General features: G+C 45.6%; 3 protein-coding genes across 10 annotated transcripts; 2 read left to right on the forward strand and 1 right to left on the reverse strand.

Annotated features, from left to right (window-relative positions):
* Positions 1 to 2,194: 2,194 nt before the first annotated feature.
* On the forward strand, positions 2,195 to 33,420 carry RASSF4 (Ras association domain family member 4). Of its 7 annotated transcripts, none has more exons than XM_059169586.1 (13): positions 2,195 to 2,316; positions 6,409 to 6,671; positions 10,398 to 10,535; positions 11,021 to 11,117; positions 13,027 to 13,102; positions 22,250 to 22,392; positions 23,783 to 23,874; positions 24,780 to 24,937; positions 28,548 to 28,649; positions 28,920 to 28,971; positions 29,517 to 29,638; positions 30,497 to 30,594; positions 31,924 to 33,420. In XM_059169586.1, exons 4-13 carry the CDS (start codon positions 11,056 to 11,058, stop codon positions 31,982 to 31,984), a joined length of 966 nt encoding a protein of 321 aa, XP_059025569.1. In that variant the 5' UTR covers positions 2,195 to 2,316; positions 6,409 to 6,671; positions 10,398 to 10,535; positions 11,021 to 11,055; the 3' UTR covers positions 31,985 to 33,420. The 7 variants fall into 7 exon arrangements, with proteins under 7 accessions (XP_059025569.1, XP_059025571.1, XP_059025567.1 ...); XM_059169588.1 differs by having other exon boundaries at positions 11,024 to 11,117; XM_059169584.1 differs by lacking the exon at positions 10,398 to 10,535.
* DEPP1 (DEPP autophagy regulator 1) lies at positions 18,355 to 19,817 on the reverse strand. The gene is made up of 2 exons (XM_059169592.1): positions 19,580 to 19,817; positions 18,355 to 19,037 (listed from the first exon to the last, which is right to left on the reverse strand). The coding sequence occupies exon 2, from the start codon at positions 19,009 to 19,011 to the stop codon at positions 18,385 to 18,387; it is 627 nt and encodes a 208-aa protein (XP_059025575.1). The 5' UTR covers positions 19,012 to 19,037; positions 19,580 to 19,817; the 3' UTR covers positions 18,355 to 18,384.
* Positions 33,421 to 37,070: 3,650 nt separating the features above from the next.
* Positions 37,071 to 41,439, forward strand: ZNF22 (zinc finger protein 22). Of its 2 annotated transcripts, none has more exons than XM_059169590.1 (2): positions 37,071 to 37,182; positions 39,392 to 41,439. In XM_059169590.1, exon 2 carries the CDS (start codon positions 39,477 to 39,479, stop codon positions 40,152 to 40,154), a length of 678 nt encoding a protein of 225 aa, XP_059025573.1. In that variant the 5' UTR covers positions 37,071 to 37,182; positions 39,392 to 39,476; the 3' UTR covers positions 40,155 to 41,439. The 2 variants fall into 2 exon arrangements, with proteins under 2 accessions (XP_059025573.1, XP_059025574.1); XM_059169591.1 differs by lacking the exon at positions 37,071 to 37,182 and adding an exon at positions 37,492 to 37,581.
* The last annotated feature ends 29,127 nt before the right edge of the window (positions 41,440 to 70,566 follow it).

Raw genomic sequence — 70,566 nt, forward strand, 5'->3', positions numbered from 1 at the left:
CATGGAAAGGATTGTCAAGATTGACTTAGACAGTGGATTTCAAACGTTTTTTACCATAGCCCACAGTGAGAAACATATTTCATTATCAGCCTAATCCATGTAACTGAAACATAAATAATACAAACAGAAGTTTCATAAGACACAACTTATATTTACTTTGTGTGCTGTAAACTGATATTTTCTCTTCCATTTTTTAAAAAATACAAGTCACATCATCTACTAACTTAATTTCATGACCCACAGTTGGGTTGTTGCAAGTGCCATGTAAAAAATGCAAGTGGTCATGACCCAAAGTCACCAGCTGCCCCCGCCCCTCAACTTCTTTCCTTTTATTTTTTTTTAAAGATTTCATTTAGGAAATCTTAAAGATTTCTTAAAGAGAAAGTGAAACAGAGAACGTACAAGGGAGAGAAGCAGACCCAGCACTGAGCAGGGAGCCTGAGGCATGGCTGGATCCCAGGATCCTGGAATCAGGAGCTGAGCCAAAGGCAGACACTTAACAGTCTGAGCTGCCCAGCCATCCCCAATTTTTTTTTTCCTTTTCTGTTCCTTTCCTTCCTTCCTCTCTTTTTTCCAAAGAAGAAAATGGATAATGGATTGGCAACTAACAATATCCATAACACCCACCATAAATGAGCTGGAGACCGAATATAGTTACATTGAAAACTGAAGGAAAAGTGATCCCTTCAGGAGGAACTAAGGACCTGGTGATGGACACTTGTGTTCCCTATAAAATCCAGGAAATACCCATTCCCCAGGGATGTTGAGGGGATTGTGTGGGTTCATGACACACAGTGGGAGTGCAAGACACATCAGGTTGCTTCCTCAAATACAATCATCCCTCCAGCCTATTTGGGCCCCAGACGTAGTATCAACTAGATAAGAGAGAATGATTCATTCTTGAGTGCTGGAAAGCCCCAGGGAAATTATATGTTACCCTGGCGCTATGTTTATTTACCTATTGGGCAGAAAATGAATACTCAGAGGTTAAGGGCTCTGTTGAATTTTGTTTACTGTTTTCTAGAAACTTTCAGAAACACCAGTTATTGGTCTCAGCTTTGATGACCAGACCTTTGGGCTGTGCAGGACTTGGGAGGGTCCCTGACCACAGGGAAGCCCTGAGCTGGCCAAGGATGGGTCATTCTCCACAGATTCATGAAAGGCAAAGTTGAAGAATCTCTGGTCATCTTTAGTCCCCTCACTTTTGCAGGTGGAGAAATTGAGGCCCAGAACCATTGCAACATGGCAAGGTCATACAGGAAATAGACAGCAGAGCCCAATTTCTTGGTCGCAAATCCCACAGCCCTGACAATAATGATTAGCACAGCCCCTCTCAAGAGGGATCCAGGGGCCCATAAACTCAAATCCCAGACTGATTTTACCTGCGGTTTGCTAGAAGGTATATATCAGGTTCTAAAATGGCCATCTGTTTCTACAAAGATTAAGAACCACACAGATCGAATGACACTAAAATGATTTGTGTTGAGAGTAGAGGCAAAGAGGTCCAGATGTCAGGACTAGGGACGGTGATAATAAACAGAAACTGCAAATGTTTCCATCAGCCCGTTCCCCACCGCCGCCACCCCTATACCCCAGAAACACTGAACTGTCCGAGCTCCCCCAAAGGCCTGTGGGCTTCCGTCCCCTCTGCTTCGGTGCCTGCAAATCCTCATTCAGCTGGCGGTGACTGGAGGTGACCATCGGATTCGGTTTCTTAAAGGCGGTGTAGCTGAGAGAGACCACGCCAGTCAAACAGCAGGACCCTACTCAGGCGCCCCCTGAGCAAAAGAGATTAACAATGCTCTGGCTTTAACTGATAACGTCCTCCCCAGGGTACACTAGTAATTTCGGCGCCCACGCAGCGGCCTTTGTTGGAAACCCAAGAGTCCCGGACTCCACCCACACCCGAACCCTCCCGGCAGCGTCTGGGCTGCCTCCTCCAAGCGTCTCCGGGTGCCCTCGTGGTCTCTCCCGTCTAACTCCCTAAACCTTCCCCGCCGCCCCTCCGGCACCGCCCGGAGCCCACCCTTCCCTGTGTGCGGGGGGCGGGGCGAGACGGACGGGGCAATGTCATTGGCCTGCGAGAGATGAGGGGCGGGGAGGAGGCGGGGAGGGGCGGGACAGAGAGGGGGCAGATGGGGCGGACCATTGGCCAGAGTCGGGCGAGGGGCGGGGAGGGGCGGGGAGGGGCGGGGAGGGGCCGGCTCTACGCGCCTAGCCCCGGGGACCTCGGGCTTTAGGCGCTGCCTACAGAGCTCGGTTGCCAGAGAGGGCACAGCGCGGGCAGCGGCTTCTGGACTGCGCGATGAGCGGAGGGTGAGTGATGCACAGGCAGGAGTTTGGGGGCATCCAGGGAGCACCGTCTTCCCTCTCCCCGAGCCCGCACTCGCCCCCAGCCTTGGACTCTGGAGCTTGGGCACCGGTGACCCTTGGCTGCCGCGTGCAGAGTTCCCTCCCCCTGCCAGCCTGGCGCAGCCCGGGCCTCAGGCCCATTGCTGAGAGTGGGCACTGTGCCAGTCACCTTCTCCAGGGAGAAGGCACTTCAGGGTCTCAAACCTGGGCATGATAGGTGAGAGCGGCCCGCAGGCTACACCTTTGCTCACCTTGTCTCTCATCTTAGGCATTGATCTTAGTTGGGGGAAAGGCTCAGAGGCTCTGGCACAACTCTCAGATTTCACAGATGGAAAACCGGCGCCTAGATAATAGCAGAAGGAGGGGCTTGCCTGACCACGCTATTTATAAAGGATTTGCTTGATTCCCAGACCTGTGCAAAGGGCGTTAGCACAGTATGGCACCTAACTTCTCATAGCCCTGATTATTTTCATTATCCCCATTTTCAGACGAGAAAACTGAGGCTTACAGAGTTATAGAATTTTCCAGCTTCACCCAGATGAGTCAGTGGCGGATTGAGGATTTGAACTCAGACTTTGTTGTGCCGGGTCTCATTCATTTCACCCACTGATTTCAGAGAGCACCCTGCCCACCACCCTCATCTCCCCCCATGCTCCTGAGTCTTCGATTCTGGAGAGATGGTTCCGAGTTTTTATAATGTGACACAGCCCTGAGGGAGGGAGGGCTGTGTCTCACTCCACCATCAGTGCAAGGCCAATGCTGGCCAGTGCTTTCTTAAAACACTGGAAGGAGATCTTTGGTAACCTCACTTCATAAACGAATTAAATAAAGTTGCAGCAAATGGGGCTGGGATTCTGGAATTTGAACCCAAGCACGTTAGACTCCAAAACCACATACTTGGACTGGCAGAAGAAACCCTTGCTAGCTTCTCCGTAGTTTTAAACTGCTCAAGAGGCAATCAAGCTTTCTTGTCAGTAGCCATGATTAGGAAAAAAAAAAAAAATTGCAATAAATTGGTAGAACTAACAGGTGAATGCAGGTCTGCTGGCCTCCTGTTCCTCCTGTTCCCCAGTGTAATTCCTGAGCTGCTGCCACCAGGGTGGGAGGTGCTAGAGGGAGGAAGGTTGGGGTGTGGGTGGGGGACAAGAGGAGAGGAAGAGGGAGGAGAAAAGGGGAAGGGGTAGCGGGTAGAACACATTATACTTAGGTCAAAAAATTTCTGGCTGGAAGTTGTTATGGGGTATGTTTCAGCACTTTGTCAGTGTTGAAGTATATTTTCAGTAGCTCTCCTCATAATTCTCTCTGTGTGTGGCACTGGTGGTTCAAGACTTTTAGGGAATAGCAATCTATTAGCAATTGACTTTTAGAGTGGAGAACAGAGTGAAGGTCCAGGGTCCCCTGGGTCAAGGTCAGTTGGACAATGCTAGAAAACCAAGAACATAAGCAGAACTCAGCATGTTGCATTTCAGATCCTGCCAACGCAAAGCCTCACAGGGAGACCCTGACTCGGAGGTCTACCAGAAGGCACTCTGGACTGGGCCCTTGGGGACGTGGGGCTTGGTTCTGAAAGCAGACTCAGCCAGATGTCCTTGCTCCCAGCCACTAGAGCTGGGAGGACTGCCCTTCTCTTTGAGTCCCACATCCCCCTTTCCAAAACCTGCTATCTCTTCTGACTCCCACTGCGACCTGTCACGGACCGTCGGTTTATAGAGGGTGAGTTCCATGTGAGACGCATCTTGCAGCAGCCTGTGATTTAACTGAGGAATCTGAGGTCCAGAGAGAGAGAGTGTGAGACTTTGCCTAAGGCCACACAGCTGACGAATCACAGAGCCGAGCTTTAAACCCAGATCCCTGTAAAGGCGGGGTGGTTATCTGGTCACAGAGTACATTGAAGGAAATATTTTGGAATTGTTTTAAAGTAAATTAAGGTCAAATAGGAAGTGGCTGCACTTCCCAGAGCTTCTTCTCTTATTAAAGGGGAACTTACAATTTGCTCAGTTTTCTTTTCTGGCTGCCTGACCTCCTTTCCCAGGATGCACTGTTGAGGGAGAGACTCAGAAACCCTTCCGCTTGCCCTGCCTGACTCTAGGGGGTGGAAGCCGGGTGCTCAGGTAGCCCCGTAGCTGCAGAACAGGAAAGGGCTCTGAAGACATTCTGGACCAGCTCCTCATATAATCCTGGCTAAACTGAGGCCCAAGGGACAGCACAACGTGTTGGAGTCACACGCCAGGGAGATGCTGCCGCAAAACCCACACCCAGACTTCTCTCTGGGAGGAGCCTTGGTCTCCTCTCTCTCACTGTGACACATTTCAGCAAAAGTTCTTAACCTGGCATCTAAGGACCCCAAGGCACATGAAGAGGAGCCTGAGGCCCTGCAGTGGTAGGCAAATTTGGTGGGTGCATACTTACACACTCAGGCACATGTGTACATTTCCCTGCGGAGTGTGCGTTCCGCTTTTAAGAGATTCCAAAAGAAGATTCTGAGATTCTGATTCCAGAAGATTCTGAGCCACACAGTGTCTCACAGGAAAGCACCTCCAGCAACTGCACTTGGCCCACAGACCTGGAGGCGACCCGGTGCAGCCCTGCAGCTGTGGGCACTGAGGGCCTGGAGGGCTCTCCCCCCAGGCTGCCCCCACCTCTGGCCCCAGGCCCTCAGGATCTTGGTCCTACAGAGCACCTGTCTGTCCCAAAAAGCGTGGCTGAGAGGATTCCTGTTTTTGTAGATCCCGTAGATCCCGTCTTCCACAGGCTAGAGGTGAGCCTGATTTTGGCAGGAAGGGCCCCTCTGGCCCGGAGTCTGTAGGAGAGAGGGAGCAGGAGGATGGGAGATGTGTTTGCTGCCTCAGATTGCCACGCCTTGAAAGCCAGAGCAGAAACCAGAAAACCTGCCAGAGGGCCTGGGTGAGGCTCTGCAGAGGAGCTGGAACTGTGTGGAAGATGCTGAAGATGCGAGGACTCAAGCTCCTCCGAGGGAGGGGCACCAGTGTCCGGGAGGCCTGGGTGTCAGGATGGGCTCCAGGAGACCTGCGGGTGGGGGCCTAGGACCCTGGAGGTGGGGAGGAGGGAGCAAAGGTGAGTTGGGGGTCCCTGAATCAGCCCAGGAGAAAGCAGTGGTGGAGGAGGCTGCTCTCCCTCAGCCACCGTCACCTCCATCTGGACTGTGCCCAGTGTCATTGTAGTGTGTGTCCTGTCCCCCCCCAGGTGCAGTGCTGTGGGAGGGGAGGGGCGTGATGGACCCCAGGGCAGATGGTGGCAGAGGGAGGGTCTGGCCTGTGGAACTGGAGAGGGGGTTAAGGATAGCCCTGTGGAGGGGCAGGGCCAGCAGCTGCTGAGTCGCTGCCTGCCACCTGCATCCCAACAACTGGCTTTCTCGGCAAACATGTGCTGCTGGGGGCAGCCTGTGTCCAGCCAGGCCCCCTCTCAGAGGCAGCTGGTACCGACAGCAGGCCCTGCAGCTTTCTCCCTGGCTAAGGCTCTTGCCATTTGCTGGCTGACAGGTGCTGGAGGAGGGGGTGGGGGGTGCCTTTAAGGCTCCTTATTTTCAGTACCTCCTGCTGCCCCCTCCTCCCCCCGCCCCAGGCTGGCCTTTGGAGGTTATAGTCCTGGGCTACAGAGCAGGGAATTTAGGCGTCTCAGGAATTCGACCTGCCTTCTCTCTCTCAGCCTCCTGCCTCCTTCCAGTCAAGGCAGCCTGGGCCCCAGGCTCCCAGCTGGGCCCAACAGCTCTGTCCTTTCTTTCACTTCCCACGTCACTCTATTTACACATTCAATTTTAATCATGCCTAAATAAAATAAGCATCATAATTTTGTCAAGTATTGGAGGTTACCAGATCTCACAGAAATCCCCAGAACATTTAAATTTGGATATTGATGCACTTGCCATTTTGCCAAGTGAGGACAATGACCATCTATTTTTGCCATCCTTTCATGAAAAGAGAGGGCATTGTAAGAGAAAAAAGTAGGCAGCCCAGAATCCCAAAAGAAAAGGCATTCAGATGCACTCAGTTTGGCTTCATGAAAACCCCACTCCCTTAGCCTTTTTCTCCTTTGCAGGATTGGGCTGCCGAGGTGACCCGAAGAGCCACAAAGCCGCCTTCTTCTGCGATAACCGGCTCCGTGACCGCAAACTAGGGCAAGACGGGCCAAGCCTCTCAGTTGTAAAGGCTTCAGTGTCCTTTGTCCCCAGTCAGAGGCCAGGGACAATAGCCAGGGCAGGCTGTGGTGCCGGCTGTCCCCAGCAGCCCCCCTGCACGGCTGGCAGAGCAGCCGCTGAAGTGGAAAGCAGAAACAGTTCCCTGCCTGTTCACTGGTGACAGGTAACCGGGGCTGGCACACCCTGGGGTCCTTTCTCCAGGGACGAGGAGCCCTCGCTGCAGTCTGAGTCCTCTGGTTGCTAACAGAGCCTCCTCCAGCCTGAAGAGAAACATGGAGGCCTGAGCTGAGTGCCCCAGGCCTGGGGGGAGGGGAGCAGGCCTGGACAAAGAGGGCTGGACTCCCAGAGCCTCAGGGCTTGGCCTGCCCAGCTGCATCTGTCACTCTGGTTTTTGGACTGCCCCTGGGTGGTGGCAGGCTGTCTCCAGCCCGTCCTCTCCCCCACTCCAGCTTCAAGCAGAGTAGCCTTGCTTTAATCTGTCTGTGCATTGGGCTTCTGCCTTTACACATAAGATTGTGTGTTTTATTAAAGTTTGAAAAGCATCCATTAGAGATTCTCCAAGGTCCCGTCCAGGGCAGGAGGAGAGTGAATGTTTAAGGGGCAGCTTCAGGAGCACATTTCTGAACACAGAGGGATCTCTGTTGCTTTCTTCCTGGGGGGTACGCACTTGCTCGCTCTCCCTCCCCCTCTCTCTCCCTGCCTTGCAGCTCTCTCACTCAGCAGTTGTCCCTAGGGTACCTCGGAGTTACACGTACACCTCACTTTAGAAGTCTACGACACACAGAGATTATCAGAATGAATGAGAATTGTCAGCTGTTCAGTCTGGTAAAGGAAGCACAAATGCACAGTGACCCTATGGGTCACCTTCCCTCTCTCCTTTCACTTGACCATCCATATGTAATCCCAGACCGTCCTTCGCTTGTCTCCTGACTCCTTCCCCCAGCTTATGCCACCCAGCTCCAGCTGGAGCCGCTCAGCATATTGCTCATGTCCTTCTAAAGGGCAGGATCTGGACAGTGAAGCTCTCTGGAGGGTCAGCCCAGGGAAGGTCTCGTGGGTTACTTAGTACTGTGCTTTGCAAACAATATTATCCAGACTCCTAAGCAAAGCCCTAGACGGTGCTCCCTACCACCCACCTCACTGTGGACCCAAGCAGCCCCTTTTAATCTGATTTGCATAAATATTCCATTTGAACAAAGAGTTCTACAGTCGAGAAATTTGAAGATCAGTATTCCCATTGTGCAGATAGGAAGGTGACAGCACAGAGAGGAAAAGGCAGGCAACTGAAACCATGAGGGTCTTTAGCAGCTTCTGGCCCAGAGCTCTTTAGGAAGCATATTAATAACTAATCACTGAGTGACTTATAGAGGTTCCACATGTAAGCATTCCTACTAAATAGAGCAAAATTGGCATATTCCCCACATGCTGATGGAGAACAAAGTTTTGTAAACTAGGTCTTGTGATGAATCCGAAGTGACACACTGGAGCCCCACCGAGGGCATCTATCTGTCTTGCAAGTATGTTTTGTCTGGCTACATTTTATTTTTAACTATGTATCTTTTAATGGAATGGAATAATTCCCTGCATCCGTCAGGATAGTCTGGATTATGCCACACTGACAAATCGTTGAGACCCCAGCAGCTTTTCTCAGCAGAGCATTATTTCTCCTTCCCAGTCCACAGCCACAGTGGGTCACCAGAGGACTCTGGGCCACAGAGGTACTCTGGGACTCAGGCTGACCATCTGGAAGCTACACCAACTGGGACATGTGACTTTCTGGGTCACCATGACAGAGAACAGAGTCACACATGGCTCAAATGCCTTAGCCTGAGGGCGACACACAACTATTCTTATGTGTGACATGTGAGGTGTTAGTCACAGGCTCCACAGGTGGCAGAGGAGTGTGAGCTAGCATGGGTCATTCCAGGGGAGGTCAGTGTCTTGGCCACAGTGTCCACCTTTAAGCAGTGAAATATAGCACATGCAAATCCAGATCTCTGCCTTATCATGACACACCAGAAGAGCTGACCCTCCAAAGAATGTGTCCCTCAATTCCCCAGGGACCCCACTGACCAGTGTCTCGGCTGAATCACTGCCCTGACCCCTGGAGACATTTGCATGTTTTATTCCAGCTGGATATGCCCAACTCTGGGAAAGTTGACTTTGGAGGACCCCGTGAGGCTTCTCAATTTCATCCAATAATTTAACAGCCATCCATGGACCTCCTGCTGTGTGTCAGGCTCTGGTTTGGGTCTAGAAACAGGAGGTGTGCCAGAAAAGTACTATCCCTGGTGTGGAGGCCTGCAGCTTTAACCTCCCCTCACCGCACTCCCCCCGCCTCCTCTCAGCTCCCTCACACACAGGTCAGGCCCTGAAGGCCCAGCACAGCTAGGAGCCCAGAGCAGGCATTGGACTGGAAAGGAGCCTCTCCTGATACTGGAGGAGGTGGCTGCTCGGGCAAGGGTTTCCTGGCAGAGCTCACGGCAGAGTATAGGACAGGGAGGAGGCTGTTTTCTGGACAGAGAACAGCACCATGGAGACCCAGAAGGAGGAGAAAGCGGAAAGCCCATGAGGAAAACGAGAGCAGCTCAGGGAGGCTAGAGCTCCGAGCAAGAAGTGAGGAGGAGTGGGAGAGAGGCTAGCTGCAGATGAGGCAAGAGAAAATACCACCGTGGTTACTTCTGGGCCCTTCCCATGAGGAGCGAGACAGTCATGCCATGGGCCTGCAGAAGCAGCATTGAGTGAGAAGCCCAGATACTTTTCTTGGGCTGAACCCAGCTCTGCATGGAAGTGTTTGAGGAACTACCCAGAGAGGGAGGCTGGCAGATCACTTTTTCCACTGCAGACTCAGGAACTGAGGAACTGAAATCAGATTTTGAAATCCTGTTGCCTGACAGTGAGGCCCCAAGCCAGGCCCCCGAGGTGCCTAACTCTGTGCACCATGGAGGAAGGGCCTCGCCCGCAGCTATAGCCAGAGGCCTCACCTCTCGCTAGGCCATAGTTTGCCTCACTCTACACCCAGGCAGAGCGAAAGTATTTATAGGATGATTCTGAGGTCACTGAGAAGCCCATCTCCCTCAGCTCATCCCTCTTCTCCATGTTTCCTTGTTTCCTGAATCAAATGGTCATTCAGGCCCGATGCCATCATCGAAGGCAGGCTTGTTTGTGGGTGGTATCAAAGGTGTTCAGCTGGTCAGTCAGGGACCAAGGGGAGGGAGCACTGTGAGGACATGAATACAACAGCAGTCGAACCTGACCTTGATCCCCCAGGAACATTTGCACACACACAGAGGTAGGAATGACCTGACTGAGGTTTGTGGGAACCGACTTGGGGTTTTGTGAAGGAGCCACTCTGTGATGTGAAGGAAAAGCTGTGTAGCTTGTCTGGGTCATTTCCTCATGTGACTTAACCCCTCAGAGTCCTAGTAGAAACTTGAGAGAAAGTGAGAGACAGGGCCAAGGTTGGGGGGAGACAGAGAGAGAGAAGCTGTGGCTCACTGCCCAACACAGCATGCCTTGAGAAGAGAGTTCTTGGCCAGAATAAGTTGGAGAGGGAGAAAAATTGAAATCTGTGCAGAAGAAGATGGCAACAAGCTAGAGAAAGTTTGCCAGGAGGGTTTGAGATGCTCCACAAAGCTTCCTAGGCTGTGAAGACACGGTTTCATATGTGAATCAACTAGCAATCCTATAGGCAGAGATCACCCCATTGCATAGATGAGGAAAAGAAGGCTGGAGGGTTTAAGTCACTGTGTGAGATTAACACAGAGAAGGGCTTAAAAGACCAAAATCTAGGATCTAAATGCTTGTGTTCAAATAGTGACTTTGCCACTGATTCGCTAGGAATCTCGAGCAAAGTACTCAACTTCTGTCTCTGTCTTCTCATCCTTAGAATGGGAATGGGATAGTACTTACCTTGTACTGTTGTTGGAAGGAGTAAATAAGATAATTCATAGAAAAGGCTCAACACAGCCTCCTGGATGTGATGACCACAGTACCGGCTAACCCATCACTAGGAGAGCTAACCCAGGTGTGCTGACTCTAAAGGCAGGGAGGGGCAGCTTGGTGGCGGTGGGAATGGAGAAGAAAGGCCCAGGGTGCTTTGGGGGTTTGGAGGAGCAATGGAGGCAGAAACCACCCTTCAGGGTGTCCCGGCTGAGGGACGAGAGCTTGTGGTCTGAAACAATGACGAGACTGATCCAGATCCCTAGGGACTGTGGAGAGATTCTGGGAGGGGGGCTGGTACTGGGTGCCAGCTAGCTCAGCAGCTCTGACCTTGCCCCCTACCCACCAGGGGAGCTTGGCTGCCCCAGGTGGGTGTGGGGCCCCATTAAGTCCTCTGAGCCTGATCCTTCAGCTGTGGCGGTGCGGTGCCAAGGAGTGGAGGGAGGAAGGGAGCAGGCAGGTTGGTTGGGAGGTGAGGCTGAAGCCACAGGCCGACACACCAGGGTTCTGGACACTGCACTGGCCAGCGCTTCTCCATGCTCACCTGTCTGTCCTTCTTCCTCTTCCCAGCAGGTAACTCCCGAGACTGCAGACAAGAGGGGAAGATGAAGGAAGACTGCCCACCCAGTTCTCACGTCCCCATCAGTGACAGCAAGTCCATCCTGAAGTAAGCCTTTGCATACAGGGGATCTTCTTGTGGCCACTTCCTGCCATAGACAGACTTTGGGTGGAGGGATTCTGGGCAATTTCACAGATATGATAATGTGCCTGCCCCAGGGACAGTGATGGGGGCACTTCTTTTCAAAGCCTGTATCCTTGGAGATCAAGGATCTCTTTGGGGTATGGGTTTGACCCCTGCCCGCTCAGGCCCACGAAGGCAGGAAAGTGTGGCAATGTCTGCCATGATTCTGCACAGATGGCATTTAATTGATTCAAAAGCTAGAGCAATGCTAGCATTCTTATTGTGTTAAAAAGTTCAGGGGGAAAAGAGAAAAAAAAAAAACTCTAAATAGGTTTAGAGTTTTTAACTGAAAAAAAGTGTACTGTTATTGATTTTTAGCTCTGCTTATTTTTAATTCTATTTACCATCTGTCTTAACATAAAAAAAAATAAGATTTAGGATAGTTTTTCAGATTTATTTCTGAGCTAAAGAAAAGTATATATTTTTATGTTATCTTGCTTTTTGAGTACTGAGGTCCAAATCTTGTCTAAATTTGGGCAGCTCCTGTCTGCCATGTTGAAGACAAGCCAGGCTCCTAGCTTTCACTGACCTCCTTCCTGGGTCCTCCTCTTAGAGACCTGAGAAAACAGATGGCCTGCCCTGCACTGTGCTGCCCACACCAACATTTTCCTTGTTTAAATTTTATCGTGAGAATAATATTAAATATAACTTTGGGAAAAGTCATAATCATAACCACAACATGATGAATTTCATGGATATGTGTCCTAACAAGTTTATGTCCGGCATTTACACAGTTACAGGCACAGCGTACCTGCAATATTAATCTTGCTGTGATTCATTCATTGAATCACAAGTGCCTCACTTCCCTTGTCAGTTGCCATCACCCCCACATTGGGCAGCACCCCAGAGCACCAATGGCAGGTGCTGCTCATCCACACCCTGGGGACCCCCATGTCAGCCAAGGCACTGCCTGAAGACCTTCTAGAGCGGGACTTACCCACCACGAGCCGTGGTGGTCACCAAGCACTTGACTTACAGCAGGAGAGGAATAGTGAATATAAAAGAAAGCTAGCAAACACTCATTACAGAATAAAATAATGAGCCAGATCTCAGTAATAATTTTTATATTGATTCTACGTGGGCAATATTTTAGATATCTTTTAGATATATTTTAGATATTTTGTGCCATTAAAGAAGACTCATTATGAAAACTAATCTCCCCTGTTTTGTCTGCCTTTGCAATGTGACGACTAGAAGATTTAAAATTGCATGTGTGGCTCGCATTTCTTAGGTATAGGACCGCACGCCCCTGCAGAGTGCCGCTGGGGTGCAGGAATGGTGTTTTCTCTGCCACAGCCTCCCTTTATTCTGGGGAGAAGGCGTTTTGGGCAGAGTGGCCTCCCTCAGACCTTCAGCATCTTTTCTCACAGCTGTCAGCCTCATCTCTTGATCGTACCTCCAGAAAGGCAGGACAAGGAAGAGGCAGACACCCCTTATGGTGCCGGCGCAGGCTGCACAAGGCCCTTACAGGAAGTAATATGGGGAGAAAGAGCAAGAGGCTTTAAAATGCTAATAACCCAATCTAAGAGAATTTATTGAGGAAGTGACTCAAAGTATAGGGAGATTGTCAGGAACTCTGATCTGTGATGGTGAAAGTGTGTACACACAATTTGCACAATTATGTGGGCCATCTGTGAATTTCTCTTCGCCCTCCTCCCACCCCTACAACTTCCACAGGGGTTGACAAGTGAAAGCTCTGGAAGACTGAAAGGCATGTGTCTGATGGTGGAGTCTATTCTCTAAACTGATTGTGTGTGGCTGGCAAGACGTCTGTTATTACTGTCCAAAGCCCTGCCACACCCCAAGGTTATTAAGTGTGTCTTTACCTTTTCAGGTCGGAGCTCTTAAGCTTGCTAAAAACTTACAACTGCTACCATGAGGGCAGAAGCTTTCAGCTGAGACACCGAGAGGTAAGGCCTGTTTCTCTTCTTTATTCATAGGCTACCATCTAGAAGCAGAGGCTAACGTTCTAGAGCATCTGTCCCAGTTTGCTGAAGACTCCTGGTTTATACCTGTTACTCCAAGGCCATCATTAAGACCATTCGCTTCACTCTCAGAGGTACTCCAGTTTGGATAATGAACTGTGAGGTCACCCATCTGCTGAGTTGGAGACCAGGTTACCAGCAGCCAGGGTGTCTCCTTGGAAGTCCTGTAAGGGGTGCTGAGGGTCAGAGCACCCCGCCCCCCCCAACCCCACACACACCTAGCAAGTGTTCAGAGCAGGTGGGAATAATTGCCTGGGGGTCTTCCTCTTCCACCCAGGACTTTTGCCTGAGTGAACTGCCGGGACATTGGAGTTTGAAATCTTTGAGACTGCACAGCCCAGTCCCTTCTCGGCCCATCCCACGGGCACAAATAAGGAACTCAATGTGGGGCTCTTGTTTGCCCAAGGCCACAGGGCAATGGAGAAGTGAAAGCATTCTCTGTGTTTGCCAATCAGAATAACCATCGGAGGAAAGGCCTGAAATGGAGGAGAGCTCCCCAGAGGATGCTCACGGGGCCAGGCAGGTGGGAATGGGAGAGGCAGCACAGGCTGGGGGAGTGGAGGGTGCAGGAGAGCACGTCCCAGCTGCAGACGCTGCTTTGCAGGGACGTGGGCTCCAGACAGCCAGGCTCTTTCTAATTTTTTTCCAAAGAAGTTAGATATCCGGAATTTCATGTGGAATTTCCTAAACCTCGAAACACCATGTGGGTTAAACAAAACATTCGGCAGGCACAGTACAGCCTGGGCCAGGCTATTGTCACATGCGCGGCTCGAGAGCCTGCGTGGGAGGGAAGCTGCTGGTTTGTGGTCCAAGCAGCACGGGGCTGCGGGGATGATCTGGAGCAGCACACACCTCACCCTCCACCTCCCCAAGGCTGCTCAGCCTGCACAGGGCCTTGTTCCCCGCCCAACCCCCCTTCTTTGGGCAGAGCTGCTCTCTGACACCTGTCTCACCAGCCTGCCTCGCAGCCCTGCTCTTCACTGTTGCTGGCCAGGCTCTGATGCCACCGTCCTGCCATCTCTGGTTTTGCTGTTTCTTCATTTACCTAAGTGCCTTGCTGGTTTTGCGTCACCGGGCCGGGCACAGTGCACCACCCCAGCATAGGTGTTGGGTGATAAACGCACAGGCCCAGGCAAGCTGAGATGGGTCCTGAGCTCTAGTGCTCTGGGCAGTTTTGATCTAGGCTATGTGAGAACTAGACCTAACCCAGCAGTGGTGCTGGGGACGTGCATGCAATGGGGTCTTCTAGCTGTGCCCTGTTCCTCAGCCCTGGGCCTTAGTCCAGTGATTAATCTAAGACTTGGCAGCTCTTAACCTGTGGTCAGTGCACCAGCAGCCTCAAAGTCACCTGGGAACGCCCTCCTGCCCCCAGGCCTGCTGAATCAAAAACTCTTCCTGTTCCCATCTGTGTTTTAGCAAGTCCTCCAGAGGATTGGGATGAAGGCCAAGTTTGAGAACAGCTACTCTAAGAGCTTGACCCTGGCCCTTGGGATTCCCCGAGACAATCCCTTCTGTAGGAACAGTCATGTGGGGAGGAGGAGTGGGAAGCCCCAAAGCTATGCCTGTGTTTGTGTGTGATGGGGGAGTCCATGTGGAAAAGTGAGAGACCCCAAAAAGAGGAAGGGGTGTTCTTGACAGCCCCCTGTGGTAAGAAGTTAATACCCTACAGATGGGGATTTTCCTACTCCTAACCTAAAGAAGGTATGAGGATCTGACTTAATCACCCTAGAGCCTGAAAGTACCTTTCAGGAACCTTCTGTAGCCTTAACAGCCAAGGGGCAGCAGCCTGAGGGAGTATGCATCTTGGTGGGGGTGGGGGGTCACCACCAGCACAAAGGCAGCCTAGGCCTGGCAGTCCAGAGTTCTGATGCCGAAATGCGTGACTGATTCCTGGACACCAAGTGCCTCCTTGACCCACCCACCACCCTGTGTTCAGGCCTCTGCGATTTCTCAGATGCAGACCCAGGACCTCTTAGGCCTCAGGGACTCACAGCTCAGGCACCTGGGCCGGCCTCTCCTCAGGCACTGCAGGCCCTGAGGGCAGACAGGGACCAGGCACTTTGTCCCTCTGTTATTTATTGTAATACAAGAGCCGTGTGACCTGGGAATGGCCATTTCCCTGACAAAGAGACTGAGGCTTTCAGAGTTGGAAGTCTACCCCACACGGTAACCGGTAACCGTGCCATAAGATGCCCGCAGAGCTCCAAGGCCTGAGCACTGAAGTTTGTAAGACAGCGACCTCACTGCCAGCATTAAGCTTTGGCAGGCCTCAGAGATGCAGGGAGGGGTTTGTTACCTTCAGTCACCAAGTGAAAGTGCCTCCCAGCTGCGGAGGGGCTGGGCACCAGCTGGGCCCTCACAGAGCCATGTGGGGTTCCAGAGAAGACCCCACTCCCTGCTGTCACTAGGCCTCCCCCTGAAAGACGGTGGCCTCGCTGTTCCAGTTTGGGGACACCTCTTCTTCCACAGTCTCTTCCAGGATCCAAAGAAGTGTGTCAGGGATCCATAAAAGTGTGTCAGGGAGCAGGGGCCACACCCTGGGGCCAGCGTATCCCTGAGAATTCTCCCCCAGCTTCCAAAGGGCAAGGGATTCCCGGTCCTAGCTTCCTCTGTCCGTGGAGGCCCAGGCACTAGCCTCCTCTATCATAAATTTTGCCTTTGGGATACTTTTGCTTATATTACAAAGGAGAGCAGGAGCAACTTGGAGCAATTTGTGCCTTTTGAAGATAGCAAAGCATTTTAACCAGGCTGTTTGATTGCTCGAGAGAAAAATGGACCACCCAGAAATACCAGTGCCTAAATATATCACTGCGATGAAAAATAGGACCCTCCTGTTGGGCACCTGCACGCAGTGGACTAGGGGAGCCGGCCTCTCGTGCTCCCCCTGGTGGCCGAGAGCATACATCACACCCAGTCCTCCTCTCTCCCAGGCTCCTGAGCTGAGTGAGAAAAGGAAGGAGCATCCTTTTACTCACTCAGGGTCTCTGCCGCTCCCAGGGTGGAGAAAGTCAGGATCCCCTTCCCTCTTATAACGATTTGCCTTCTTTTAACGCCTGAAGGCAGGGATGATGGACAGTTGGCAGACCACTGGCATCCAGGTGAGTACTCCGCAGGCAATGGACGTGCTCCCTTTAGAGCTCCCAAGTGCTTCCCAGACTGCCCCCTGGTCGGGACACTGTGTCCCTTCCCAACTCCAGGGGCCAGTGAGCAGGAAACTGCTTTATAGGGCTCCCATCACAGGGACTTTCTGCTAGGCTGTTCTGTCCCGTGCAAAGCTTGGAATAATGCCAAAAGTCCCCCTCCCACCGCCCTTTATTCAATTATTTTTGTTTTGGCCCTTCATGAAGGTGCCATTAGCGTCTTTCACATCAGGGGATATGAGCAGAGGAGCCCAGAGCCCTGTCTGACCTCCCAAATGCAGCCATGTGGGTTTTGAGCTTGGGGTCAACTGGCCAGCCTCATCTTAGTTGCTTCCTTCTGACCTGGTTTCACACAGCTTTGCAGAAGGGGCCTCAGTGAGGTGAGCCCAGCCCACATGGTCACAGGCCAGCACCCTCTCCCAGGTCAGCCCCCTCACCCCAACGCCTTCTAAGGGTGTTCTGGCTAAAGGCTGCCCCTGCACTTATTTGCCAGCAAAGGTCAGGGACAGGCAGGTCTGAGCAGACTAGACACACAGTGGCTTGTGGTGGACGCAGGCATTCCTCTGTGGGGTTTCCATGCTATCTCCGAGGACACACGCCCCATTCCACAACACTTGCAGCCTATGAAGGCAGGGGCGGTGTCCCCATTTTACAGATAAGCAGACTGTCTTGTGAAACTTTTAAATGTCTGGTTTACATTCTGCCTTCCCACAAAACACGCATAAAAGTGCAAAGCAATTTTAAAAATAAAAGAAGGAAAGGAAGAAGAAAATAGTTTGATACTCCTCAGAGCAAGGAGATGGAGCAAACTGAAGCAGGCTGTGAGCTGGGCTGCGGCCACAATTCTGTTCTCCTCCTCTCCCCTCTGCCCCTTCTGCCCAGATCAGGGTCAGCCAGCTCTGCCCAAGGGAACAGGATAATGGGTCCTCAGGCCTGATGCTTTTCAGTTCTCTGATGCCTCCTGACCTGCCTGTCTGAGGAAGACCCCCCTCCTTTTCCCTTATTCCTCACCTTCATCTCCTTCCTTGCCAGGTGCCTCCAGGCACTGGGGTTGGAAGACCTAGACCTGGCCCAGACCTTGGGACCTGTGGAGTGAGGCCTTGGCCACTGGGCTTGCCTAAGGGCAGGTCGGCTGGCCAATGGCCTGCACTTTGTCCGGTGGTTGAGAAGCCCCCCGGGCGGAGGGAGGGATGGGGATGGTGAGGACAGGACCGCCTGGCCCCGTCCTCCAGAGAAGACCCCGCTCCCTGCTGTCACTAGGCCTCCCCCTGAAAGACGGTGGCCTCGCTGTTCCAGTTTGGGGACACCTCTTCTTCCACAGTGGTTGGACATTTCTGCCAGCTGTGCTGGTACTGGCTCTCTTGGGCATCAAGAATGTGGGCGAAATTCAGCATGGGCAAAACTCTCCCAATGACACAACAGGACTTGTAAGCCGGAGCCATGGAGAAACCCCAGGTGCCCTGGTGACAGGTTCCCCCAAACTCAGCAGGTACCTTTGGGGAAACCATTATGTTTCCTCTTGGGCTGCATGGAGCACAGGCTCTGAGGGTGGGGGCCAGGAGGCTGACCTGGGAGGGTGCCGTCCTCGCTCGGAAATCCCTGTGTGGCCGAGAGCTTTGCTTCTCACCCGCCACTGACCTCCGTCCCTGCCTGCGAGGCAACCACACAGACGTGTGTAGAAGCCTGTGTGCAGGCTTTATGCACCCATAATGCATGTGGCTCTTACCCCATCTACTCACCAGAGCAATCTAGAAAGCAGGTCCCTTTAATTATCCCCATTTTACCCATGAGAAAAATCAGCGAACAGAAATGTTAAGTAACTTGCCCAAGGTGCTCAGCCAGTAAGGAACAGTGCTAGCAGGACCAGTAACACCACATGAGCCCAGATGAGGCTGTTCTCGCTTTTCAGAGGAGGGGGTTTCTCTATAAAATGCCCAGGCAGGCAGCCCTTGCAGAAAGGTGTTTCCCTCTTGCGGACCTGCCAGAGACGGTACCCACCTCAGGGGAGGGGGCAGGGAGGTGACAAAGACCAGCGTGCTCTGTACAGAAGCCTTTATTGGGAAGGGGTTAGAGTTCATGGATCACTGGGAGGTGCAAATAGAGAGTTCTGAGGGTGCTTCTGGGGCGGGGGGCAGGGGGGGAGGCCACGTCCGTACAGAGTTGCCTGGAAGCCCAGGAGCCCTGGTGCCAGTCCCTTGAGGGTCTTGCCAGAGGGTGCCCCTGCACCCTGGCATCCCAGGGTCTCCCTCTGGGGGTCCCTCGTGCCTTGCCACAATCCATCTGTTTGTGTGGACCCCAGGAGTCAGCAGAGGAGCCAGTCCTCCTTGGCTGGTCCCTCCTACTTGACCTTTTTTCCTGGGACTCCCCGAAGAGCCAGTCCAGGGGGTCAGCAGTGCCGTCCCCAGGCAGTGCCGGCTGCTGACCACTGAAGCGGGTAGTAATGTCCTGTAGAGACTCAGTAGGAGGGCTCTTCCTGAAGGTGCGGGCTGGCCGGGGGGTTCTACCGGGTTGGGCCCTGACTGTGGCCACATCCAGCACTGAAGTGGGCTGAGCCAGCTGACAGATAGACTTCACGTAGTCATCCAGACTGGGGGAGGCCGGGGGCTCCTGCCCGGGCCCCCCAGGCAGCATCTCCTCCAGCGTCTCCTGGATGGTGGGCAGGTGGGCCACAGGAAGCAGGAGCCGGGACCTCATGGCCGTCAGCAATGCGGAGCAGCGACCTGTTTATCGACAGAAGACCAGGGTGAGGGGTCTGCCATTCTGTCACCTCTGCTGGTCCCCTCTCTCAGCAGAGGCTGCCCGGGTGATTCACAGGCCGAGAGTGGAGTGATGTCTGCATACCCAAACCCGGGCTCAGACTCCTGAACTCTTCCTTCCCATTAACACTGAAAGCTCCGTGCTCAGGAATCCATCTTTACTGTTGTTGAACCCATACAAATCAGAACGCAGTCTAATGGACTGGAGTCAGAGGGAACCTGGGTAAAACCGGCCTCTGCCGCTTCCTCATCTGGGTGGGGACCTCTTCAAAGTCACCTCTCCAAGTGTCCCGGACCCACCCGCTGGAAAGGGTGTTGTAAGAAACACATGGGATGACAGTTCCCGGGAAATCCCTCTGCCGATGCGAAGCCCTCTGTGGCTATTATCACTGCCTCGACTGCATGCCCTGGTCTCTGTCCCATGGTCAGGCCCTGTTCGCCCCGCCCTCAAAGAGAAACAAAACCTTCTTGTTGTGTCTCTAACCAGAGGGAAGCTTCTCTCTTACCTGGAGTCGAGGGAACTTGGGGCTCACAGGGCTGCTGGATAAGCTAGGACAGTCCTTGGAAAGACCCAGGAAGCTCGAGTGGAGGGCTGGGGGCCCGGCTGTCAGAGCCCCGTGTCCAGCGTGGAATGGCCAGCAGGATGGGTGGTGGGAACGACTGGCCACTGTCCGGCGTGCAAGCGTTCCCGAGCTATCTGGTGAACCTGGAGGCCTGGCGGCTGCTTTTATACTTCCTCACCAGCCACCAGTTACTGTCACGAGGGCCAAAAATAGCAGCACACAGGAAGGCTCTCAGAGGGAAAACAGCTTGGCGGGCGGGGTTTGGCCCAGCTACCAGCCTGGAGCAGTGGGAGGCTCCGTGGATGTTTACTCCGCAGGGCAGGGAGGGGTGGCACCCCTCCAGCCACCTCAGGCTGTGGGAGAGGTAGGGGGCTACAGTGAGGGGGGGACCCAGAATCGGAGGGCCCAGAATGACTTCCCGACTTATGAAAATGGTAGGCTGTGGGACCCACATTCAAGTCCTCCTTGGGCCTGTTTGGCGAGGGCTGCCCAGGAGCCTGGAGCTCCTGCTCTGCCCCCAGTTTCCCCTGATTTGAACAAGACAGCTACAGCCTGACGGGGCCTCCCCTCCATTCCAATGGGGCCAGGCAGAAGGACAGTGGAACAGTGGTCGGGGGGCAGCTTGGGGACACACACTCTGTCCGTGCAGGGACACAGGGCCCGAGTCACATCAGGCCAGCAGACCCCAACATAGCTGATCCCTGACCTTGAAGACAGCAGCTCTCTTTCCGCTCCTGGCTCCCAGCTCCAGAACAACTCCTCCTGCCTCCTTCATTGCACTCTCCAGAGCCGTCCTGTGGCATGTTTGAAGGCCCAGCCCAGCGTATCCAGCCCCACTGCCAATGGCCCAGTGGTGCTGTCTTCTCCTGCCCCTTGGAGCTCTAAATGATCTCCTGACTCTCAGACCCAGGACCAAGACTGCTGGATCTCCTTCACACATGGGGTCGGACATGGGACCAGCAGGCAGTGGGGCTCTGTGAATGAACTTGCTGAGCTGTGTTGGGGGAGGGGGTGTGTTGACCTCTGAAAGAGGCATCTGAGGCCAAGACAGAAAACAAGGAACGGAAACCCACTTTGGGGTTGCTTACTGCCCCCTTTAACTCCAGCAAATCAACCCAGTCTTTTCTTCTTAGGGAGCGTTAGTTACCTGTCTGCGACTGTGTTAACATCAGTGGTTATCAAAAAGTCCTCTGCTTTTATTGTTGTTTTCTATTTTAGCAAACAGTGCAAGGTCATTCAAGAAAGCAATGTGTATTTTTGATAACCTTGAACAGAGTGGAACTATTTTCTCTGTGGATAACAGGGTGCTTTAAGTGGTTACTAACTTACCATGAAATTGACCCTGCAGGACACCTCTGTAAGCCCTTCCGGGGAAAAGAAGGCATTTCTACAAGGTTTTTTATTCTCACAAGGCTTTCAATGCCAATACGGAGAAAGAAAATTTGTGACTCTAAAGTGGTGTTTAAGATAGCAGTGGGAGTATAACAACCAGCAATAAAAAAAAAAAAAAAAAAAAAAAAAAAGGTAACATTCATTGTGAAATGGCTAGTTTCAAAGCAGCTCAGGAGCAGGTAGCTGGGGGGATCACAGCTCTGGGGGAAGGGGGGCTGAGAAGATATTAGGAAGATGCCCTGAAGGCAGCCTGGCCAGGCACACATGTGGGGGAGTTCGGCTGGGCGCAGAGAGCCTAGAGGTGGTCACTCGTGGATAGGAGCCTGAAAGAAGTCAGAAACAGAAGCAGAGACCTGAGGGTTGGGAGGGGAAACTGGCTGAGGATGCCTCTGGAGGGTTCTGTCAATTAGGACCTTGGGGCTCAGCAGGAGGGCAGTAGCTGTGCCATCCGCAGACCTTGGGAAATCAAGGCTAGCTGGGGACAGAGAATGGGAGCTGTTGTAGCTATTCTGAGTGCTCATGCCAGTAGTGGAACGTGGAGGCTGGCAATGGGCAGGTTGTGAGAAAAGCAAAACTGGCCATCAGGAAAGGAGGCAGCTCAGAAATCAGGGTGGGCCCAGCCCACTCGAGTGGTCCCTGGGGCAGTTGAGAGCAGCGTGGGCAGAAGCGCGAGACTGAGACACAGCTCCGAGGAGCAGCCACCCCTGCTCTGGTGGGCATGGAATCCAGGGCCTGCAGCACATTCTCGGTAGGACTTGGTGACCATCGGGGCCGCTTCCCCAAGTGCACTGGGGGAGGGGGATGGGAAGGCACCCCTACACGGCACCAGGGTCAACGTGGTCATGCTTCTCTTGAACGTGTTTCCTCACCCGTGTGGACGTGCTTGCTGGATAGCAGCTGGGTTCCTGTGGGACGCCTGACTCAGCTGCTCCGTCCCAGGCCATGCCCCTGATCAGATGTGAACAGAGCGGTGGAAGGACACGCCTCAGGCTTCCTCTGGTCAGCCCATAGCCTCACACCCTGGAGCACATAGAGGCTTGTGTGCCTTCCCCCAGGGGAGGATGGGATCCCAAGGAGGAGAGCTGTGTTTGTGGCAAGAAGGTTCAGGGAAGCCCACGGGGTGGGGGGGGGCGGGCCTTCAGGGGGCTCAGGGAGGGTGAGCAGTGACCCCTGTGGAGGGCTGCTCTGGGAAAGAGACTAACCTGTGTGGGCTTCCCACAGGAAGAAGGTGCTCTGATCATCGAGGGGCTTCTCAACATTGCCTGGGGCCTGAGACGGCCTATCCGGCTCCAGATACAGGACGACAGGGAGCGCGTGCACCTCTCCTCAGCCTCTTGGACACCCGGACAGCCCAGCTGCCCCCTGTGAGTGTTCAGATGGTGGAGGCAGGGCTGGGTGTCCTCCTTGACACCGGTTCAACCCAAGCGTACCGTTTGGGCTGTCTGCGGGGTGGTGTCCTCTGTCTCAGGGCAAAGCCCTGCTCCCAAATGGAGCACCGGAGAACACAAGCCAGCCTTATCCTTGTCACCCTGTGATTGCCTGAGCCTGCGGCCTCACCTGCCGATAGTGGTCTTTCTAGATAATGACCAAGCCATCTTGCTCTTGGAGAATTTTCCAGACTCCCATCGCCTCCAGCTGTGTTTCCTCATACATTCACAGGAGCTGCCTTATCTGCAAGGAGAGGAGCTATGCGTGGGCAGGGGCTTCCAACATCCTGGGCAAAACAAACACTTCTTAGCATCTCCAGTTCTACCTTAAAAATTCACACAAATTTAACCTCTTATGGCTCTACTTTCATTTTAGTATCAGAATTTGTTTTTATAAATTTATTAGAGATTAATATCAGGTTTATTTTAACATCAGAAATATGTTTCAGTCATGATGAAACTGTTTCCTACCTTACCACTTAATGAACATCTGCCCCCTCTCTCTGCCCCCCCCGCCCCGCAACCCAATAAAGGGCAGTTAGTTGCTGAGTTTTGCTCGCTTCTGCATGTAATGAATCCTTCCAAGAGGCAAAAATTCAAAACCATTTCCCTTTCAGAAATTCAAGCGAAGTTGCTGTTCTGAGGGCACTTAGCACCTTGACACCCCATACAGACTTAGAGTATAATGTTTGGATGGGCTTCGTAGAAAGGCGACAAGTATGACTCGTGAGTCCCACCCCCCAGGGCAAAAGCAGCCATGGGAACAGACAGGACCCCCCTCAGAGGCCTCTTGGCCTGGGTTCTGCTCTTTGCCTGATCCTCCATGGCTCCCTCATGCTGTGAGGAAGTAGCTGTGAGGCTACTTCTCATCACACACATCCCCTTCTCCAGCCAGGCACCAGCTTCCTTGGCTTGGACTCTGCCTGGCCCAGAGGCTCAGAGATTGGCCCCTCAAGCTTCCCCCACCTGACTCTCCTTCAGGCCTGAGGGAAGCCCAGAGAGCCCACTCAACACTTGGCCACAGACACCATCTCCCTCAGTGGGGTGCCCAGGAGTCCATGGGCACACAGCTAGTCCCTGTGTCTGTGTAGCAGGGACAAGGCCACTCAGGTCTGCAGGACATACTCCCTCTCCTTCCAGCAGATACCATGGCAAGTCTTTGCTTTTCTTTTACTATCTTACATTAACTTGGTGTGAAGTAGAGCCTTACCTCGGCTGGCCTTGCCTCTGCCTGTGTCCCGTCCACAGAGGCAGGAGGCCTCTTCTCTGTGACTTGGGCTTCTTTTCTCTCTCAGAAGCTCTCTGAGCACCTTGACTGTCTTTTCAGAAAGGATCCACTTCTTCAGGACGGCAGGGTCCCTGCCCAGGAGCCGAGTGCTCAGACTGCACACGGGGCCGAGAGTTCCAGAGATAGCTCAGGTAAGCGGGGCCTCGGGCTACCTGGGAGCCCCTCTTGCTCACTAGGATAGAAGAGGAGGGTCTTGGCTCATGGCCATCATCTCTGAAGAACAGCTTTGTGTTGGGGCACCTGGCCCGCTCAGTGGGTTAAAGTGTCCAATGCTTGATGTTGGCTTGGGTCGTCATCTCAGGGCTGTGAGCCTGAGCCCCGAGTTGGGCTCCTCTCTGGCCATGTTGCCAGTTAGGGATTCTTTGTCTCTCCCTCTCCCTCTGCCCCTTCTCCCTTCTCTCCCGCAACTCTTAAAAAAAAAAAAAAAAAAAAAAAAAAAGTAAAAAGTAAAAAGGAAGACCAGCTGCCAGGAGCACAGAAAGGCTTTATTTATCTTGCCAAATCGTTGCTAATACCTCCTCACTTGCTAAATAACTGTCTCAGTCCAAGGCCTTCTCCTCACCTCCCCACTTACAGAAAAGAGGCTGGCAGAGGTGACTGTGATGTAATTTGCCCGAGTCCCCTGCGTTTTGGAAAGGAGAGAACAGCAGCAGCAGGCAGGGCCTCTGGGACATGTCTCCCTCACACTCTGGAATCCAGGCTGCTCATCCGTCCTCTTTGTGTCCTCCCCTCACACTCAGTGAGGGCTCAGAGGACAGTGTGGTGTTGCCCAAGACCTGCCCTGGGCGCCCAGAGATGGAGGCCAAGGCCATGGCGACACAGGTGATCCTATCTGGGGATGATCCTATTTACAAGGTGGGCATTCCCCAAGCACTGTCATGAAAATAGCAGTGATGTTACCCTCCACTGTAGCATGGCGTCACCACAGAGCTCCAGGGAACCAAGCCCCACCTGCCGCGGGACCGCTACAGCTCTGCAGTTCTCGGGCCCCTGTGCTCCACCCCGGACTGACCTTCTCACCGGTTCCTCACTACAGAGCCCCTGGAGGAGGACGAGGAGACCCCCCAGCTGATGCGGACCAAGAGTGACGCAGCCTGCGTGATCCAGAGGCGGCCCCGGGCCCGTGCACCTGGTGAGGCCCAGAGGATCCGGCGACATCGCTTCTCCATCAATGGGCACTTTTATAACCACAAGGTGATGTTTCTGCCCAACCTCTCCCCTGGGCTGTGAAGCTGAGGCCCCAGGGAGGCAGCCCCAGGCACTGCAGGGCCTTTGGAAGGCCAGGCCCCACCAGAGTCTTGTCAGACTCTGTGTGCTGGTGTGGTCACAGCTGCGTCCTCACCAATAAATGGGCTTGGGAGGAGAAATAGCTTGCCCAAAATGACATCAAAATAACAGTCAAAAGAAAGAAAGAGAGAGAGAGAGAGAAGGAAGCTAGGAAGAAAGAACGAATGAACACATTCCAACTGGTCACCCCAAAGCCTGTTTTGGGGGCTTTTGTATTTTGCTTTTACTTTTACTTTTGTTTTTGTTTTTGTTTTTGCTTTTACCACATACTTACTGTCAATCCATTTTCCCAAGGTGTGTGGATTTTTGGAAAGTAATGCCAAGTTTATGTCTAACTAGACAGTTTTCTCTGAGATTTCCACCCAAGCTCGATTGAGAGTCTCACGGGAACGTGATGTGCTGCTGACCTTCTCCTTGGGTCAAGTAAGTTCTAGATTGAGGTGTGCCCAGGGGCACGTGTTTCTGGGCCCCAGAGAACCCACACTGCTCCTGGTTCCCAGCACTTAGCCTTTTGTCCAAGCATGCATTGTACTGACCTGAGGAAAAGATCTCCTTCCCCAGATGACATCAGTCCCTAAACAAATCCAACTGTAAAAGGAGAAGTTGATTGTTTCTATAAATGGCATGAGTGGCAGTCTGGGTGAGGCCCTGGAGGGAGCGTCCTGTAACTGGGCCACATCCTGCAGCGCTAGGAAATGGAAGCAGAGGTTTCCAGTTGAAGCAGCTGCCTGTCTTGATAGGCGATGACTCACGGGAGGGGGAGGGTGCTGGCAAACGCAGCTCCCAGGGTCAGACCTGAAGAACAGTTACCCAGGTTAGGTCTGCCAGGAGCCATTCAAGTGCTCTGGGGGCACCCTGGACTTTGGGGTGAAGGATCCAACAAGGCAAGCAGAAGGGACTCTGCCTTACTAAGAGGACCACCCCTACCCCCACTCTGGTCTGGGTTTGCAATGTGTGTTCATGGGTGACACTACATCATCTTTGCTAAGTGCAGGGAAACCCAGGACCATTTGAGAGTAGTTTCCCTAAAGGGTGCAGGGTTGAAATGAAGCAGAGATTAAGAATGATTTAGATTAGCCAAAGGACCCACAATCTGACCTATATATTCCTTAAATCTTGTTCCGAACGGGTTTAGTCTGTGAAGTGTCCAGTAAGTATACTAGCTCTGTATAGGCAGTTTTGAGGAATTATTAAAAAAATTTAAAAGAATATTTGCATGAGGTTAGCCTCTTCGTAGTTCTAGGATCCTAAAAAAGAAAGCTTTTGATCCACAGCTCAAGGTAACAAATAGTGGGGTTTATCTCCAGCACATTCATCCCCTCTTCTAAGGGAATCATTCCTCTCTAAGATCATTCCACCTTTTGTTGTCATTGCAAAAGTCCCAGAGACATGGTGATGTCTGAGGATTCTGTAGCCTTTGAAATGAACAGAAATGAACAATGAGGGCTTTTGTCACATTCTTTCATGTCCGTGGGAGCCATGATAGCAAGAAGGGCTCCTCAGCCAGCTCGACACTCAACACGCTAGCCTGTACTCCAGTCTGTGTGGCTCTTTCTCCCAGTAACAGATTTACTGACAGAAGGTAGGTTCATTTTTCCAGGCAAACTAGTATCTTAGGTGTGTTGGACAGCTGGTTCCCATCTCTGGGCTGGGTAAGGGGCTCCTTCTCTCTCTTCCTTTCAATCCATTCGGAATCAGTGTCCTGGGAAATCAGGTAACAGTGTGTACTTGAATCACAGGCAACAAGTAAAAAATAATTACCTAGAATTAACTTCCTGAGGCTGTTATTCTGGATTTTATTTCTTAGAATTGCACAGTTACCTCACTCAATCATTTTCCAAAAGTATTCTGATTCACAGTAGTGTTGGCATGCTTTCCAGACTCAGTAAAACTTGGTACCTGTCCCATTGCTTTGTCCTGGGCTGTTAGATTCTAATGTGTTCTATCGGAGAGAAACCATTGTGCTTAGAGATGGCAAAGTAGCGGGGACCTTTGTTTCTACTTGGAGCTGGTCAGTATCATCTTGAGAAAAGGCTCCAGGCAGAAGAAACACTAATAATGTCTAGTTGACAAGACCTTTCTTCTTGAAATAGCTTGACTCCTCTATTCCTAATAATGTCTAGTTGACAAGACCTTTCTTCTTGAAATAGCTTGACTCCTCTATTCCATATTTCTTGGAAACTGAAAGCCTAGTCTGGCTTTCTATGTAACACAGAGTCACCCTGCATGTCAGCTATGGAGGAAGCAGGTCTGGGTTTGAGTCTGACTCTTGTACTTGGGGACACTGAACAAGTCATTCTTATCCCTGAGCCCTAGTTACATCCCCGGGAAAGCAGAGCTAGGACCATAGAGGAGGAATGTATAGATTTGAATTTGGTTTTGGAAAGTGAGGAAGAGCTCACCTCGGGGAAGTGAGATTCACAGGGAGGCCCCAGTGCCACAGGGGTAAAGCATGGGGCTTCCAATGGCTCTGCCCTTTCTAAATGGAGGACCATGACTAAGCGACTTGACCTCTCCAAGATTCTGTGTCCTTTCTTAAAAGGAGTAATGACAGGTACTTCAAAAAACTGTTGTAAGGATTAAATCAAAGGTTTTAGGTGAAATGCTTGGCAGGTCTATAACTTGACTCGTGCTCCCTGAGGACTTATTAAGCCTCAGACGGTGCTCTGGTTGCCTGTATATATGGCGTCTCACATGGAAAGGCAAAGTACCTGCAGGACTATAATGGGACCCCCAAACCTTGAAGAGTTTGTGTGGCTGGACCACAAAGCACGAGGGAGAGAATCATCGTATCATGTGTGTGAACAGTGAGAGGAGGAAGCAAGGGTATTGTTTAGGTTATGGGACGCCTTCAGATACTTCTAACTAGAACTATGCCACAAGATAGTGCTTCTCAAATCGCACTGTACGGAGAGTATCACTGGGTTTTCTCAAAATGCAGATTCTGGTTCAGGAGTCTGGGGCTGGGAGCCAAGACTGTGCTAATGCAGCTGGTCCAGAACATATTTGGAGTTGCAAGGTTTTTAAAATGTTGTTCCTTGGGGTAGCAGCATGGAGAATGGGTGGAAAGTGCTGAGATTGAAAGGGGAGAGGTGGGATGTTGATGCAGTGTGAACCGAGAACCTCTACTGCTGGGAGAATGGGGAGGAGTGGATAGATTCCAGAACTTTCGGTCTTAGAATCAACAGACACTTGGCAATATGAGCCAAAGAAAGAGTGAGAAGGAGACTGGGAAGTACTTCCATGGGAATGGCTGCTAAGGTCAAAGAGTTGGCCCTCATAGCTTTGGAGGCATCCCTCTTACAGGCCTCTGTAAGACAAGAGTTGCTACGGCTTCCCCAAGTGCATCAGATATGGGCACAGCTGTGTGTGGATTTGTCCTGGACAGGCACAGGTGCTTCCAGAGCCTGGGCTCACCTGTGGCCTCAGACCACACTGGACAGTGTGCCCAGATCCTCTGTGATGTCAGCTCTGTGTCCCTCTGGCCCTGCCCTGAATGGCCCTCCTCCCTCTGCAGACCTCAGTGTTTACTCCTGCTTATGGGTCCGTGACCAATGTGAGGGTCAACAGCACCATGACAACCGTGCATGTGCTCACCTTGCTGCTGAACAAGTTCCGAGTAAGTCTGGCTATGAGCAGGAGGCCTTGCCCTGGGAGGCTGGTGACTTGCTGTCTTGTTGGGGGAGCTAGCAAAGGCTGGGGAAGCTTCCTGGGGTAGAAGGTCTAGCAACATTTCCTCTGCTGACACGGCATCTCTGGGATCTTATGCAGAGAAAGAGGGGAGGATCCTTGGGGACTTGTGCATGTGGCACTGGGGGTCTGGTTCCTGCCAGGGATCCCTTCCTGTCTTGTCTCCTAAAGCCCTGACTTCCTGTTCTTGCCTACACAGGTGGAAAATGGTCCCAGTGAGTTTGCACTCTACATTGTTCATGAGTCTGGGGGTAAGTGTCTGCCTGTGCTTCCATATCATAAACACCGAAGTCTCTGTCCATGTGGCAAGCTCACTGACCATGCTCCTTCTCTCACGGCCACTGTGAATGCTCCGCCAGCCCCCAAACCAGGCACACTTTCTGCCCCTTACAGAATCCTGCCAAAAACACAAGGGAAGCCATTGTCTTTGATCTCATTCAGTTGGTAGGTGTTGGGGGACACATCAGGGACTGTGAGCTGGAACTGAAATCCCTCGCCCCCTGAGAACGGTTGCAGGATGCACATGTCCCTCTGTGCAGGGTTCTGCTCCATGGTAACTGAGCAGCCTGGCCTCCCTGTGTCCACGCTCTCCTCTCTTCTACTCCCTGGGCTCCTGTTCTGACCTGTCTTTGCTGAATGCCACAATCACACAACATTCAGGGCAACCTTCTCTTCAAGGTCTGGAAAAAGTTCCCAGCCCCTTGGACCACCATTTTTCTACCACATTCCCACCCCAGAACAAAGAGGGGGGCAATCCTAATGCCCCAGGAATTTTATAAATGACCTTCTTTTTCAGAGAGAACAAAATTAAAAGACTGTGAGTATCCACTGATTTCCAGAATCCTGCATGGGCCCTGTGAGAAGATCGCCAGGATATTCCTGATGGAAGCCGACCTGGGCGAGGAAGTTCCCCACGATGTGAGTCGGGGCTGAGGTTCAGGGAGACCTGTTCCTCAGGGAGGGGCCGCATGACAGCATGGGGGTCTCCCAAAGGCTCTGAAGATGTGCTTGGCCAGAGCCCTCTCCAGTGACATCTCACCCAGCTGTCCCAAAGGACCCCGAGCCCAGCACAGTGATGGCTCCAGCCTTCCCTCCTCCTGTCAGTGCCCACCAACTCCATCCGCTGGCTTAGGGGAAAAAGGAAGTTGAGTCCTCAAAAACCAATGCCTGAGCCTTCCCTCTCAGGCAGGCAGAAATTTTTCCTTTGTTAGAGTGTATTTAGTTGTCCTTACACTAAAGACTCTCACAGGGACTCCTTATTAGGGGCCTATAAGTACCCGGGGCCTGTGGAAGGGAGACAGATGCCTAAGGCCCACTGCAGCCTGCATCCTGGTCTAGGAAAGAGCATGCTGCTGAGCTCCCTTGCACAGAAAAGGCCTACAGGGTTTGGGCCAAGGTGAAGGTTAGTGACCCTGTATCCCTTGGACCACTCACAGACTAGCACAGCTTTGTTCCACGGTTAGAAATGGAGGCGTTCCCAGTGCTCCGCTCCCCGGCTCTGGAGAACCCCCAGTGTGGTTATACTCTCTGTTGAATACTTTTCCCAATATCCAGCTTCATCTTTCCTCCCAGGGATAATAGGCTGTGCAGTGAGCATGGGCCTCTCTGTTCTCTGTCCTAGTACAGACTGAGTGCTGGGGGTGAGTGGGGAGACGGGTAGCCCCTTCCCAGGCTAGAAGACAGGGCTAAATCAGCAGCTGTGGAGACCCTGAGGAAAAGAAAACACATTTTTGGCTTCTAATTTAAAGCACATTAAAATGTTCTTGGATTTTCTAGGTCGCTCAGTACATTAAATTTGAAATGCCGGTGCTGGACAGTTTTGTTGAAAAATTAAAAGAAGAGGAGGAAAGAGAAATAATCAAACTGACCATGAAGTAAGCAGCACATAAAGAGCCAGTCGTGGGTCAAGTGTGCAGGGAAGAGCCCCCAGGCTGGGGCCGGGCGAGCTCTCTCCTCCAGGGCATGGCGCTGGCCCAAATCAGGGAAGCCTGCCCACCCTGGCTGCCCGGCACCGCCCGCTGGCCCCCTGCTCTGTAGTGAGGGCAAGCTGGGGTGATAGCCTGCGGAAAGGACAGGAGACAAGCCAAACCGCCCCTCTGGCTTCAGCACCTTGCCAGCTCCAGAGGGGCGCCGCTGTTGAAATAGCTCGGGAGAATCAGGCAGGAGCAGGGGTGGGCGCTGGACCAGGGTCATGAACTCTACAGGAGACACAGCCCTGGAGGAGTGACCGAGGAGAAGGTCTGCTCGGGGCACATTTCGCCAGGTCTGGGCCTTTCCCGCTAGTGAGAATTCTGAGCCTGCCAAAGAGTGGTGACCGCTGGAACCCTCTGTACCAGCTGGTGTTTTCAGGTGCAGGGGACCTGTTCAATGGAAAGGTGAGCAGGTGTCACCTGCGGGCTCCTGGGGAAGCTACATCAAGGCCTGGCTGCTTGAGGCTAGCCAAGTTGCATCTGCCAATGATTGGTCTGTTCCTCTGTAGAGTGAAAGATGGGGTGGGGGTGGGGGAACATGTGGGCCACTCAGCCGGGGCCAGGTGTGGGGTCCTCCTTAGGAAGGGAAGGAGGCAGTCTGCTCATGGTGAGAGGACCTGCAGTTGGGGGACTGGTTTGGATTCCGGTGTCTGGCTGAATGAGTTTTGGAATGCCTCAACCCTTCCCCCAACCCCCTACCCCAGCTTTCCATCTGTGTAGTGAGGCCCCTTTCAGGAGGACAGCAGAGACACCCGGTCAGAGGGGACAGTCCACCATGCAGTCTGCTGTAAGTCTGGGAGCTAGAAGGGGACATGGGGGTCACCTGGCTAGTGTAGTCAGAGGACAGAGAAGAAACCGAGGCCTGAGGTGCAGAAGGTTGGAGCACAGGTCACTGACGAGACTGGGCCTGAATGCAGGTTTCCTGATCCCCACTCTGCCACCCTGTCCCCTCCAGCACGTTCTGTCCTATAGTGGAGAATCTCTGGAATAGAAACAGCACATTCTGCATTTGAAGCTTGCCAGCGTCTGCAGCCCCATGTGCCTGCTCCTCTAAGCCGCTGGTTTGGCAGGGTGTGGCCTGGCTCTTCTTCCCTGGCCTCAGCGGAGGAGAGATGGTGGCTGCTGAGCAGCCTTAGGTCTACTGGCCCAGCTATCTGTGCGCCCCCTTGCTCTGTCCCCCTCTCCTTGTGTCCTCCTGTGTTGGTGAGTCCTCTTGGCTGTGTCTCCCTCCAGGTTCCAAGCCCTGCGTCTGACGATGCTGCAGCGCCTGGAGCAGCTGGTGGAGGCCAAGTAGCCAGCTAGCAACGGCCTCATCTGAAGCCCCCCACAGCCAGTGCCCCTGCATGCGGGTGGCCAGGCCCTGACTGAGGAATTTCAGCCCCCGCACTTCTACGCGTCTTTCTGCCTGAGTGCCATGCGTCCCATGTCCCTGGCTCTTGGCTCCAAGCTGAGCACTCACGGGGCCCAGAGCCAGGCCCGAGGAGCCATGACTTTGCTCCGTGCAGTCTATGTCTGAGGCTTGCCTGGGCAGTATGCAGCCCTGAAGCTGGGTAACTGGTCACATGATGTGGCTGGATGGCATGGCCAGTCCTGTTCCTGCCACCCCTCTCTTGCTCAGGAGAGTGGTATGTGATCAAGCCTGTGGGGTGTGTGCTCTCTCTGTTTTCCCAGTGCCTAGGCCCAGAGTTTCTGCCTGGCCACAAGCCCCTGACCTCTTCATCCACGTGAACCATGAGATCCTGTCTGCTTTCACCTCATGCTGCTGCTCAAGGCTCTACGGAGAAAATCAGGGGCTGCCAGAAGATAGGGGATATGCCCTGCTTCTGACCTTCACTTCCCTGTGGCAATCCTGGCCTCCAAGACTTTGATGCCACCCTCTGAGCATTGCACAGCCTAGCACACTGGCAGCAGAGCTCAGACCCCAGACAAGACCATGAGCATCCCATCCTCTCTCTGAAGTACTGGCTTCTAACTTCTTGTTGGGACCAGAAGAATTCTTATAAGGAACTTGCTTCAGGAAACAAGGTGCTTTGATCCCATAAAGGAGGTGGCCCCCATGGCACTGGAAGGATGCCAGCCCTTGCGCAGCAGGGTCCAGGGCTCAGGCAGTGGCTCAGGAAGGCAATGCTCAGTCCCCATCACTGCTGTCCCGTGGATGCCTGTGTGCCTCCTGTCCTTTCTGGGCTTATTCCTTCAATCTCTACACTTCCCATCAAAGGGGCACAATGAGAAGCAATGTCTATTTGAGGAGAAAGGGCTTTGAATTCCCTGGGGCCAGAACAATTTGGATTTGTCATTTGAGGGAGAATTTCTGGAATGAACTGGAAGGCCTTTGCAAAACTAACTATGCAACAGTTTACATTGGTCATGTGAAGTGTTTGTCCAAACAGAGCAAGTTAAAGACCATATTCTTTTCCCACTGGGGCCTGTGGATAGTGGATTTAAAGGAAAAAACTATAAAGTCTTCCAAATAAAAGAGACAGTCCAGCTCTGCTCCATGTACTGGCTCCTTCCTGGCACCCGGAAAGAGCCGAGCCTGGGAGCAGCTGCGCTGTGTAAACTCACAGTTCCAGGTGAGCTTCCTGCCAGGACATCCCCAGCCTAGCTCCATCATCATGGAGACACGCGGAAGTGCCCTAGGGAGACGGCCTGCCGTATCTGTCATCTCTGCTCTCCCTTCCTTTCCTAGTTTCCTAGGTGCTCAATAAAGGTGCGCTCTATTGAACTGAAGGAATTCGGACCAAGCCTTCTTTCTGAGTTATGTGTCTACCTTGACTCCCAGATCTAACCTCTGAAACTTTGATCCTATAGTATGTGTGGCCAAATTTGGCAAAAGAGCCAAAGCTGAGCCACAGCCTGGTGCTCTGAACCCCAACGTGACTCATTCATTTCAGTGCATAGCCCGAGGACTAGTGTGGGGCCTGAGGACAAAGGCAGCCAAAGGGCACAGAGGAAGAATCACTGGTGGGGGTCTGTGGGCAGCCTGGAGGGTGAGCAATCGAATCACCCTGATTCACAGAATCTCAGCATCAGGAGGACCATAGGAATCTTCCAGGCAGGGGCTCCGATGGGACGGCAGCAGTACCTCAGGGAGGGCAGAAAACAAATCAAACAGGCTTCTCCAGGCTGTTCTACTCCCCAACCCATAGTTACAAGCTCAGGTCTAGTTCTACTGCCAATCCACTATTCAGGAGTAATTGTGCCAGGCTCGTGCTCAGTTCAGGAGGGACAAAGACGGAGCCACAGTTCATCTCAGTACGAGGTGTTTGGTGTTATCCTCAACTGGAGAAGCAGGCTGGATATCCAGGAGGGTCAGGGGACCAACAGATGATGGAGCTGGTGTAGGTCCCCGGAAGGATGCCTGGAGGCTGAGCCCAGGTTGGGATAGGTGGCTTTCCAGCCTGAGAAACACCACCGGCTTAGGAGCAGGACAGAGCCCTGCACATGGGAAGACATCAGAGGCCCTCCAAAAGCACTTGCTGGTTTTGTTTTATAGTTTTTCTCATTTTAGGATTTTTTTTTTTTTGCAATCTTTACAATATTATTTAAGGCCTGCCTAGATAAGCACCACTTTTAAACTAGACATTATCAAAACATAGCTAAGAAAAATCACTAGCAAGTTGCACAGGAAATGGAAAAATACACACTTCTATAGTCATCTGAGGGGTGGGTTAGCCAATCTTTTTAACAACAGTGTGTTTGTTTTTCAAGGCAATTTGTAAATCTGCTAACTCAGCTCACTGTGCCACCACCACTTCAGACTTTCTCTGCTAGCTCTGTGGCTTCCTGCTGGTTTATGTGGGAACTTTCTTTTCTTCTCTCCATAGAGCTTATGGTATTTCTCATGTGCTCCCTCACTAACTAGTATCTCAGACAACAAAAGTATCCAAAACCAAAGTACAGATTCCTATGAGTGAATGTCCTCTCCTAGAACAGGACTGTCTTCCCAGGTCAGGTCTCAGGAACCAGAGAAAATAATAAACACAGGATGAAATCAACAGGATTGCAAAAGAAGGACTGGACTCACGGAAAACAGGGTGGTTTGCCCAGAACAAATCATCAGAAGGAACCAAAAAAACAGCTTGTTTTTCTCATGTGATAACTATATGCCACCTGCAGGAATGTTTACCAGAAAATGGATTAAAGGCCTTCCCACTGTCACAATAAAGCCATGTGTTCACCCAGGATACATCTGGTCCTTTAGTCCCAGGGAAACAAAGCACAAGGCTTATCAACCTTCTGACCAGGTGATTTGCCGAGAAGCCAGCAAAGCACAATGTGTGCCACCATGGGCAGGAGGCAGGCACCCTGCAGCTGTGGAGAAGGAGTGGGATATCCTTTCCAGGTGCCTGGGTGGGCAGCAGCCCCCCTGCCTCAGTCCTTCAACTATGATCAAGCAGGAAGTGCAGTCAGAGCCAAGCCGTTCTAAGTATAAAAACAGCACATGTACACGTGCTGTACTTTGGCCCCACAAGCTGAGATTGCCTGGAAGAAAGCCAGCTGTTGACCTGCCCCTGGACTCACAGCATGCAGGGTGGGGCTCTGCTCCCTCCTGGCCATGCTTTTAATAGAGGTGTTTTCTGCAAACCCAGGATTGGGAATCCCCAAAGTTTCCTTTCCCAGGGAAACCAAAGGAAACAGAAAGCAAAGTCTCGGGCTTGGTGGACAGAGCCATTGTCAGGGTCCCTTTGTGGGAGATGGACCAGGGCTGTTACTGCACTTGTGACCAGCCTCTCTTGTGGTCTTGCCAAATGCAGCAGTGCTCCCTGCTAAAATGGAGCTTTTCCACGTCATGTGTGTACACCCTTCTTCTTAGAACGAGCTCTTCAAATACAACTAGGCTCAAGGGCACACTGGTCCCTGTAGGGTGGTTTCTCAGAGAAGCCTCAGCTTGGTGGAGGTTATAGCAGTGAAGCTGCTGAAAGCAGTTCAGTTCAGGATATATTTGAAGACAGAGACACCAGAATTCAGAGTTGGAGTGGGTTTGGATTTGGGGTGAAAAAAGACACAAAGACAGACTTTTGGCCTGAGCAACTAGAAAGGAGTTGCTATCAATTGTTGGGAAGAAGACTGTTGAAGGAACAGGTTGGGTGAATGTCAGCAATTCCTCTGTGGTGCAGGTTAGCTTCAGGATGTCCGGCACACATGCAAATGGCAGCTGAGTAAACAATTGGATATATATAGGTCTGGAGTTTAACACTGTTTGCATCCCAGGGTCAGACTAGAGTTACCAAGTCAGGAGTCTTCAGGTAAACAGATGGTATTGGAAGCCATCAGACTGGAGCAGCTCTACAGGGGAATGAGGGCAAAGAGAAAGGAGGTTAGATGACCTAGCCCCTGCCAAGCTGGTGGAGGAGGAGGAGCTTTTAAGAGAGGAGAACCAGGAGAGATCATTATTAAAGAGAAATGAGGGGTTATGCCGAAAATCAGGAGACTCTGGTGCCAACAAGAGCCCTCCCAATCCTTGCTCTTCCACTTAACACGCTGTGGGAACTTGAGCAAACTTCTCTAAGACTCCAGTTTCTTTATCTATAGAGTATGATCATTCCCATCCTCCAGAGGCTTTTTTTGTTGTTAATTAAAGGTGTTAAGCACAAAATGGAGTCATTTGCCCCAGCCCCTCACCGCCCCTGCCCACGGGAAACCAAGACTTAGTTACAGTTTCGACCTATCCCAGTAATGTGGTCTTGTAACATTTGAAATTTCCTTAGGGGCACTATTGAGTTCATCCTCATGACAAAAACTGCCTTTCCTTCCCTCCCCACCAAAATATAACATTTTTTTTTTTCCTTTCGCTAATAACTCTTTGTTCCACCCTCCTTCCTATAAAAACTTTTCACTTTGTACAACTCCTTGGAACATCCCTACTTCCTAGATGGGATGCTACCCATTCACGAGTTGCTTAGGAAAGCCAACTGAGATCTTAAAATTTACCTGAAACTAACATAACACTGTAAGTTAACTATACTGGAATTAAGCAAACAAACAAAAAAAATCTTGACATTTACTTGGTTAAAAAACAACAACCACAAAAACAACAACAACAAACCACCTTTTTAAAGCACGGGGGACCGTATCAGTAACAGTTTTGGCTCTCCAAGAGTAACACTTAATAATTAGTAAATGCTCAAAACTTATGGGCAGAACGACGTCTAGGGGTTGGTCCGGCCGGTGCCGCCTTTCCAAAGCCCCCACTGACCGGGCTGCAGTCAGCCGGCTCCGGAGGCCACGGCGCGCACACAAAGGGACCCGGCCACAGGTCTCGCGCTCCTCAGGTCCTCGGGGAGGACCTCGGCGCGGCAAAAGGAAACAAACAGGAGGAAGCAAAGGGTTTCTTCTTTCCGGTGGGCCCAGCACCATAGAGGGTCGCCCCCGCCACGTTCCTAGAGCGGCCGCGCTGCGCCCACTGACGGCAAGGCCCGCACTTCCGGCGGCGCGAGGGGCGCCCAGCGAGCGAGCGAGCCAGGGTGGCGGCGGGCGGCCCGCTGCGCGGTGAGTGGGCCGGGGGCGCGCGGCCCGGTGCTCGGAGGCGGCTCGGGCGCCGCTTGGCAGCCGCCGGGCGGCGCAGACCCGGGTCCGCTAGGAAGGCTCGGCGCCGGGCGGGGGCGAGGGCGGAGGGAGCTGGGTGGGCCCGGCCTGCGAGGAGCGGCCGGCGGAGGCCTGGGGAGGGCGGAGGCCTGCACCGGAGCGCCCGTGGGGCGGGCCGCAGTCCCCACGACGGCCGTCGCCCGGCGCTTTTCAGGACTAAATCCTTGGATCGGATGCTGAGGTAGCACAGGGCTGTTAGGAGCGAGCCGCAGGCACGGACTCCTTTACACCTCTGACACCCCGACGATGTGGCAGCTTTGTTGTCCTCCCGGTTTTATGTAGGAGAAAGCAGGTCCATTCCGGGTATGCGCGTTCGCACGACTGCAGCTCCATCGCTCAGGTTTGCCGTAACATCCGCACCTGCGGAGGAATTATGCCGAGCACCGGTCTCTGCGCTGGACGTCGGTTCGGCCACCAAGAGGACTGGCTCTAGGATCAGGCTGCTAGGGGTTGGGGACCTGGCCGAAATCGGCCTGCCTTTACTTAGCTGTGAAATGGAAAGCATCGCATAAAGCTGCTTATGAGAGTTAAAGGTTATAGAACAGTGTCTGCGTACCACTAAGGCTACCTCTCAGTATGATTTCCTCACTGTAGTGTTCTAGGTGGATTGCATAGTCTCAGAATTTCCTATCAGATCTGACTTCTATAGCATGAAAAAATTAAATTTTTTCCATGTGTGCTTCCCATGGTAGCTGTGTTTTGAACTTCAACACTTAGGTACCTAACAAATGTCTCCTTGAAACAGATATTCTGTAAATAGGGAAAGACTCTGTAATAGATACTCTGCAAATATTGACCAAAGTTAATGAGTGGTGCTCCTTCGGTGATAGGTATTGTATGCAGTTTGCTCTTTCTGATACTTAACTGTAATTACAACAGAGATAATTATTAAATATCCAAGTAAAGTCCTTAGTACTACCAGGCCTGGAGTCTGAATTACATAAAAAGATGAAGGAAAGGCAAGAACAATGATGTCATTTGTATTTTCAGTTATTTGCTTTATAAACTTTTATGCAAAGACTCTGGGTAATTATTCCCATTTTAAAGTCTTTCCTGACACAAGATGTGAAAAACAGTTTCAGTCATTTTATTACTTTTTCAACCTATCTTATCCCACTTTGTCACCTGTTTATGTTTATAGCCATTATTTTAAATAACCTTATAAATAAATGAATGAAATTATTTTATTTGAATTTTCGCAGCATTTGAATATTTTAAAACTTCTATTTTTGCATGTAAACTTATTTTCTTCCCCTCATTTTCTTGTGTTCTACTCACCACCCTTTGTTTCTACTCAGTTTCATTCTATTTTCCAGCAAAAATTCTTATGAATCTTTTTCTTCTCCAGAAACAATTTACTTATTTCAAATTTTCAAAGAATTGTCCTCTTTCTTGGGCCATTAGAATCTAAGGGGGGGGGAAACCAATGAGACATCTTTTCATTTACATTTTTCTCATCCAGTATTACTGAATCGACTCATGGAAACTTGCCATTCCTTATAGGGTAGTTCCTACTTTCAGAACAATGCTACAAAGTTAGAGCCAAGTCGTATTCATGCTGTGACAGTAGAATGGTGAAACAAGAAAGGATAAACAAAATTAATTTAATAAAGTAGTATAATATTTCATCTCTTTCTAATTTGGATGCCTTAAGTAGTCACCAGTAAGTAGAATTTTAACATGGAAGTAAATACTAAAATTTAATAATATTCTAATCCCCAAATTTTGATTGTCTTTCAGAGTTAATTCTTCTTAGAATATTATGGTGTCTCCACCTTTTAATTCTTCAGTTATATACTCATTTAATAATGCCTAATAAAAATTTATTATTTCCCATTTATCACTTCTATCCTGTCCCAACAGACAAAAACTCCATAGGTAAATTTGGTCAAAATCTACGGATATTTATTAAATTGAAACCCTGGGAATTATTAGAATTATTTTGCAAGTATTCCCCCCCCAGAATTGTTTTTTTTTTCCTATGCATCAGATACATTTTTAATTTACACAGGGATGCAGTTTCCGCAGGTTGAAGATTGAATAATTGTGTTCAGGTTGAAGAACAACAATAAAGAGTGATCTGCTTTGGCTTTTATTTTTTTCTTTCACACAGAAAATTGAGCTACGTAGCTCTAGGAAGTGAAACTTCAGCTCAGAAGAAGAGAGCAGACTCTTAAGAATATATTTGGCTCATCACCATGCGGTTAGGAAAACCAAAGGGAAGTATTTCTCGGAGCTCGAGCCAAGGAAAAGCCTATGAAAACTCACGCAAAACAGGCCGGCAGCGGCAAAGATGGGGAATGACTGTTCGATTTGACTCAAGTTTGAGTAGATTGAGAAGAAGCCTGGATGAGAAACCTTATAAATGTACTGAATGTGAAAAGAGTTTCAGTCAGAGCTCAACTCTTTTTCAACATCAAAAGATTCACACTGGAAAGAAATCCCATAAATGTGCCGATTGTGGGAAAAGTTTCTTTCAGAGCTCTAACCTCATTCAGCATCGGCGGATCCATACCGGGGAAAAGCCCTATAAATGTGATGAGTGTGGAGAAAGGTTTAAACAGAGCTCAAATCTCATTCAGCACCAGAGAATTCATACTGGAGAAAAACCCTATCAGTGTGATGAGTGTGGCCGATGTTTCAGCCAGAGTTCCCACCTTATTCAGCATCAGAGAACCCACACAGGGGAGAAGCCCTACCAGTGCAGTGAATGTGGCAAATGCTTCAGCCAGAGTTCTCATCTTAGGCAGCACATGAAGGTGCATAAAGAAGAGAAACCTCGTAAAACCCGGGGCAAAAACATTAGATCAAAAACTCACTTAGTGTCATCCTGGAAAGCTGGTACAGGTAGGAAGTCAGTGGCTGGTCTCCGCTAAGGAAAGGGTGCTGCTTCAGCCTTTTAAAATAAATAAATAAAAGCTCTCTCTTTTAGAACTGGAGATATTTTGTAATAGAGCTCTTAAATACTATATCCTTTCCTAGCATGGAGACATTGTAATGACATTGGGCTGAAAGAAACTATGAGTCCAACTGTTCTCATCTTTTTTTTTTTTTTTTTTTTTTTAATGTAACTTGGAGTACAAAAAACTGAAACTATGTTTTAAGAGAATATAAGATCCTTGACCTCATGTGATATTGCTTCCTGCATCATTTTGACAAAACAACCATGTTTTGATGACACATGTAAAAGTATAGGTATTCTGATGACTCCTCAGCTTTAGGACTTTCTGTGGAAGGAGTAGTTAAAAGGGAGAAGAAGTTAATCCCATTAGGTCGGAAGTTCTGCAACCGATGAGGAGATTTTATGTTTGTAAAGTTTTGTAGTATATTAACCACTGGTTTGTAAGTATGACTCAAGACTCAATATATTAACATGTATTCATGTTCACAGATTTTTAATCAACAAAGCCCATCCCTCTGTTGGCTTTTTGTTTTTGTTTCATTTTGTTTCCCCTTCTGCTAATGGATAGTTCTTAATTAAGGAATTGAATTTCCCTCTTTTCCACTAAATTCTTAGAGATATTCTAGAAGCCAAAGTGAGAATTGAATTAGACTGTAAGTCTACTCTTAGAAGCACGGTTCTTTGAAGTGATATTAGACTGTCTCTTGTTTTCCAGAAGTTGGGGTGGACTTATGTTGATCCATCCCCATGCCTTTGCCTTTTGACATTCTCTTATGCTCTGACAAACTGAGCTATGAGCTAGCCTTTTAGGTCTACATGAATGAATAATTAAACCATATACCAACATACCTCAACTTGTTAATTAGAAATCTACAATTTACACACTTCCCTGCTTTCCCCCTTTAAGAGTTTTAGGTAACACTGGTTATCTTAAACAAATGTTTAAGCCGGTAGCGAAAGTCATTTAATTCAAGTGTTGGTGCATTTGTAGCTCCATGTGTAGATTTTGAAATGTAAGCTAACTTTCTCTGAGTTAATATGAATTATTTATGGAGTCTAGCATACATGTTTCTTTACTTTCATCAGAACAGTGCCAAGTGTCAGACTTTCTTATCAGCCTTCAGCTCAGGTTTTAATTTCTATTGAATGCTAACATTCTTCTGATTTTTTTTTTGTATCTTTTATAATCATACCAGTTCCTGCTGTATTAATGACAGTTATCCATAAAAATAAAACAAAATGGAATATTTTGCATACTACTATCCTCTGTTTATTCTGCTTCTGGGAAATGGTTTTAATGATTTAAACAACCCCTAAAATCATAGCTTTTGGAAGAACCATTTGATTTGCCTATTTTTTTTATTTCCTCAAGCTTGAAATTTGCCTCCCTTCTGGCCTTGCATTTGAGTGCAAGTCATAGAAGATAGTCTCGCTGACAACAGCTCCATCCAAAAGAATATCCACAAAGTGTTTTGTGAGTATGAGGTGATTGCATTTATCTTTTATGAAAGACTTGATCTTTGACCACTTACCAAGTGTCCTATTAATCACAAGCGAGTCACTTTGTAGCAGGGGCTTGGCTGTAGGGCCATTTGGAGGATCTATCATCAGTTTTATAGAAGTTTTGTGTCTGGAGTAACTTCTGATTGGGACCAACACCACTTGAAGAATTTGCCAATTTTGACAGCATCCTGCAACAGAAAGACCTCTGTATATTGTTAGATTTCATAATTGTATACTTTTAACCCAGAATGACTTCCGTATTCTATAAAGTAAAGCAAATACTCCAGATTTTTATGTATTCCCAGTTTGTGGTATGCATTTCTTTTTCAGAGGCCTAAAACTAGAAGCCAGTAGGTAACATGGTAGCCTTCTGCGGTAACTAATGCACTGCAGCAGCCTTCATCCCCTTTAATGAGCACATTAACAAGGGAAATACCACAACTGTTTTAAGTCAAAGAATTAAAAGATGTGTTCTGCTACTGGAAATGGAGTTACAGGAGAATGTGAATCTGAGAGGCACTGCCTCTGAGTACAGTCTCCTTTGAAAATATGCTGCCCCTCAGTATTCCGCTAAATTTCCAGCATCGCTCAGGTTTACTAAACTGAATCCTTTCATTCCACTGACAGGCTTCTTAGGCAATCTCTGGATGATTTACTTGGGAAGGAAAAAGAGCTCCAAGGTTTCTGGTTTGTATGTTTGGTTTGTTTTTGTTTTTGTTTTTGTTTTAATGTATTGCTGAAATCTCATTCATCCTACACTAATGAGTGAGGGGCTTTGTTAAATATCTTTGCCTGCCACATTCACTCAGTCATTTCATAAGTATGTAGAGAGAAAACTGATCAAGGCGGCCTTAGTTTAAGGAACTTGGTTAAATGAGTAGTCAAGTAGAGAAATGAGAGCAAGCACTTTGGACCTCTGCCCATTGGTTCTCAATTTCAGGGTGCCTCAGCATCACCCTGAGGGCTTCTGAACACATTTCTGGGCCCGTTCCCAGAATTGCTGATTCATCATGTTTGGTCTATAGCCAGATAATTTACCTTTCTAACAGGTTCCTAGGTGATGCTGATAGGCTGGTCCACTTGAGAACTGCTGCTATAACCCATCACTGGGGGTATAATGTGCTTGCATAAAATTGTGTCTCCGTCAGATATAGGGTACTTGTTCCTTGGTAAGGGTGGGCAGGATTTAATGAGGAAGACAGCCCTGGGGTCAGCCTACTTAGGTTTACATCTTAATTACCTCACGAATGGGCAATTTGAATAATTGCTCTTGGGTAAATTGGAGAAGATAGGGGTAGTTGAGTTGTAGAGGAAATTAAATGAACTAATGCAGGTAGAGAGCTTAGTGTGGAGCCTGGGGCATTGTTTAGAATTCTGATTAGCTTATTAGGTTGCCAGAGACAGAGAAGCTATTACATGGAATCAAAAATTGTCAGTGACAAAAGTATTAGTCCCATCTTGGTCCTTGTAGATACAAGTATTACAATGTATTTCAAGTATTACAAATGACCAGTGAAAGGGATGATTAGTTTTGCTTTTAAATAATGAGGGACATTGACTCTTCCCATTACTTTTTTGCTTATATAGCTGCACATGTCCTCATTATTAGTTCTCTAATTCTTAGATCACAAAAGAGATGACATTTATTAGGTTAAGGAATGGAAACCCAAAGGCTATGGAGGCCAGGCAGCTAAGCCAGAGAGATGCGTGCTGTGAACTGCAGGGCATGTGCTCCTTTGAAAGACAACCCGACTCCATTTCAGCCACTCGTTGCCATGCAAAGATTCAGGCCCAGGCATACCAGCTCCTAATTTTACAAGAGACACTAAAATTCCAGATTTTAAGTCACAACCTTTCCAGCTTGTCACACGTGGACTAGAGTTTTAAGGATGTAAAACCTCTGTGTGTGACAGGGTGAGTGAGCAGGGAGGGGAGAGGCAGAGCTACATGATGGAGTGGAAGCTTCAAAGCACAGAAGAATGCTCAGGGAACAGCAAGTGGCTGCTTTATTGACAATCCCGTTTCATCCAAGAGATATGGGCTGGAATGGGCCTCTGGGAGAGACTTAGCTTAGGAGTCAAACAGTTTATTAAGATAAGTTGCATAAAGGTTTTTAGGGCATGGGTTGGAAGACAATCATCCCATGAAATAACAACCATGTTGCTAGAAGAAAAACTCCCCCAGAAGAGACCACTTGGCTAATTGGACCTACAGAGCTTCACTTCCTGCCTTGGGCCTGAAGTCTCATCTTGCGTTCCGTGCTCCACACGGAGTGACAGCATCTCCAAAGTGCTTTGTAACTGTTTATCCTGTTTCGACCATTACCTACTCTGAGAGGCCTCTAAGAAGTCAGCCTTGAATCTTCCCTAGATGCTCTTCCTTTAAACTGAATTGTAATGATCCATGTTTCAATCTCTTATTCTTCCTCTATCCTACTAGACTGTGAGCTCCTGGCTTATAGTAGTCATTCAAGTCAAAGTTTTAATGAAGAATAGCCAAGAGGGAAGTACAGAAAGAAGGTTAATGAAAGACATAAGGAGTTAGCTCTGGGGAGTTTCTAGCCTGGCTGTCAACAACCGTATCTACCTAGCTGGAGAGTCCCACCTAGAACTTTTCTTCCCCCATCTGACATCTTATCCCTCTTCTTCAATCTTTCTGTTCTCTTGGAGGTCATTATTCATTGCATAGTTTATTCTTTAGCCATGCACAGGGAACACACTTAGACTTGTCAAGTGAATAAATGAATGAATGAAAGAACAAATGTGTAAAATGGCATCGACCTTTAAAGAATCAGAATCTCATGGTCTGACAGGACCTGGAAGGCCACTTGCCTCACCTGCTCTTAAATTGGATGATTATTTTTTAATGACCCAATTATCTTACGCTTTTTGAATTATAAAATACACATACACAGAGTCTATATCATTTTAAACAACTGTCATTTCCAACTTTTAAATGAGCCAATATTGTGTTTTTCACCTGAAAGCCAGATCTAGAGCATTTTAAGGACTTTGTGACTTTAAAACACACACACACACACACACACACACACATGTTTTCTTAGTATTGGTTTTGTGGCCCAGCATTACCACACCCTCCAAAATTGGAAAGTCTGGAAAGTTTTGGAAGAGATTTTAAGTTGCTAATTTGGAGAGAATGTTTTTTAGATGATTTGAGTCAGAGATGTGGGGCAAAGAGACCACTTGCTGTCACTGAGAGTTAAGAGGACTCAGAATGGTCCATGTGGGAAGAAATTAAAGTGGGGTTCTGGAATGGCAAATGCTGAAGAGGAGAGAAGTAAGAGATATTGTGATGACATAATGGACAGGCCTGGAGATGCATCATATTTGAGGTACAAGCAAGAGAGAAACACAGTAGTGGTTTCCAGCCTAGGTAACTAGGAGGCCTGAGGGAGAAGTTGATGAATTCGTTTTAAGAAATGCTGATCTTGGGATGTTTGTGGTAGTATCTGAGTGAACAAGTATAACAGGAAATTGAATATCTATTTCAAAGCCAGGAAGATAGTTAAGAAGGAAATTAATATTTGCACCATCCTGTGCCAACATCAGATACTGTATTAGCGTGCTTGGGCTACCATAATGAGATACCAGACTGGGTATATTAAACAGTAGATATTTTCTCACTATTTTGGAGGCTAGAACTCCATGATCAAGATCCTGGCAGGGTTGTTTTCTGTTTTTCTCTTCCTTGCTTCCAGGCAGCCGTCTTCTCACTGTGTTTTGCATGGCCTCTCCCTTATGTATGCACAGAGAGAGAGAGAGAGAGAGAGAGAGAGAAAAGGATGCTCCCTATATCTCTTCCTCTTATAAAGATAGTAGTCTTATTGTATTAGGGTGTCATCCTTATGACTTCATAACTTTAATTCCCTCCTTAAAAGCCCTGTCTACTAATACATTCACATTGGGGGTTAGGGCTTCAACATAATGAATTTTGGGGGGACACAGTTCAGTTCACAACAGATATTATTCCCATTGTCTCCATAAAGAAACAGACTAAGAGAGTTCAAGTAACTTATTCAAGGTCAAACAGGTCAAAAAGATCCATGGCCTTTTGGTTGTCTCTTTTAAAAATCTTGTTACCTCATCCTAGATCATGTGAGATGAATGTATCTGTATGGCTATCAAAAATAAAAGTAACAGTCCTAACCCCCTTGACCTCAAAGAGAGGAAATTTGCCAGAATAGAATGACAGAATGAGTGTTGATTCTACTACATGCAGCCTCTATCTCTTTTGGCTTTATGCCTGGGTCTATCTTAGTTGTGTAGACACCCATAAATTTGGATTTATTTGCCCCTTGAGAACCAAAGGAATCTAAACCTAGGTTCTGTTTTACATGTAGACCTTAGTGTTCAACACTGCTGTTCCAAGGACAATTTTACAAGTCTTGACCTATGGTTTTTCCTGATGACTTGATAAAAATGAATGGTGGTCTGGGGAGAGGCAAAGGGCTGCCCTCTTATCTGCTCAGAGCATTGTGAGATCATCTGTAGCAAAGTATTTCAGTGGGACCTAAGGTCTAATCAATCTCTTGGCTGTAGACAAAGCATTCACTCTGGAAATGAGCAAAAACAAAATGTTGTTGCTGCCCTCTATTGGCTGGGTCTCCTCACAGGCGAACAGGAGACCAGCCAGCAGAGGGGCAGGATTACAAATACCAGTCCTCTTTCCTCCCTTGTTTTCTCTGATGTTGAAAGTTGTATAGTTTAATAATGCAGGTTAACGCCTGTATGCCATGTAAAGTGTTCCAGAACAAAGGGGACAAGGGTAAGTATTATTTACAAGCTCTCAGATATGGAAACAACCCAAGTGTTCAGGGATGGGCTTATTTTTCATGATGTCCTCATGGCTTTTTGTTTGAGCTATAGAAGGACCAGATGTCATTTGCAGGGTTCTGCTTGTCTCGCTTTGTACAGGACCCAGAAACATGTTTAGTAAGTGCTCTTGAGGAGATTGTCACCACGGATGCAAATCAGCAGATTAAATCCCTAGGTTCAGAAGTATCTCCACCCAATGAAGGCACCACATGGGGAAAGGAAATAGAAAGTGCTCAGTTACCAAAGTTTTCATTGTTCTAGGACACTGGGATTCTTGTAGTTTATAGAACTGTCACTGCATGGCAGCAAAGGAGATATAATGGAAACCAGACTGTAGTTGATCCACATTCAACTTGTATTTTCCTTTTAAAATACCATACTCAAAATGTTGAAAACTTGGGGCCAGTCTCTACAGCCAGCTGGGATTTAGTAAAATGTCTTTGGGAATGCAAGCATAATTTAAAAAATTAAGTACATTGCTTCCAAATTACCTGAATGGCATTCCATTTCTATAGTAACTTAAATATTAAGTAACTTCTAAGGCACAGAGGGGTAAGTAAATCCCTTTCTTATTCTGGTAGAAGAGGAAAAGAGTTCATCTGAAGTGTTGGCTGAGCAAATCACAGCTGCTTTCTCTGCTCCCATCTGCCTCTGCTCTCCTGGAAAGATCTGCATGTGCTTGTTTTCACCCTTTCCTTACCTGCCATTCTCCCCTCAGTCATCATGCTTTCATCTGCTCCTCTACTCAGAAACACCCTTTTCAAGGATTCTCCATGAAAACTTGTGCAGCACAGGCCACTGAAAGGAAGGTTCAAAGGCAAGACCCCATGGGAGAATGGAATGCAGTTGTGGAGACTGACACCACAGCCTGAGAGCTGGGAGAGCAGTTTGCTTTCCTGAGGTTGAACTTCTGCACATGTGCATGCATTATGCTTATAATTAAAATATAAACGTAAAGCCAATTACATTCCTGTAGCAGGACAGCGACTAGAAGAGTGGGGAAACAGGAGAGGAGGTCCCAGAGCAATGCCTAGGTGCTTTGTCACCTCCGCCTGGTGGGCGAGAAGTCCTAAGTAGCAGTGTATCTCATAAACTCATCATCTCATCTGGTACTGACTCTTCTAATCCTTTTCCTGGTGCTGTTTTCTCTCCCACTTCCCAAAGTCCAGATGATATCATAGAGCCCATGTGGGAACATCTTTGTGTTCGTGGTTGGGTGCCCCTAGGGTGAGGTGGGGGGGAAGAAGGGTGTTGAATGTGAGAGGTAGTGTGTATAACAGAAATACCTCTGAGTTAGAGTGATTAGTTGTGAGTTCCAGATCCAGCTCTGCTGTGGAATATCCAAGTGCGCTTAGGCAATTCATTTCTCTCCTGTTTACTTAGATAGAAAATACATATTTGTATATTCTTATATGTGTGTGTGTGTATGTGTGTGTATACACACAAAACCCTTTTACTAACATATAATTAGGGGAAAAATTCCTTATATTAATATTCTGATACTTACTGAAATAAAGCATTTGTTTTCATCCTATTACACTCATCTGTTTTGACATAACAATTACTATTTTATCACATCATATCAACTGTTTTAAATATTTTATTAACTCAGAGCCTTTCACTGGCTTAACTTGTTCTAATTCATTGTAATTATTATTCTGATTTTTTTCATCCTCCCTACTGGGAGCCCCTCCCCCTGACATTGTGAAAGTGTCCTGACCTTATGTTATCAGTGAGTCTAGACCCACTGTGATTTTTTTTTTTTTTTTCTGAACCATGAAATCAGTTTTCTCTGAAGGATCTTGGCTCCTCTTACTGAGAAATAATACCGGGGATAAAATCTGGTTACTGTGGTGCACATGAATCACAAAGATGGAAGACATGCCTTTTTTTTTTTTTTTAAGATTTTATTTATTTATTTGACAGAGATCACAAATAGGCAGAGAGGCAGGCAGAGGGAAAGAGGAGGAAGCAGCTTCCCCGCCGAGCAGAGAACCCGATGCGGGGCTCCATCCCAAGACCCTGAGATCATGACCTGAGCCGAAGGCCAAGTCTTAACCCACTGAGCCGCCCAGGCACCCAAGACATACCTTTTAAGGCTGTGTGTCCCTTCGGCCAAAAAAATTAGGTGGCCACAGCCTGCTCAACATATGTTAGGAGGTTTTATCTGCCTCTGTGTCTTTCCACTACATAGACATCAAACTGCTGCTGGCCTCCAATGTAACTCTGAAAGTGCAGTCAGTGCTCCGCTTTTTGTCTGTTAGTCAGCCAGCACTGATGGGCACTAGGGGGAGAGTTCACTGGGCCATAGCACCTGCTTAGAAGCTTTCTGCACAGTAGAAAAGGCAACCATGAGATGAGGTGCTGCATAGGATGGGGTTGTGTGCAAAGACCTGCGCTGGCTCCAGCAGGCACTGTGGGGGATTGGGGGGCCTGGTTTGGGGAGCCAGGAAGGACTTGCCAGTAGAGTGGATTTACCAGGAATGGAGGAGGAGAAGGCATGTCCCTATGGAATTTGTGAAGGCAGAGGAGTAAAGGAACACGGAATATTCAGGGGGTTGTGCACAGCCCAGCTTGGCTGCTGCTGAGAGTGTATGCTGGGGAGTAGAGGAGATGAGGATAGGGAGGTAGGGAGGGCACATGGAGAGCCTTGAATGCCTAGCTAAGAAGTGTGGCCTGATGTCTAGAATGCAGTAACATCAGAGGGGTGTAAGTAGGGACAAGGCAGAACTAACTTTGCATTTTGATGGACTTTTTCTGGCAACCGCATAGAAGAATATCTCAAGGATGTAGCCTGATGTATGTTTCAGGTTCTTTTCAATTTCCTCTCCTTATCTACTTTCTGATGCTGAACCTGTGTTATTCCAAATGATACCACTTGACAATCCTAAATTCTTTTACTCCCTTTCTGAGATTGAAGGGAAATTGATCTGTTTATGCCTTTCCTTTCTGGAGCTAGACTTTTAACCCCTCAAAGCCCCATAGCTAAAGCAAAGTTTATGTATTGAAGTGCTTTCTTACCTTCTAGCAATATTATCATGATAATTAACATCTCACCTGGTTCCAGAAATGATTTATGGTAGTTTTCAAAAATCTGCAGCATCAACAACATCAAGGGGACAGTTGTGCTACATAACACGCTCTAGTATCTTCCAGCAACATCCCACTGACATTTTCATGTACACACCACTAAGAATAAAAACCCACAGTCTCACTGGAACCTGAGAATGACAGACAAGCTCTTGGCTAGCAAATAAGGCTAGATTAAGGAAACTGCAGCACAGGCTTCCTTTCATAGAAAGCTCAGGCTTTGATTGATGGAACAGAAACTACCTAAAAGGGCAGGAAGACACTGATCCTGTATGAGTTTCCCGGGGCTGCTATAACAAAGTACCATAGACTAGGTGACTTTCAACCATGGAAAAAGATTCATTCACATTTCTGGAGGCTAGCCATCTGAAATTAAGAGGTAGACAGGGCCATGCTCTTGCTCAGAGGGCTCTAGGGGACAATCTGCTCCATGCCTTCCTCTTAGCTTCCAGTGTTGCTAGCCATCTTTGGTGCTCCTTACTATCACCCCAAACTCTATCTCTACCTTCACATAGCCCTCTCTCTTTTCTATTTGCATCTGTGTCTCTTCTCTTTCTGTAAGGATACCAGTCATAACGGGTGAAGGGGCCACTTTGCTTCAGCATGACCCCATTGTAACTAATTATATACCCACAGTGACCCTATTTCCAAATAAGGTCACATTCTCAGGTTCCAAGAAGAACATGAGTTTTGGAAAGACACTAAAAAAGCACAGGTTCTATCTCTCAACCTGCTCCTTGACTCAAGATCAGTGAGAAAAATGAGGTGCCACAAATTTAGTAGCTTAAAACAACACAGTTCTGTTGGTCAGCAGCCTTATTAGGCTTGACTGAGTTTTTTGTTTAGGGTCTCACAAAACCAAAATCAAAGTGTCATCCAGTCTGTGTTACTACCTAGAGGCTCTGGACAATAATCTGCTTCCAAGCCATTTAGGTTGTTGGCATGTAATACAGAATAATGGAAAGGAAATACTCTCCTGGAATTAGAAAGGAAAAATAAACTTACTCTGGCTTTAGATACCACAAAAAACATAGCTCAGCAAGAACATGTTTAAAGGGTATTTACTGGAGGAAATCTCAGAAAGTGGAAGGCAGGCCCTTGGGACAGTTGCTATAGAATGACTGAATGTATCTCCCCAAAATTCATATGCTGAAGCCTAATCCCCAGTGCGATGTCTCTACTACAGGAGATTCAACAAAGGCTCCCAGAGTCTCCAATGGCTAAAAGTGGTCCCTGAGAACTCACCCCAGAGTCTCCAATTTCCCTGGAAGTACCCACTGGGATACCTACCTCCATGAGATAACAAAGCCATCAGAGACAAGCAGATAATGCCAGACCCCAGGATCCCTGCAGACATGACCTACAAGATCCAGAGGCTTTTCACACTTATCCCAAACTTTCTGGGAGTAATTAACACTCAAGAGAAATATCAAAAGACTAGTGAGCCAGAGTTCCAGGAGATAGCTCTCCAGGGTGTCTCCATCCTGGGCTGAGGGAGCACAGGCTTTTGTCCTTGACTGTTGAATTTATTTCTGCTATTCCTTGCTGTTATGTCCTTCTGTTCTTTCCTTGCTGCTCTTGTTGGGTGCTGTGCTATCGGAAACACCAAGTACAGAGGATGATGTATGAGGAGTTAGAATGGACAGGTGGTGTCCTCTTTGTGAAGTCCCACGCTATTTCCACATTGTCACATATTTTAATACTAATAACTAATTTGTAAGATACACTTCTTAAAAATTATCTTTAATCCCCACAATGGCCTCAAAAAGAACACATCATCAACAACTTCCTAGCATGGATGCTGAGTCTGGGACACAGCTCTTTGCACATAAATTCTTATGTATTGGGACTTGAAGTTCTATAGGATGGATCTCCCAAGTGTGATTGCTGGATCAAAGGGTATGCATGTTCTAAATGTCACTAGGTCCTGCCAAGTTCTATTCCATGAAGGTTGTAACAATTTGCACAACCACAGCAGAGGAATGGGGCCTTTTCCCAGTGCCCTTAGCTTGCACTCACTGTTGTAATTCTTTTAAGTGTTGGTGAGTATGATAGAAAAAATGTTATTTCACTATTAACTCTTATTTTACTTTTCATTTTCTTGATTATTAGCATATTTGACGTACATTTCCTCTTCTAAGAATTGTCCTTTAGAATGTTTGTTAATTTGTCTATTGAGTTGTCTTTCTCTTATGAGTGATTAATATATTAAGAATACTAACCTGGGGGGCGCCTGGGGGGCTCAGTGGGTTGCGCCACTGCCTTCGGCTCAGGTCATGATCTCAGGGTGCTGGGATCGAGTCCCGCATCAGGCTCTCTGCTCAGCGAGGAGCCCGCTTCCCTCTGTCTCTCTCTGCCTGCCTCTCCATCTACTTGTGATTTCTCTCTGTCAAATAAATAAATAAATAAAATCTTTAAAAAAAAAAAAAAAAAAAAGAATTCTAACCTGGGGCACCTGAGTGGCTCAGTCAGTTAAGCATCTGACTCTTGATTTTGGCTCAGGTCATACTCTCAGGGTCGTGGGATTGAGTCCAGCATCAGGCTCCACAGCAGGCATGGAACCTGCTTGGGATTCTCTCTCCCTCTCCTTTTCCCACTGCCCCTCTCTTCCACTCACACACCCTCTCTCTCCTTTAAAAAAAAAAAAAAGCATACTAACCTTTATCTGTCAGGTATGATGTAAATATTGTCTTTCAATCTATCATTTTGTACCTGACTTTATGATATAAATATTTTCTTTCAATCTATCATTTTGACCTGACTTATGTATATTTATATATAATATGAAATATATTTTGCTATATAGAATCTTAATAATTTTTTATGTAGTTGAATATGAAGCTTTTAATTTCATTCTTTTCTAATAATTGACTTTATGGCTTCAGTTAATAATTAACTGTATGACACAGTCTTATGATGGGATATTATGCAGCTGTTTATTAAAGGAAATCACAGTTGTCTCACATCTAAACAACTTTACTTCAAAATTCTTGCATGGGCAAAGGAGAAACCACATGTGGTATTGACCTTCTTCACTTTTAAGATAGAACCTATCAACGAATAATATCACACCAAGATTTTGGAGAGGGTATCCAGATGACCAGCTTTGGGCATAGATAATCCCATTAAAAACACAACATGCCCAATCATTGGGTAAGGGGAAAAGAATGACCAGTTTCACTAGCATAAAAATTTACCTACAGCTACAATTGTTTAGTGGCAGGAAAAATAAACCTTAGCTACTGTGTCAAGGGACAGGCTCTATACAGTGTGTCCTTAATGGGTATATTTACATTTGTGCCTCTAGATCACGGCCTGAACTTACCTGGATATATAAGAAGAAAAGTTTATCATCATCTGGAAGACCCAGGAAAGGTGGCTGTTGGAGGCACGTTCTGATATAATAAAAGCATCTTTAAAAAAAAAAAAAGATTTTATTTATTTTTTTGACAGAGAGAGAGAGCGAGAGAGGGAACACAAATAGGGGGAGTGGGAGAGGGAGAAGCAGGCTCCCGCTGAGCAGGGAACCCGATGCAGAGCTCAATCCCAGGACCCCAGGATCATGACCTGAGCTGAAGGCAGATGCTTAACGACTGAGCCAGCCAGGTGCCCCTGTGAAAAACATCTTTAACTTCTGAGTTCCACAGGAGTGAAACTTATGTAAAGACCTTAATAGTTCAGAAAAACTAGAACCCCATAATCTGCAATAAACAGTAAATCCAAGAAGTCCTCCCAATTGTCTTTTAGAAAATGGTTTTGGGTAATTTTGAATAGTCAACAATCTTTCCCCCAAATAACTTTTACCTTTGGCGGACATATAAGATTTTCCTTAAAAACTTTACATCCTTTTTAAACCAATTTAGTCAATAGATACTTAGAATGAGTTTTAGAAGAATCAGTCAGTGAAACACAGAAGGAGATTCTTGACATGTTGTATAAGGTAGATCAATATGGACACTTCTTTAGATACCTGATCTAAACATCAGGAGATATAAGATGGTGCCTCAGTAGCGTATCCTGGAGTCATCATTGTCCAAGTGTTTGGTGATTTTCCCTCCAGTGAATCAAATGAATATTGACTATCTTTATCTACTGGGATAGTAAAGGATGCTGATCTCAAGTCTGTTACAGAAAATTTATTGTCAGGTAGAACTAAAGAAAGAAACTACGCTGTTTAGGCTATATCAAAAAACAAAGTATACTATTGCATTAACTGCACAAAATATTGAACAGAGCCACTATTTTGTCTATTTGGTCCTTGTAGATAAAACAGAAGTATTACAATGGCCAGTGAAAGGGATGATTAGTTTTACCTTTAGGTAATGAGGGATATTGACTCTTCCCATTACTTTTTTGCTATATAGCAGCACATGTCCTCCTTAATAGTGCTCTAATTCTTAGGTGATAAAGGGTCTTTCAATTCAGTTTCTGTTTCAGGAACCAGTGCTTTTATCTCAGTGGCATAAGTGTGTTATTGGCCCTAAACTTATCAATTTTTCTAGGTCCATCTGAAAATGTTCAGCCAGATATTGGAGATTCCCCAGATTTATAATTTCTCATACAATTTTCTGACCAAGTTCCTTATTTCAGGTTTTAGCACATTTACACAGAGAGGACAGGGATCTTTTTACATTAGCTGGGAGTCCACACCAGAATATTGTTTAAAAGTTTCTTGAACAGAATTCTAAAATCTTCTCTAGTGTTGTCTTTTCTTTGCTTATAACAGTAGCTACTGGTCTTAAGGAAGGACTTTAAAAATGACCTGCTTTTCTTCCTGTTTCTAGACCTTGGTAAGTATTTTCTGTGATATTATTTTAAAAAATTGTTTTAACTTTCCCACATGATAGTTTTCAATAAATTTTGTCTTTATCTGAGAAAGACTAAGTAACCAGGAAATGACTAATAGAATTAAAAAGCCATGGCAATATTTTGGGTTTTTTTCTGAGGTTTTGGAAGTCTTTAATTATGGCTCTAATATGACTCAGCTTATATTCATCTTCCACTGATTTATCTTCTGAAGTGAGGAATGACCCATTCATCAATCTGCTGGGTATGACCTTGACGGAAGACCCAGTCTGCTGGGTATGACCTTGAGGGAAGTAATCTACGTTGTGAAATCACAGCAGGTAGAACATAAGAAGATACAGTGAGGACCAGTGTATGGTGATCTGAATAAAGTGTGTTCTTTAGCTTTTCCCAGAGAATGTTTTTTTAAATTTTTATTTCTTTTCAGTGTAATAGTATTCATTGTTTTTGCACCACACCCAGTGCTCCATGCAATCCTTGCCCTTTCTAATACCCACCACCTGGTTCTCCCAACCTCCCACCCCCTTCAAAACCCTCAGGTTGTTTTTCAGAGTCCATAGTCTCTCATGGTTCACCTCCCCTTCCAATTTCCCTCAACTCCCTTCTCCTCTCCATCTCCCCTTGTCCTCCATGTTATTTGTTATGCTCCACAAATAAGTGAAACCATATGATAATTGACTCTCTCTGCTTGACTTATTTCACTCAGCATAATCTCTTCCAGTCCTGTTCATGTTGCTCCAAAAGTTGGGTATTCATCCTTTCCGATGGAGGCATAATACTCCATAGTGTATATGGACCACATCATCCTTATCCATTCATCCGTTGAAAGGCATCTTGGTTCTTTCCACAGTTTCGCAACCATGGCCATTGCTGCTATAAACATTGGGGTACAGATGGCCCTTCTTTTCACTACATCTGTATCTTTGGGGTAAATTCCCAGTAGTGCCATTGCAGGGGCATAGGGAAGTTCTATTTTTAATTTCTTGAGGAATCTCCACACTGTTCTCCAAAGTGGCTGCACCAACTTGCATTCCCACCAACAGTGGAAGAGGGTTCTCCTTTCTCCACATCCTCTCCAATACATGTTGTTTCCTGTCTTGCTAATTTTGGCCATTCTAACTGGTGTAAGGTGGTATCTCAATGTGGTCTTAATTTGAATCTCCCTGATGGCTAGTGATGATGAACATTTTTTCATGTGTCTGATAAACTCAAAATGGATAAAAGACCTCAGGAATCCATCAGAATCCTAGAGGAGAACATAGGCAGTAACCTCTTCGATATCAGCCACAGCAACTTCTTTCAAGATATGTCTCCAAAGGCAAAGGAAACAAAAGCGAAAATGAACTTTTGGGACTTCATCAAGATCAAAAGCTTCTGCAAAGCAAAGGAAACAGTCAACAAAACAAAGAGGCAACCCATGGAATTGGAGAAGATATTTGCAAATGACAGTACAGACAAAAGGCTGATATTCAGGATCTATAAAGAACTCCTCAAATTCAACACACACAAAACAGATAATCATATCCAAAAATGGGCAGAAGATATGAACAGACACTTCTCCAATGAAGACATACAAATTCCCAGATAATTTTTGAGGAAGACTGTAATGGAGTCAAAATTTTGTTTTGAGCCCTCAACAAACCAATCCAAAAAACTGCCTTCTGAATATTTGTTATATTTCCTTCTTTTTGGAAGCTACTCCAAAATGCTTTGTCTTTGCCATTTGAAAAGTTCTGCCTAATGGCCTTTGTAATTCTAAATCACTCTCAGTGAAATTGTGTTATTTTAGAATTTAAGCACAAGGATTATGACTGTTGTAAAAATACCTAAGAGTTCTGCTTTAAGGTTTGATGTGGGCACAGAAAGACTCCTTGTGGCACAAAAAAAAAAAAAAAAAAAAAAAAAAAAAAAAAGAGCAAGTCTTGATTGCTAGCATCCAGAGGTCCTTATGAAATGCTGTGTCAGCCTTTTGATTTCAAAACTTCACAGTTAGTAGCTTAGAAATCATTAGCTCTGGAGTAGAAAAACTAAAAATGAAGATCTCCTTCATTAAAGTGTTTCTCTCCTAAACAGACAAGATAAAACCTTCCCGCTGAGTGTGTTTTAGAGGAAGGGTATATTGTTCCAGCAATAAACAAAAGCAAAAACTGGGAAAAAAAGCACCTTCCCCAAAGACAGCTGAATGGGAGTAAGAAAATTTCTATCACTGAAGGCTCAAAAAAGCTTCCCTTTTAACATTCAAGCTAGGGTCGAACAAAAGAGGCAAGAAAAGAGAGAGAAAGTCAGAACTTGGTTAATAACAGTGAAAGGAATTGACAGTATAGAAGACAGTACTTTTCCCAGGAGGAGAATTTCTATCACAAATTTCTATTTATAATTTTCAAAAACTAAGTAATCCAGTAAAGCATGTGGGAGTGCATGAAGGCTTACACACCACCAGTCTTAGGAGAACAAAATAAATGCAGCTTGATTCAGTAGTAAGAAGCTCTATTAAAGAATTGAAAGCTTCAGATGACCAACTGGGACACACATCAGTCATGATCAGGCTGAAATGGTCCAAGTCAATCCGATAAAAGGAACCAGAGCTTTTTCGAAAATGACTGATCACAGAATTGCTGCAGGAAAGAACAAGATGAGCTTGGAGCTCCTTCGTGATGCTAGCAGGTTTCCCCAGAATAATAGAGACATATCAAATGGCACTGGAGCTAACTTGAGGGGGCTCCCAGTGGCCACATATGGAACAATTTGAGCAACACAGTGAACAGTGGTACTAATAGATATAGACCACTAAGTAAACCAATACCCATGAGTCCATCCATGCTGATATGGATAAAGAATTGAATTAATAAACAGATAGTGGGAGAAGGAAAACCACTTCCTTACAGTAAAATTCTAGTAAGTGTAGATAGAATGATGGAAAAAGAACATCACCATTTGAAAAATACCACAGTAATAATTGTTACAGGCAAGTATCAGTACTAGATATTAAATGAGTGGGCAAAATTACAAGGATTTAATATTTACATAGTCTCAGAGCATCTTTCAATAAGACACTAAGTACAATGGGAAAAATAGTAACTTTATTAATTTTAAATAGACACCACTTAACCAATAACTGTAAATGTAACTAATAGTAAACTAACATCACCAGTAACAAGATATGGTGACATAAATGCCAGAGAAAAGCACAATATCATTTCTATAGTATTTTTGACAAAATTGCACAAGCTACTTTAATCAGATAAACCCACATCAAGCATCATTGTATAGAATAAATAGCACTCTTCAAGATATCAGAGCCATGAAAGGCAATGAAATATGGAAGAAACTATCTCAGATCACAGAAGGTGTAGGAAGCAAGAAGCTATGCACAGATATAATACATGCACTGGATTGGATCTTGGACCATAAGAAGGACAGTTAGTAGGACAACTGACAAAATATTAATAAGATCTGCAGATTAAATTTTAATTTCTTGGTTTTATCATTGCTTTCTGGTTATATGTTAATATTTTAGGACACTGTATGAAGGGTATATGAGAATCACTTTTGTTCAGTTTGCATCTTTTACTGGGTAAGTCCAAATTTATTTCAAAGTTAAAAGTTAAAAAGAAAAAGCAAGTTTAAAAATAATGTAATCAATATGATCTGACCTTTTTAAAGAGAAAATGTCCATTAAATGTACTTAAGTATAGTTAACACGTGAGTATTTAAGCACATGCGTATTTAAGGAAGGTTACAAACTCCACTACTAACACTGGCTGCATGAAGGCACTGTGTTGGGATGGAGAGAGAGAGGGTCTGGGAAGGGAAAGGAGGGATTAGTCACTTTTTCTCCAAACCCTTTCTTTCTATGTAAAGGGTTAATAAAATCCATTCTCCTTCTCTAAGAATATATTTACCTTAGACTAGCTTTCCAGCTCTGTTCCAATGGAAATCTTAGAAAGGTGGTGTGTCATAGAAACTTTCAGGTGGCCTCCAATTATCCCCACCTCCTGGTATTCACACCCTTGTGTAATTTCCTCCCACTGAGTATGGGCAAGACTTGTGACTTATTTATAATCAGGTAACACTATAAATTTCCCTGGAAACACTGTTTTAGCTCCATCCTGCAGATTTTGATGTTATGTTTTCATTTTTCTTTCACTTCAAAATATGAAAAATTTTTTTCTTCCTACTTCCTATTGGTGATAAATAGTGGATTGGAATAAATAAGTAATCATTTTTTAGCCAAAAATTATTTTGAAATGTGCTATTTAATTTCTAAGTACCTTAAGATTTTCTGGCTATCTTTCTGCTATTAATTTCTAGTTTATATATAATTATGGTCATAGAATATATATGACTTGTATGATTTAAATTATTGTAAATTTGTTAAAATATATGTTATGATGCAGGAAAAATTCTGTATTGGTGAATGTTCATGTGCATTTGGAAATAATATATATTCTGCTATTATTCAGTAAAGCATTCTGTGTCAATTATATCTACTTAGTTAAGGGTGATGTTCAGTTCTTCCATATACTTGCTGATTTTTCCCCCCAGTTAAATCCATTACAAATAAGGAGTGTTAAAGTCTCCAGTGATATTTGTAGATTTGTTAATTTTTTCCTAATTCTGCCATTTTTTTGTTCCAAGTGTTTTGAAGCTCTTTTTTTAGGTACTTATACAATCAGGAATTTTGCAACTTCTTGGTGAAATGGAAACTTTTTCATTATGTAACTTTTCTCTTTAATTCATGGTAATTGTCTTAACTCTGAAGTATATTTTATCTATATAAATATAACTACTCTAGCATTATTTTGATTAGTGTTTTCATGCTATGTCATTTTCCATCCTTTTACTTGTTAACTACTTGTATCATGGTATCTCTTGTTTTTTTAAAGAGGAAGTGGGGGGGAGAGAGAGAGAGCGAGCACGCTCGAGCATGAGCATGATGGAGAGAGGCGGGGGGAGGGAGAGAATCTTAAGCAGACTGTACTCCTAGCAGGAAGCCTGATGGGGGATTTGATCTCAGGACCTGGATGAGATCATGACCTGAGTCAAAATCAAGAGTTGGACACTTACCTGACTGAGCTATCCAGGTGTCCCCCTGTATCATTATATCTCAAATTAGTTTCTTGTAAACCACATGTAGTTCAGTCATGTTTTAGTTGTTCATTTGTATGTTTTTAATCTGAAAGGTCTCTGTCTTTGTCCAGTGGTAAAAAGCACATAACATAAAATTTACCATCGGAACCATTTCTCAGTATACAGTACAGTAGCATTAAATATATCTACATTATTGTGTAACAGATCTTATAAAAGATCTTATAAAACCTTATAAAACTCTAGGTATGAAACAACTCCCCTTTCTTTCTTCCCATCCCTGTCAACCACCATTTTACTTTCTAATTAGAGAATACTCTTTCTAAGAGTATGACTACGTTAGATACCCCATATTAATGAAATCTTGCAGGGTTTGTTTTTACTTTCTAATTAGAGAATACTCTTTCTAAGAGTATGACTACGTTAGATACCCCATATTAATGAAATCTTGCAGGGTTTGTTTTTACTTTCTAATTAGAGAATACTCTTTCTAAGAGTATGACTACGTTAGATACCCCATATTAATGAAATCTTGCAGGGTTTGTTATGCCAATCTCTGCCCTTTTTTGGGTGAGTTTAGGTCATTTCCACTTATTGAAATTATTCTTATGTTTGGATTTAGGTGTGCCATTTTGTTATTTGTTTTATGGTTTTTCCTCTGTTTTTCCTGCCTTCATGTTCCCAAATCCTGTCTTCATTTGGCTTCTTTGAATATTTATTATTCCATTTTAATTAATCAATTTTTAAAATATAATATTTATTTGGATAGATTGTTTTAGTGGTTACTAGGAAAATTATAATTTACATATTTAACATTCCACAGTCTAATTAGAATCAACACTTACGTGGAATTTAGAAATCTTTCAGCCGCATGGATCCCTTTATCCTCCTCCTTTTTGTTCTAATTATCTTTTTAAGATAGTGTTTATTTATTAGAGAGAGAGCGAGAAAGCACAAGCAGGGGAAGCAGCAGAGGGAGAGGGAGAAGCAGGCTCTTCGCTGAGCAGGGAACCCAACATGGGGCTCAATCCCAGGACCCTGAGTTCACGACCTGAGCCGAAGGCAGATGTTTAACCAATAGAGCCACCCAGGCACTCTTGTTATAGTTATCTTATATATTATATCTGTATAAATTGAACCCCCCCTGCAGATAATGTTATAATTTTTCCTTTCAACCACCAAATATATTTTTCAAGAACTCAAAAACAGAATATGTACCAAGATATTTACATTTTCTCTTGCTTATTATCCCCAATGTACCATTTTTTTTCTGGTACCTTTTCCCGTCTATCATTGTGTATTTAGCTAAAACAACAAAATTAAATTAAATTATTAAATAAATAAAATTTAAAAAATGAAAAAAACTTACTTCATCAATTCTTTTATAGCAGATCTGGTGGCAACAAATTTCTCTTAGATTTCCTTTACCTTATTTCCTAAGGGTGCTTTTTTCTAAATATGAAATTTCAGGTTGACAGCAGGTCTTTTCTTTCAGCGACTGAAAACTATCACCCCACTTTCTTCACTAGTTTCTGGTTAGAATTGTTCTTCTAGAATTGTTCTTCCCCCACAGGTAATAACATCTTTATTTTTCTGGTTGATTTGAATATTTTATTTTGTCTTTAGTTTTCAACAGTTTAATTATGTTTGGTCTGAGCATGGAATTTCTTTGGATTTATCCTGTTTGGGTTTGTTCAGCTTTTTGAATCTGTAGATTTATGTAGTTTACCAAATTTAGGAAGTTTTTGGTCATTGTCTCTTGAACTACGTTATTCAGCACTGAACTCTTTCTGCTTGTCCTTCTACATGTCACTGAAGCTCTGTTCGTTGGTTTTAAGTCTTTCTTTTCCTCTTTCTTTTCCAGGTGGGATAATTTCTACAGATCTATTTTCAATTTCACCGACAATTTTATGTCATGTCCACTTACGCTTTTGAGCTCAGTCCGTGAGGGTTATATTTTTGTCACTGTATTTTTCAGTTCTGATATTTTCAGTTATGATATGGAAATATCAGATGGCATCTTTAAACATCAGATGAGTCATATTACTCTACTAATCTTACAAGTGCTTATATTTGCTTGTAAGAATATTTTTAAATAATTGATTTAAAGTCTTTGCCAGGTAATTTCAACATCTTTTTATTTGAGAGGTGATGTGTCTTAACTATCTTCTCCTAGGAGAATCAAGATTTTCCTGGTTCTTCATAAGCTGAGTAATTTTGAATTGGAATATCAGGTTTTCAGACTCTGAGTCTTTTTAAACAACCTTTTGAAAATGTTGGTTTTGTTTTGGCAAGAAATGGACCTGATTCGGTTTAGACCATACGTGCCCTCCCATCTTCTATAGGCAGTTTCAATATCAGTGCAGTTTTCAAAACCTTTGCAAAGCTATTCAGATCTGTCCCACATGTACACCACCAGTGGCAGTCTGGGAAGGGCCAGAAATTTTCTGGTAATTCCATTTTCAAAGTCTTGATTATGCTGATTAAGATCAGATCCCATCATGCATAGTTTGGGAATACATCTTTGAGTTATTGAATAAATTAATGGGATCTCTTTCCTCTGGTTACCCCTCATCATAATCTCCCCAATACATCTCATGTCCCTGAAGTGCCTCTTTTGGGTTTTGTGGCCAGAAGCATGGGGCCTTAGTTACTCTTCTTGGTCACTTTTGTGACTGGACCAAGAAGCAAGAGAACCAGAGAATAAATAAATATGGTAAACTCATCACTGATTCCGTGGTACATCAAATTTTGGTCTTCTTTCCAATCCTCCTGCTGTGGTCCACAGGGCAGAATCCTCTCACAGCTGCCCCAGACACTCTGTTTTATAGCCATTTTCAGTACGGCAGAGAGAGTAGAACATGTTTTCCCCAGCTTACCTGGAACTAGTTCCTACAGTTATTTTTTTACTTCTTTATTTTTGCTTATCACCTGCAATCAGTTTTGGGCCTTCAGTTTTTGAACACCTTCTGCTCTTGGCTCATTTTCCTTTTTCCCCAGTCAAAACCCAATACTCAGTCACTGTATTATTAAATTACTTGCATACCTTTTGTGTTGTAACTGCCTTACCTAGTCCCATTCAGAGTTCAAAGGGCAGACTCACTGAGGTTTTGGGTGGGGATGGGGGCGTGGAGGGGAATGTCTGATAACTACTTGCCTGCATTAGTTAATTAGAGAACCAGCCCGATAATGAAAGCGGTATTTTATGATTTCCCACAAGCGTGTAAGTTTCACAGAAAAGTATTTTCAAGTTGAACTAAACAATGAAATGTTTAGTGAAAAAAGTGCTCCCTGAAGAATTAATTATCTGCTAATTTATCCCCACTGGAGTCACTGGTAGGCTAGGAAATGAATTTGTTACTTCTAATTATAAGCCCAAGTGCACAGAGAATTTCTGTGTGGTAGCTCCTTACTTATGGTGTTCTGGGATGAAAAGGCTTCCATGCAGCTCTGGAGAATTCCCTGTTAATGCTCTGTCACAATTACCACTAACTGACTCTGAAGCCGCTTCTGCTTATGGCTCTCAGAGCCAGCTGACACACCAAGTTAAGCAAAAATAAATAAACAAACTTCCTCTTGCCTGTCACCCTGCCTCTTTATTCTTTCTACCCCTGCTTCCTACAAACTGTTCCATTCTAATAAGCCCCTCACTTGAGACTACTATTTCCCAGGGCATTCATTTGCTTATACTCCACTTTGTTGCTGGATATAAAACAGCTTGTTATTTCCTCAGCTTCCCCTTCCCTCACTGATAATCTTCATGAAGATGAATTCACACTTACTGGAAGCAAATTGGAATGATGTCAAAGGAGTGAAATATTTCATTGGGTCTCAAAGTGTGGTCCCTACACCAGTAGCAATACATCACCTGGTAACTCGTTATAAATGCAAATTGGGAGCACCACTTACAGTATAAGAAACACTTGCGAAGGGGCCCAGTGATCTTTAAAAAAGGCTCCAGGTAACACTGATGCATGCCAAATTTTGGGAACCACTGCAACTAGGGAGTTAATAATCACCTGGCAGTGGCATGATGAGGGAAAAGAGTATTTCAGATGAGGATCTTGCTTGTCAAATTGGAAGGACCTTTTGAACTGGTTTTCCACTGTGGTTAGAAGAAGATTTATTGCTAGCACCCTGAGTGGTTCAGTGGGGTGCAAGAGGGGAGGCAAAGTATAAATGTTGAGTCAGATGGGCTGACAACACCAAAAGCTTTCATTCCCTCTCTGCCTGCATGCCCCATCGGTTGACCTGGATGTTAGTCTCTCCAGTTACTGTAACACTTTGGCAGTTATCCCCAGTGGCATTTTTCCAATAAAAATTCATTCATTATTCTTCCAACATTTTCTCCTTCAGTGGTCCTGGGAGCAGGTGACAAACACACAGTAGGCTTCACAAATATGCCATCGTCATGTTCTCCATATATTACTTCAATAACCCACTGAAACTTCTTGGTTGACTTTTGGCAATTTATAACATCATATGAATTTGAACTCAACCAGAAAATAAGTTTTATTGATGTAATAGTTATTTCAGTATTATAAATACTCTGAAAGCTGAATCATTATGTCTTGTGATGGAAACAGAATTTTATGCTGTGCTAGAACCTAGAAAAGAATAAAATTTGTCCTTGTGTACAAAGCATTCTTGCATATTTCTATAATCTTCATGGGAGAGAAGGAAACAGTGCTTGACTAAGCAAAACTATTTCTTTTTTTTTTTTTTAAGATTTTATTTATTTGACAGAGATCATAAGTAGGCAAAGAGGCAGGCAGAGAGAGAGGAGGAAGCAGACCCCCTGAAGAGCAGAGAGCCCGATGGGGGCTGGATCCCAGGACTCTGCGATCATTACCTGAGCCAAAGGCAGAGGCTTAACCCACTGAGCCACTCAGGTGCCCCCAAAACTTCTATTTCAAGAAAATTTGTTTCCTTTACTTCAGAGAAATTTTAAGCAAGGGGAATATGTCCAGGAAAATACTGAAACTGGTCCTGGTGATCTTGCATGGGAACTCCCATCTAAACATCATGAAAATAAAGAATATAAAGGCATGTTTGCTTATTTTTTAAATAGACTATAGTTCACTATCAATAAAAGGACTAGCCCCTGAAAAGAAACTCAAATATTCTTCTAAATACTTCCTTGAAGTTATCAAATACTAGAGGAAATTATTTGAACATTAAAGTGTCAGAGGACATTTTTTGTCATTAGCTCATAACTACATCTGGAGTCTTCCTCCCATTAGAGTTAGGAAGAGTTTTATAACAGAAATTTTTTCACAAAAAACCATACAACTCAAAAATGATTAAATATTTTGTTTATAAGATTGCATTTTTAAAGAAAAAACATTTTATTTCAATTATTTTATTCAATTATTTCAATTTTTTGTTAAGTACTTTTCTTTGAGAAAAAACTATCTGCTCATAATATATATAATATATGTTAAAATTTGTGTATATTAAGCATTTATTTTTTTCAATTTCTCATTTCTATGGGGCATGATTTACATTTAAATAAAAAGCACAGTTTGTAAGTTAAAGCTGATTAATTGGACAAATGTATACACTTATGCACCTACCATCTTAATTAAGATATGTGGCATTTCTATGATCCCCAAAATTTCCTTCTCTCTTTCCCCAGTTATTGCCTTCCACCCTGAGTGATAATCCACTGTGTTGATTTTCATTATCATATAGTAGTTTTACCTGGTTCTGAACTCCATATAAATGGAATCACACCATAGGCTCTTTGTGTCTAGCTTCTTTCATTCTGTGTGTTTTTGAGATTCCTCCATGTTTTTGCATGTATCTGTAGTGGGCTTCATTTTATTGCTAAGTAGTAATCCATTTCTGTGATGACTTATCATTGTTAACTTGTGTTCTTTATATATTTTGGATACAAGTCCTTTATCAGATATGTGTTTTGAAGTAGGTTTTCTCAAAGTCTGTGGCCCATACTTATTTTCTTAAGCATTTTTTTTTAAAAAAAGTCTTGGAATAACAAAGATTTGTTATTTTCCAGTTCTTTGGCTTGGCAAACTTTGCTGGTTTTCCTGCTATCTTCCCTGGAATCATTCAGATAGGTACAGGTATCTTATGGCTTAACTGGACATAGAAGGCCCCAAATGACCTTACTTACACATCTAAAAGCTGGTGCTGTCTATTGTGTATGCCTCTTCCTTGAGGAAGTCTCTCTCATCTTCTAGTCAGCTAGACTGGACTTCTTCACAACATGGAGGTCTCAAGATCATAAAAGAGTAAAAGCAGGGGCTGTAATGCTTCTTCAGTCCTTGGATCTGAAAAAGTATAACATTACTTGGACTGCGTTCCATATTTTTACTCTTTCCGTTGTTCCTTCTTTATTCCTGATAGTCCAAGTATTCCGAGTTTTCTTTGGTATCATTTCCCTTCAGTCTGAAGGACTTTTTTTTACATACACATGAGGCTAGATGGATAGATAGATGATAGATTGATTTGAGAGCAAATTCACTGACATAAAATCTTTTCATTTTCCTTCATCTGAGAATGTCTTGATCTTATCTTTATTCCAGAAGGATATTTTTACTGGACACAGAATTCTAGAAAAATTGTTTTTCCCTTTCAGCACTTTAAAAATATTGCATCATGTCTTTCTGGGGTCCACAGTTTCAGTTGAGAAGTCTGCTGTTCTTACTTGCACATAATGCATCATACTTTCTGACTGTTTTCGAGAATATTCCTTTGTCTTTAGTTTTTTGAAGTTTATTTCTGATGTGTCTTGATATGGATTTTTATTTGGGTGCACTCAGCTTCTTGAATCTGTAAATGTATATCTTTTGCCAATTGGGGATGTTTTTATCCATTATTTATTTATAAACTCTTTTTAACTGCATGTCCTTCTCTCCTACTTTTGTTACTCTTCTGATGCCAAGGTTAGATGTTTTCTTTTTACCTATAGGTCCCTTTGATTCTGTTCATTTCTTTGCAGTCTATTTTCTCTCTATTGTTCATATAGAGTTATTTGTTTTATTGTATCTTTGAGTTCACTTATTCTTTCCCCTGTGATATTAATTCTACTCTTTGGCCTCTCTATTAAGTTTTTTATATTGGTTATTTTTTTCAGTTATATAGTATCCATTTGATTTTTTAATATCTTCCATTTCTTTGCTGATATTTTCTATGATCAATTAGAAAATCACTATTTATAATAAGTGATTCTGGCATGATCATCTGGGGATCCTAAAATCAACGGATATATGTTTGGGAAGACAGAGGCTTGTACATAGTCTCAAAGTCCTGTCCCACAAAACACTTAATGATTACTTACTAAATTAAAAGTAACATGCATACTTTTTAATACTTATTAATTAGGAAGTAAAGTACTTATACGTATCAGTTAATAAAAAAATACTTGTTAACTTTAAATGGAAAAACTTGGCTCACACCATGTAAGCCATGTGATAAAATTTGACCTTGCTATTCGTGGGACAAATGAATAACATCGGTCTTTGGAGTGACACACTGAAAAGAACATAGATTCACTTCTCTAGTATTCTGGCCAAAAGTGCACATGCTTAAGAAATATCCAACAAACCAAAACTGAGGGAAGTTCTATAACTGATCAGTACTCAAAAGATGCTAAGGCCATGAAAAATAAGGAATGATTGAGGAATTATTCCAGATCAAAGGGAACTAAAGACACATAACAAATCAACATGAGATTCTGGATTGGATCCTGGACTATAAATGAAAGGGAGAAAATAGAAGTTTGTTTTTCTTTTTTGTTCGTTTTGTTTTTGCCAAAAAGAACATTGTTGGCACAACTGGAAAATTTGAATCAGGTCTATATTAGATGGTGATATTGTACAAATATTAATTTCTTGATTTTAATGGCTGTGCTATAATAGGGAAGTGTGTTCATCTACCAGGGCTGCCATTACAAAATAATACCAATCAAATGGCTTGAATAACAGAAATTTATTTTCTCAACTTCTGGAGGCCAGAAATCCGAGATTAAGGTACCTGCAGGGTTGGTTTCTGGTTTACAGATTTCCACCTTCTTGCTGTGTCTTTAAACACCTTTTTTTTGTGTGTGTGCATGCATACTCCTAGCATCCTTTCTTCTTCCTATAGGGATCTCAGTCTTTTTTTTTTTTTTTTTTTTTTTTTAAGATTTTATTCATCTACTTGACAGAGCTCTGTCAAGGTGCCTAGGGACCTCAGTCTTTTTGGATTAAGGTCCCACCATTATGACATCATTTAACTTCAGTTACATCCTATAAGGCTCTGCTACTAACTACTGCTACTAACTACAGTAATATTGAGGCTTAAGGATTCAACATACAGATTTCGAGGAAACACAATTCAATCCATAACATTTAACAGAATAATTATGTTCTTGGCTTTAGGAAATACATACTGAAGTATTTATGAGTAATGGGACATCATCTATACAGCCTAGAAAAATGCTTCAGAGCATAAGATAAATAAGTTTTATTAATAAACATATTAATAAAATGTGAACAATTGGGGAATCTGGGTGAACTATATATAGATATTCTTTATGTTATACTTGCAGCTTTTCTGGAAGATTTCAGTTTTTTCAAAATGTAAGAAAAATATGGCACATGTATTTATCTCTTTCCATTATTTCCACCAAAGGTGATCCAGACTATCCAGATGGGAAATAAATATAATCTTGAGTGTCAAGTGGCAAATCTGAAATTGGTCACAATTTGGGCACAAAAGAGATTCCAGAAGGAAGGGAACATCATGCCTTCATATGCAGTCATGAACTTGCAGAAGACCAGCAAGCAACACTTAACATTTTACCTCAGATGGCTGGAAAGAAATTACAAACTGAAGAAATTTTGTTTATTCATTGAATTCTCCCCAGAGTTACTTTTCTACAACAAATGAAATTTGGCTTTCAGAAGCTCAATCACACCACAGATGCTCTTCTACTTATCTCTTACTGTATAAATGCCCAATGTTTCCTCACTGTAGCTTTAAGAAGTCTTCAATCTTATATATTCTCCAAATTTATTCTAATTCATCAAACTGTTTTATTAGTTCTTGGTGCTTCTAATTTCTATAAAAATTTTAGAATCAGCTGATTAATTTCCACAAAAATACCTGCTGTGATTTTATTACAATTGCATTTATATTTATTGCACAGATTTATCCAATTGTCCTTTTCTTGTAATGTCCTTGTCAAGTCTATCATCGAAACTGTGTTGAGACTTCCTTTATGGCTCAGCATATGGTCAGTTTTGATTAATGTTCCATGTGAACTGGAGATTAATATCACTCTATGGTTGCTGGATATACTGTTCTATGTGTAAGTGTTTAAATATGTGGTTTAAATCTTCTATTTCATTACTGATTTTTTTTTATCTGTTCTATCAGTTACTTAGAGAAATGTTTTAAAAATCTCCATTTGTGATTTTGGATTTAATTTTAGTTTTGTCATCTGCCAAGTCATATATTTTTTAGTCAAATTTAGACTGTTAAGTCTTCCTATTAATGAATACCTTTATTATTAGATTGTGGTTTTTTTTCATTTATTTATTTTCAGCATAATAGTATCATTATTTTTTCACCACACCCAGTGCTCCATGCAATCCGTGCCGTCTATAATACCCACCACCTGGAACCCCGACCTCCCACCCCCTTTCCCACTTCAAACCCCTCAGATTGTTTTTCAGAGTCCATAGTCTCTCGTGATTCACCTCCCCTTCCAATTTATCCCAACCCCCTTCTCTCTAACTCCCCATGTCCTCCATGCTTTTTGTTATGCTCCACAAATAAGTGAAACCATATGATAATTGACTCTCTTTTCTTGACTTATTTCACTCAGCATAATCTCTTCCAGTTCCGTCCATGTTGCTATAAAAGTTGTGTATTCATCCTTTCTGATGGAGGCATAATACTCCATAGTGTATATGGACCATATCTTCCTTATCCATTCATCCGTTGAAGGGCATCTTGGCTCTTTCCACAGTTTGGTGACCATGGCCATTGCTGCTATAAACATTGGGGTACAGATGGCCCTTCTTTTCACTACATCTGTATCTTTGGGGTAAATACCCACGAGTGCAATGGCAGGGTCATAGGGAAGTTCTATTTTTAATTTCTTGAGGAATCTCCACACTGTTCTCCAAAGAGGCTGCACCAACTTGCATTCCCACCAACAGTGGAAGAGGGTCCCCCTTTCTCCACATCCTCTCCAACACATGTTGTTTCCTGTCTTGCTAATTTTGGCCATACTAACTGGTGTAAGGTGATATCTCAATGTGGTCTTAATTTGAATCTCCCTGATGGCTAGTGATGATGAACATTTTTTCATGTGTCTGATAGCTATTTGTATGTCTTTATTGGAGAAGTGTCTGTCCATATCTTCTGCCCATTTTTTGATATGATTGTCTGTTTTGTGTGTGTTGAGTTTGAGGAGTTCTTTATAGATCCTGGATATCAGCCTTTTGTCTGTACTGTCATTTGCAAATATCTTCTCCCATTCTGTGGGTTGCCTCTTTGTTTTCTTGACTATTTCCTTTGCTGTGCAGAAGCTTTTGATTTTGATGAAGTCCCAAAAGTTCATTTTCACTTTTGTTTCCTTTGCCTTTGGAGACATATTTTGAAAGAAGTTGCTGTGGCTGATATCGAAGAGATTACTGCCTATGTTCTCCTCTAGGATTCTGATGGATTCCTGTCTCACATTGAGGTCTTTTATCCATTTTGAGTTTATCTTTGTGTACGGTGTAAGAGAATGGTCGAGTTTCATTCTTCTACATATAGTTGCCCAGTTTTCCCAGCACCATTTATTGAAGAGACTGTCCTTTTTCCACTGTATATTTTTTCCTGTTTTGTCAAAGATTATTTGACCATAGAGTTGAGGGTCCATATCTGGGCTCTCTACTCTGTTCCACTGGTCTCTGTGTCTGTTTTTATGCCAGTACCATGCTGTCTTGGTGATCACAGCTTTGTAGTAAAGCTTGAAATCAGGTAACGTGATGCCCCCCGTTTTATTTTTGTTTTTCAACATTTCCTTAGCAAATCGGGGTCTCTTCTGATTCCATACAAATTTTA

The sequence above is a fragment of the Mustela lutreola genome, chromosome 4 (genome assembly GCF_030435805.1).
Source record: "Mustela lutreola isolate mMusLut2 chromosome 4, mMusLut2.pri, whole genome shotgun sequence".
Taxonomy (NCBI): Eukaryota; Metazoa; Chordata; class Mammalia; order Carnivora; family Mustelidae; genus Mustela; species Mustela lutreola.

What these genes read in the sequence shown, in the direction of transcription:
- RASSF4 (XM_059169586.1), top strand. Translation starts at nt 11,056, where the DNA reads ATGAAGGAAGACTGCCCACCCAGTTCTCACGTCCCCATCAGTGACAGC. An exon ending in GGACAGCCCAGCTGCCCCCT is followed by an intron (nt 22,393 to 23,782) that starts GTGAGTGTTCAG and finishes CTGTCTTTTCAG; the next exon opens with AAAGGATCCACTTCTTCAGG. An exon ending in GCGAGGAAGTTCCCCACGAT is followed by an intron (nt 29,639 to 30,496) that starts GTGAGTCGGGGC and finishes TGGATTTTCTAG; the next exon opens with GTCGCTCAGTACATTAAATT.
- DEPP1 (XM_059169592.1), bottom strand. Translation starts at nt 19,011, where the DNA reads ATGAGGTCCCGGCTCCTGCTTCCTGTGGCCCACCTGCCCACCATCCAG.
- ZNF22 (XM_059169590.1), top strand. Translation starts at nt 39,477, where the DNA reads ATGCGGTTAGGAAAACCAAAGGGAAGTATTTCTCGGAGCTCGAGCCAA.